At 44.6% G+C, this 61,381-nt stretch overlaps 2 protein-coding genes across 9 annotated transcripts; one reads left to right on the forward strand and one right to left on the reverse strand.

Moving 5' to 3' along the window:
* Positions 1-11,425: 11,425 nt before the first annotated feature.
* LOC109257856 (zinc finger protein 705A-like) lies at positions 11,426-47,562 on the reverse strand. 8 transcript variants are annotated; one of them, XM_053900796.1, is made up of 9 exons: positions 35,187-35,860; positions 34,848-34,918; positions 19,171-19,345; positions 17,312-17,348; positions 16,643-16,728; positions 14,741-14,867; positions 13,920-14,015; positions 13,352-13,434; positions 11,426-12,910 (listed from the first exon to the last, which is right to left on the reverse strand). In XM_053900796.1, the coding sequence occupies exons 5-9, from the start codon at positions 16,652-16,654 to the stop codon at positions 12,263-12,265; spliced, it is 966 nt and encodes a 321-aa protein (XP_053756771.1). In that variant the 5' UTR covers positions 16,655-16,728; positions 17,312-17,348; positions 19,171-19,345; positions 34,848-34,918; positions 35,187-35,860; the 3' UTR covers positions 11,426-12,262. The 8 variants fall into 8 exon arrangements, with proteins under 8 accessions (XP_053756771.1, XP_053756768.1, XP_019289788.2 ...); XM_053900793.1 differs by lacking the exons at positions 17,312-17,348; positions 19,171-19,345 and adding an exon at positions 47,544-47,562 and having other exon boundaries at positions 35,187-35,468; XM_019434243.2 differs by lacking the exons at positions 17,312-17,348; positions 19,171-19,345 and adding an exon at positions 42,684-42,910 and having other exon boundaries at positions 35,187-35,468.
* A 10,548-nt stretch (positions 47,563-58,110) lies between these two features.
* DEFB108B (defensin beta 108B) lies at positions 58,111-60,170 on the forward strand. The gene is made up of 2 exons (XM_019434235.2): positions 58,111-58,216; positions 60,007-60,170. The coding sequence occupies exons 1-2, from the start codon at positions 58,111-58,113 to the stop codon at positions 60,168-60,170; spliced, it is 270 nt and encodes an 89-aa protein (XP_019289780.1).
* Positions 60,171-61,381: the final 1,211 nt, after the last annotated feature.

Below are 61,381 nucleotides of genomic sequence, written 5' to 3' on the forward strand. Positions count from 1 at the left end.
TTATTTTCAATATTAGGAAGACCACACTAGCATCCGCACCTGTTGCATACGCGATGGCCAGCAGGTGACGCCAAAACCCTTGGGTTTGGGCTCCAGGGAGCTGAGAGTTTGGCTGTCAGGGGCTGAGGCTGTCAACCTGAGGTCCTGGGGGGAACTAGGACCCCTCAGAGCACAAGGGAGCCGCAGGCCCCGCCCAGGGACTCAGTGAAGGAGACAGCGCGTTGTGGGGAGGGGAACTTGAATGAGGACAGGCAGAGAATGTGTGTGACGCTTTGGAGCTTCCTCGAATCTTTTATGATTTAGGGCTAATGGTGGTGGAATAAAAATCAGGACAAGCAGGAGAGGAAGAGGGTTTATCATAAATTGTAGACATTCTCAGTAATGTCCATAGCAGTTTATTCAGTCCATAGCAGTTTATTCAGTATATTCAGTATATTCAGTCCATAGCAGTTTATTCAATTTGTGGCATAGGAGGACATGAAAAAAATCAGATGTAATATACAGTGTATAATAATAACATAAATATGCCACAAGTGCAACAATGATAGAAGTAAAGTCAATGAATCACTCCATTCTACTTCGTCAAAATTGCTTCTGGACACACAAAAAAGGCAGCTTCTGACCCTGTGGCGCCGCTATGTAGCATTGATGCGAGTCAGGTGTGTATGCTGTGATAAGGCAGTTTCTCTACTGGGAAAGCAGTGCCGGTTTATTCTTCACCATCTGGGCTCTAGTGTGAACAGCTGCATAAGTGACAGGGAATAGCCGATTGCGTTTAGGTAACCAATAACCAATGATCACCAGGGGTGCTGTTGTCCATCCATGAGCGCAGAGCTTCCTGCGCTGCGCCCTGAAGGCCGGCAGGGGGCGCGCCGACCCGCTGCCCCTGGCCCGCGTGGAACGCATGCGCATCTGCGCATCGCGCTCCTGCCCTAGACGCTAGCCCGGGGACGTGTTCCCTCGGGGGGCGATGGACTAGGCGACACCAGGGACTACGAGGGACGGTATCTGCCGTGAGTGACGTCTCTGTGCGGCCGCACTGGTGGGAGGGGGCTGTTGCGGGATGTTTCTCTTAAATAGCGAGAGAGAAGCTCGTTGTTTATCCGCACCGCCCGGCGTGGAGGCTTTTCCCAGGACGTATTATCCGGGCGTGCCCGTTCACCCACGGCCTTTGGGTGGAAGTCACAGCATGTTGTGGGCAGGTGCAGGGATTCGGGATTGTTTCGGGGGATGTAGGGGCCCTGGTGCGGCTCCGGGGTGCACACGTGCACGGTGGGGAGGGGTCGCGCAGCCCCGGGACCCCCCAGGCGGGACGAGGACCCTGCCGCCTTCGCTGGGGGTGAGCGCCCGAGGTGCCTGGTGCAAGGTGTAAACGTTTTAACCCCTCGTGTGTCCTATGCATTAAAGCACAGGGGAAAGATACGGGGAGTTTACAAAGTAGGTGCCTTAAACCTGATACCACGGTTTTCAGTGTAAATAATGGCTTAAATCTGTGCTGAGATAAAGGCCGTATCTAAATGATTTGCTTAATTGGACGGAAGAGCCCTTGATAAAGAAGGGAGCCATGATGACATTCATCTTGATTGGCCTCCAGTGTAAGCAGGGCCTGCCTTTGGATTATTAAGTACGTGAGGTTATCAGCTACGTAACAAGGGAGTAAGTCAGCTCCTGTTGGAAGAGACAGAAGGAGGCTCTGGGTTTCCCCCAGTGTGGTGACCGCGTGCCCAGTAATGACGCAGTTTTGGTGGTTTTGCCCTCCGGGTTCTTGTGGGTCGCGGAGAAAATTTTCCTCAGGCGGGTGCAACGTCTTTTATTTTGTCAAGGAATTTTAAATTTGCTGACAATTGTGTATTCAGATTCTACGGCACAAATAAGTGAAATGCTTAGATCTCAAATATAACAAAATGAATACAAATTTGCATGCCGAAAACGGAAACACCGTGAAAGGATATAAAAGAGAGTGTTTAAAAAAATTTGTTTATCTATTTATTTTGAGAGAGAAACAGAGAGCACGGGCGGGGGAGGGGCGGAGAGGGAGGCTGAGAATCCCTAGCAGGCGCCGTTCTGTGACCTCGATGACCTGAGCCGAAATCAAGCGTCACTTAACTGGCCAAGCCACCCGGGTGCCCCTCAGAGAGAGTCTTCACAAATCATGTTCATGATAGGCAAATTCAGTATTGTTAACATGACACATCTCCCCAAATTTGTCAGTAGATTCAATGCCATCTGAATCAGAATCCCGGTAAGTTGTAGATTTTTAAAACCGTTTCCAACGTTAGAATAGCTTGCACACTTAGAGAAAGTCGAAGATTCCTCACCCCCTTCGGCTCATTCCAAAAATTAACCCAAAGGGCCATCGCGATTAGAGAATGACATTGGCGACAGAACAGACCCATAGGTAAATGGAACAGAATTGAGGGCCTGAAAATAGACCCATAGTCACCGGAGCTTGGCCTTCGGAGCACAGCGGTACAGCGGGAGGGGGGGGTGGGGTGGATTCTTTTCCGTAACAACTGCAGCAACTGTTCGGCCAATGAACAGAAAACCCACCACACGCTAGAACTTACATAAACTTAAAAGCAAAATGCAAACTTAAAAAATTCTGGAAAAAGAAAATACCTGCTTGAACTTGGGCATAGAGGTAAGTTTTTGTATACAACACCAAAAGCATGATCCATGAAAGAGAAACATCGATAATGGCGAGTTTCATCAAAATTATAATGTTACTCTGCAGAAGATTCTGCTAAGAGAATGGAAAGGCTTCTGCAGACAAGGAGATCTTTGCATAACAGATACCAGAAGAAAGGATTTGTATGGAAAATATGGTAAAGACTCATAACACCTAAAAAGAAGAAAAAAAAAAAAAAAGGTAAAAATGAGTAGAGTTCTGAGGAGAGATAACCAATACAGAACTTAGATAGCAAGTTAATATACAGAAACATCCTCAACACCACTCACTTTTAGGGAAAAGCAAATTAAGTGAGTTACCACTTACTACTGCACATTAAGATGATGCTAAAATTTAGAAAAATTCACAAAACATTCTGCTGACCAGCATGAGGAACCACGAGGACCTGTGGTGGGAAGGAATGTGACACAGATACTTTAGAAGACAGTCTGGCAGGTTTCTTACAATGCAAACATGGTCTCGTCTCATAATAATTGTATTTCTAGATATTTATCCATCTGGACTGAAAACTTATACCCACACCATAACAGCATACCAATATTTATAGCAACTTTATCATGATGGCCCCAAACTGGAAGGAGCCGACACGTCCTTCAGTGGGTGAATATATAACCAAAACGTACAACCGTGAAATGGAATAGTATCCAGCGATGAAAAAACAATGAAGTATGAAGCCACATGAAGACATGGATGAAGGTTACATGCATATTTCTCAGTAGAAGAAGCCAGTCTGAAAAGGACACATACTGTATTATCTCTATGATCTTGGAGAAGATGCAAAACTATAGAAATGCTAAATAGATGAGTAGATTCCCGGGATCTGTGAAAGGAGAAGATTGAATAAGTGAAACATTCTAAATGACTCTTTAATGGTGGTTACCTGCCCCTATGCATTTGTCAAATCCCTTACGATTTTACAGCAAAAATGGTGAATCTTAATGAGTTTAAATTTGAAAATAATCCTTTGGGAACTAGCTTAATCCCAAAATGGAATAAGAATGTTACAGAATGAATTTGCTAAAAAGTATGAAACAAAGAAACTGTAGGTGGAGGAAGGATGGGGCTGGCCTAAGTAACTTGGAATGAGTGGAATCTGTAAGACCAAAACCAAAAGGAATTGTTACATAAACAGTGTACTCAACTTGATAAAGTTCTTTCTCGGGGAGGTACTAGTTAACAATTCTGAAACCACTATACACATGAACTGGAATTTAACAATTAAAAAAGGATGGCGGATAGCAGGAGCCAGGTACCTCACTTTTAGGGTAGGAAGTTAGAGATAAGCATGGAAAGGAGGTTAGAATAATCCATGTTGGATACATCACTATGAACTAGTGCTTAGCTTAGCACAGATACAGATGACTTTCATAAACAATATTTATAGTTGGGTGTATATTCGTAGGTTAGCGCGTGCACACACACAGTTCCTTGCACTGTCCACTGAGAGGGTCAAGAAGCAATGGCACTCCGTAGCAACAAGCACATTTAGCTCTAGAACCTGGGTTTAATACTGGTCTCCAATAGGATGAACCAGGGCTCCTCAGAGAAATGGCTGATATTAGGACTGGGCAGGAAATGTACAGACAATCCTGAAGAACCTTGAGTTTCTAAAAAGGAAGTTAGTTAATAAAACAAAAAATAAAGATGAGGTTAAGCCAAAGGAAAACAAGAGCCGAATTAAAGATCTCCTAATGCCAAAGTTGAAATACTTTGGACAACAAAATAAAGTAGAATTGAATTCTGATTCAAAGTATAAAATCTATAGATATGAATTGATGTGTATACATGAATGGGAAAGAATAGATAGTACTCATACCAAGAGCAAAAAAGTAACTGATTCATAACTTTGTTCTTCAAGGAGGTGGAACATAACTCCCCACTCCTTAAATGTGGGCTGTATACAGTGACTTCCTTCCAAAGAGTATGAATAGTAAGGACGGGAAAACAAGTAAATTCACAGTGGAGAAATCTGACAGCACTATTAAGTCATTTTGAAAGCATAGAGCCTTGATAAAGAAGTAATGAAAATGGCTATTTACCTCTGTTATCTTCCTCTCAATACCAAAAACCACAGACATTCTAATCATGGGGGGAAAAAATCAGATAAACCTGAATGGTAGTTCTAAAGACTGTCAAAGTCATCAAAAACCAAAATCTAAGAAAATGTCATAGCCAAGAGGATCCTAAGGAGACATGATGAATAAATATGATGTGATATACTAGATGGGAGTCTGAACAGTAAAGATAAACCTACAGAAGTCGGAATGACGTATCGACTTTAGTTGATGACATATTAATTCATAAATTGAGTCAAAAATGGCATAGTGGTGCAAGATGATAAGAGAGGGAACTGGGTCTTAGGTATATGGGAAATATCTTTATATTTTTGCAAATTTTCTGTAAATTTATTCTGAATACAATCTATTCCAAAATTAAAAGTTTATTAAAACTCCATTATAATTTTCTAACACTTACTTACATATTTGATTACTCCTACTGTTAATAACTCATAATTGACAGTGTACTAGTCATATTATCTATGTTTTTAATTTGGAAGAATTTTGACATAGATGGGTAAATAGAACTAATATGTGATTGTGTATTGCATATGTTTTTTTTGTGTATGTGGTTCTGGTATAGTTGAGTTTATGTGTCTTACTCTCTAAAAATAGCTTTTCTAAGAGGGTCAGCATTCAGATTTTAAAATTCTCTGTCATATCTTGTCTCAACATTTCCAAAGGCTGATTTCAAGCACTTCTAATGGTGAATTGATTCATTGTAATTGGCATCCTTACTCCAAAGGATTCTTGTTCTTCTGTGTTTCCATACACACTTTTAGCACAGTCAAATCTATCCAACTAAGAGAAACTTGTTAAGGTTTGTAAGAGTGTAAACAGAATGTAGCACCATGAAGATCTGATAGCTTTTCGTAGTGCTTACCCAAACAGGAGAGTTTTAAAAACATTTCATCTGAGTTTCGTAGATGGTGGTTTGCAGAGTAACAAAAAGTAAAAATGTCAGACTATTTTGTAAAAGCTTCCAGATGCTGTTTTTTTGGGGGGAAAGAAATACCTCATAGTGTTATTGGAGGCCCAACCCTAGAAATGGTTGTAACTGTAGTTGGCCTTACAAGCTACTATTAAGTTGTTATAGCTAACGTAGTTAATGATCACAAAAGATTTGCCTGTTATGTTTAACAAAATTCAAATGGAATTTCTAATGAGGAAATCACAGTAGGCCTCAAATACTGTTAAGAACATATGAAGCACAGGCACCTGGGTGACTCAGTTGAGTGTCCGACTTCAGCTCAGGTCATGATCTCAAAGTGCGTGGGTTGGAGCCCCGCCTCAGGCTCTGTGCTGCCAGCTCAGAGCCTGGAGCCTGCTTCCGATTCTGCCCCTCCTCCACTCACACTGTCTCTCTCTCTCTCTCTCTCAAAAATAATCAAACATTAAAAATATATTTAAAAAAAGGACACAGGAAGCAAAATACATTTCATGCTTTTCCATTCTGCAACAGGAGTCATTCATTATGAACAATATACTAGATTATAAGGTATGTTCACATAATCATAAAATATCAACAGTCAAAATAGTTTATTGACTTTACTGATATGAAAGAAAAGCTGGAAATGATCTTATTATGAAGAAGTTAATGAAAGATGATTTTGATATAAAAGCGTACCTGGCATGAGCCATGACAACAGAGCAGCTCTGGCAAGTGTATGCAAGGGTGGAAGCTGTTACCACCCTGTCTCCCTACACCCCATGGTTATGGGAGATCTGTGCTCTGCTCAGCTCAGCTCATTATTTGTATGCAAAATTTATTCTGTGCATTTAAGTAGGGTAGTCTTTTTAAATAGTGTACAAACAAAAGGTCCCCATTTTTTGTGTGTGAAATTGGTGAGCAGGTGGGATGTTCTCATGGGTTTGAAGACTACTTGACAAACACACAAGATGGGGGATCAAGCCAAATGCAGTCAGGGTGCTTCCTTCACAGATTAATGGCATCGATCAAATTAGTGACATGTATCAAATGTGTATGTTCAGAATACCATACTACAGCGATTAGTTGCATAGAAATTTATAATTAGCATAATGTGTTGCTTTAGCATGGTATTAGCATGGTATTTTGAACAATGTGGAGACATTTAAGAAAGCTTTCCAAGGAAACATCTCAATTTTTAAAAATATATATTCATGGAGTTCTTCTAGACCAGCCATGTTTGTAAATGCGTTACATGATTTAACTCATTCTGTTCTCAAAAAAGCCTATGAAATATTATCCACAATTAGTAAATGGTTAAATGATTTACTCAAAGCCCCACAGCTCCTAAATGGTAGACGTGGTCTTCAGACAATGTCTGGTTCTAAATATGTTCCTGTAACCTCTGCCTTGTACTGCTGCTTCTCAAGCTAAGATCTGGATATAACATCCACCAGACTCTGAAGTCAGAAATAATTCTGTGTTCATCTCTGCATCCTGAGCTCTCAGACCAGTGCCTGGTATGTTTCATGTACATGGTTTTGATGAATAAATGAACACTCAAGGAGAATTCTCCAGAGAAGTGATACACTGAAATAAAACCTGTACTAGAGACATGAAAGCCAAGTATTGTGAAAGGTCTCAGGGTCCAGGACCTAACTTGGGCTGATAGAATTAAGACCAGTTTTATGGAGTGACATGTGAGCAGTGTTTGAAAGGTATTAACCACAAGAATATTTGTGTAATGTGGAAAACAGCCTTGCCAAAGCTCTGAGTCTTGAATTGAGTTCTCCTGCTGGGTGTTAGTAAAATATACCAGGAGAAAACAATGTTAAGTTCCTCTGGGAGTTTGTATTCTACTTTTGGAAATGGAGGTAACTAAAGTATGGAGTAGGTTTAGGGTTCTACTAAATTTTTGTCCTGGGAAAACAAAAAACAAAAATCCAAAACTGTGGCAGCAGGGTATTTCCCATAATTCTTTCTTATAGGCCATAGATTAAGCTTTCCGCAGAGAAATGCACGCTAATAACTTTTTATGTTGTAGTGTGTCTAGAAAATAAAGGTAGGGGTATTTAAATATGTTATACCATGATGATGTGTGTTGTCTCTAAACACAAGGCAGTTAGTTGGGGTCTTCAGGAAGTAATAAAATGAAACTGAATCCTTGATAAATTGTTGGTTATTCGGAATTTGGACACAACAGATAGCATTCCTTCTACATATTTACCTAATGTTAGTAAGATTTTTTAGAGAGTAGAGGTAAGTTAAAATCTTCAAATGCCAGGGGAAACAGAACTGGACTAGGAAAACAAAAATTGCAAAATTAAGTTGGAGAATGAGCTATTGATAGTTCAAATAATTGGGGGGATGCTTCGTGAAGAACAAAAGCTAGTTGATTTCAGTAAAACAGCAGTGTGATGTTCTAACTTGCCCACCTACTTTGCCACACTCCCCAGCTTTGTGGCAGCCGTGAGTGGCCCACGTTCCCCACGCAGCCTTCTGGTGCCAGGGCAACGCAAACGTCGTTCTCAGGGAATCGTAGTTGTGCGTTCGGATCCGTCTGGGGGCTCCAGGAGGGACGGGCTCTCCTTTTGCGATGACCTTAGAACTTTCTGGGGGCTGAAGGACCCTCTTGGCTGGCAATGTCAAGAGCGTCTCAATGAAATCTACTAGCTGCACTTGCAGGGATTGAGCACAGGGGCGGGAGGCAGGCGGACCAGGGAGCCCCCGAGGGAGGATGCTGGGAGATAAGCCTGCCGAGCGCCGAGGCATCTGAAGGCCACGCTGGTGCCTGCGGTTGGACACGTGCTGGGAAAACGTGTGAGGGCACCACAAGAGTCCACCGTCAACACTGGAGCAGGTGCAGGGAAGGGTGGGACAGGGCCGACGTCCTGCCCAAGCCCTGGAGGAGAGCGCCTACAGAGTCAGTCTGCCGTGACTGGCGCCGCACCGGGGTGTTTTGGCTGCGGTTGTTGAAGGAGATCGGTCTCAAGTCACGAGGTGACCCCTGAGCTGACAGAACAGACTTCAGGGCCACACACGCCCAACAGCCGTTACAAAGAGTGGAGAAAATCACTGAACAAGCGTAGTAACAACAGACCCTGGGACGGTAGGAGAATCTGATTTCTGAGGACAGCTTCTAATATTCAAAATATCCAGTATTCGGCAAAAAATTATGAGTCATGTGAAGAAATCAGAAGGTATACCCCACCCTCGGGAAAAGAAGATCGGACAGATGCGGTCTCTGAGGAAGCACAGACCGTGCACGTGCTGGACAGAAGCTTCAGAACAGGTGTCTCCGTGAGGCTCAAAGGATTGAAGGAAACCAGAAGAACGTTATTTCACCAAGTTGGGAGTTTCAATAATGAGACAGAAGTTATAGGACGGAATCAAATAGAAGTTCTGGAGCCGAAGAGCACAATTCCGAAGAGTACAATGACAAAAGGCTCCAACCCTGGATTTGAGCAGGCAAAAAAAGTAACCAGTGAACACGAAGAAAAATCAGTTGAAATTATCACCTTGTTTATAAATGAGCCAAAGATGGTCTCTGTATTTTTTATTTCTTTGCAGCAGACCAGGCCCATGAGCTTAAAAACCCACCAGTGCCAAACTCGCATTTTTACACCCAATTGTTGTAAACAGCTCGGATTAGCAGATTTTTAACCATTCAGAGCCTGCGTGCTGTGCATACTGACATTGCACCTGCTAGCCACTAGCCATAAAGGTAAACCGTGGACCGTCCAATCCTCTCAGCGCTGCTAGCCCCCCGTAGATGTGACCCGGGGACTCCCCGTGTGCGAATGAGACTTCATCTGGACGCGAAGATGGCTTTCCCCCCGCCCCGCCCGGAGCTCTGTTGCCAGCTTCCCCTTCTGGGTGGTGGCCCCACACGGTTTTCCTCTGGAAGGAGTCAACTTGTGAGGGACTTCCCCTTACAGCAAGTTGTCAACGTGCCACCCAGACAAAGCTAGTTGTGTCACTCCATCACCTTGTAGTCATGGATTTTCCTTTATCTGCCCTGAAGTCCCTTGATCTCAGTACAGCGGCCCAGCACACTTCCATCCATAGGTCGGTGGAGATAAAGCCCCTCGGAACATGAGATCCTCTCAGAAGGGGGTGTGTGCGTTAATCTTAGGGGTCCCAACTCTAGCACAGGCCCCACCCCCAGGAGGCACCAGGACGGATCCCTTCCTTCCTGGAGACACGCTGGGGCAGAGGGTGTGTGATTCCCAGCCGAGCCACCAGAAATGGTCTCAAATTTAGTTGGGGCTCAGGATTATAGCTAAAATCAACTGTAGCATGGGGATAAGGTACATATTGTTATAAACAGATGACATATAATACAACCTGTTTATATTTTTAAGAATGGTTATGAAATATTTCAGTATAAAAATAGGGCAGAGGGGTAAATTCACATCTCTGCTTATGCAATGTTCCTGGCAAATACAAAATACCTATTACCTGTAATAACAACTTGGTGTATGTAGAACCGAGTTCTTAGTCTTTCCAGTAAGTCTGAAGATGAAAGCAGTAAGCTTAATTCTGCCTTAGAACTGATGAGTCACAGAAAGGTTCAGTTAACAAGATCTCACTGGCTGTGACAGTGGAAATGAAAACCCATGAGGTTTGTCTCCAGGGTCTGAATTTCTAATCACTAATTTGTCCCCTTCATACCTCCCTGTGTCCCTGCCTGATCACAGACCTGCCTCTCCAGCCTGGGTGCCAAGATGTTGGACACTGATTGCTTATTGTCCTCACACATGACTCACCCTGGCTGCAGGGTAAAATCACACTGGTGGATAATTTTTAAAAATGATCTGGGGTGCCCGGGTGGCTCCACTGGTTGGGCGTCTGACTTTGGCTCAAGTCACGATCTCATGGTTTGTGAGTTTGAGCCCCGCATCAGGTTCTATTCTGACAGCCCGGAGCCTGGAGCCTGGAGCCTGCTTTGGATTCTGTGTCTCCCTCCCTCTCTCTCTGCTCTTCCCCCGCTCATGCTGCCTCTCTCCCTGTCTCTCCAAAAAAATTTTTTTAACGATCAGTTCCACCCAGAGATGTGCTCATTTAATTGGTCCCAGGCTAAGATTTTAGGATTGTGGCAGCTTGGGAAGAGAACATCCCCCCTTGAGGTTTAGGTCCAGTATTAGGGTTTGTTGAAGGGCAGAGCATTTCCAGGGCCTGGGACCAAAGCTGGGGAGACGGCCCCTGTGAGAACTTTCATTTTGTTTGGAGAAGAGTACGTTACATGTATGCCAAAGTCTTCTGTGATGTCTGACAGGTTAGGGGATTTTATGGTACTAGTTTTCTTTGCAGGACTGTTTGGGGGTACACGGCTGTAGCTCTGGAGCGCAGGTAGGCACATAACTCAGGACTCACTTGAGCAGATGTTAGGTATGGGTGTGGGTTGAACTCCTACCCCCAAAGAAGCTTCGTGGTTGGTCTGGAAAGACCACTGCCTGTTTCCCTGGCCCCATGTGGTCGCCTAGGGGCACAGGCAGGAGACAACCCTGCAGCTTACACTGATGTCCAGTAGGGTCCTGCCGGGCCGGGCCGAGTGTCCCTGCTGTGTGCCACCAGGGCGCAGGAGGCAGCTGACGGTGACACGTTGGAAAGAGCGGACCTGATCTGTGTGAAAAAAACTGCTGGAGAAAGGGGGAGACACGGAGTCCTGCTGAGTCTCACCCACGTACTGAGGAGTGCAGGCTCGAGCCCGTTTACAACCGCGCAGAGAAAACTAGAACTTCACCAACATTAGATTTTTCAGCAACAGGGTTTATTGTTTAAATATTTACAAGTAATAATCTACTGAAAAAATTTAATTTCTTACAAACTTCTGCATTCAGTATTCCCGGATCACCTTACTATTTTGCAATTACATGCCACATTTTCCCCGTGAATATTTTCTCAAAATCCTGAACTATTTGCTAAATTCTACGTCAAAAGGCTCTTTTAGAGGTTTTTGTCCCCCGACTTAGTTTTCTGATGTGAAATCTAGCTGAAGTTACCTCCGCTTTGGTTTCACGACTGATGTCTCCTCAGGGTAAGAACTTTAACGTTGGCTAAGAAGGGAGTGACCACTGGATTCTCCTCTGCTGGTGACACTGCTCTGTAGGGTCTGTGTCCTCACACGCGCCACGGGGCTTCTCTGTGAGCCAAAGGGTTCCCGTGAGTCTTCACCGCGGAGTGACTTTTGGTGTTCCTCAAGAGCGTTCCTCCTCTTCCATCTGGGGCGAGCGTCTACTCAGACCTCACTGAGCTTTCTTGGGCGCAGGCCCGGTGCCCGCTGAGCGGCGTGCACGGTGATTACCGACCTCGGGCTTCTCCCGTGCGGAGGTGCCGAGGCCGAGAGCCGTGGCCGCTAACCTGTCCCTTCCTCGCATTTACAGGGTGAGTGCGCTCGTGTCGCCTGCGGTCGGAGCACTGACCGAAGGTCTTGCCGCGTGGACGGCACACGGCGGATTTCTCCCAGAGAAGTTTGCGTGAGTCCGACGAATGAGACCGAACGACGTGCGAGTCCTGTGGCGCGTTTCAGTGTTAACCGCTGTGGTGGACGTGGCGCCCGCCTTCGTGACAGTCGTGCCACGCGGGTCATGTGAGGTCAGGACATTTGCCGAAGGCATTCCTAATTTTCTCTCCGTTGTGGGTGCCCTCGTGTCGTCTCAGGGCGGAACACTGGCTGAAGGCTTTCCCACAGAGGTGGCACTCGTACGGTTTCTCCCCAGTGTGCGTTCTCTCGTGCCGTCTGAGGGCAGAGCATTTACTGAAGGCTTTCCCACACAGGTGGCATTCGTACGGTTGCTCCCCCGTGTGCGTTCTCTCGTGCTGTCTGAGGTTGGAGGACTGGCTGAAGGCTTTCCCACACAGGTGACACTCGTACGGTTTCTCTCCGGTGTGAGTCAGATTGTGTTTTCTAAGGTCAGAGCTTTGAATGAAGGCATTCCCACAGAGACGGCATTCGTAGGGCTTCTCTCCGGTGTGCGTCATCTCGTGTCTCCTCAGGCTGGAGCAGTTGCTAAAGGCTTTCCCACACAGATGGCACTCACATGATCTACCTCTAGTGTGAAGGTGCTTGTGTTGATTAAGGTACGACTCACTAGCGGACTGTTGACACTGTTTACTGACACAGGGGGTCTTTTCTGTGGGAGTCAACAGACGCCGAGTCACCATGAAGCTGCGAGTGAAATCTTCTTCCAAGTCACTGCATTCAAAGGGATCCTCTGGCGAAGGAGACTTCTGCTTTGGGGAAAGAGGTGGAAGGTTGGTAAAGCTTTGCCTGTGTCCATACGTTCCCTTCTCTATAGGAATAGAAATCGTTCAGTGATGGTCTCCAATCAAAATTCAGTATTACTTGCATACACATGATAGGTTACTCCCCTGCATACATGAAGATTTTCCCTTTTGTAGCATCCCAACCGCAGAGCTTATTACCTGATTTTAGAGACCTTAACATGTTTCAAAGACTAGGCATATGATCAGTGTTTGTGAACTTTTGATCAATGTTTAAAAACTTTTTCTTAAAGATCTCAGGTTTTGGATTTGAGCTCAGATTCATTAAACCTTTTGCTCAAAAACAAAAGGCTTAATCCCAATTTAATGTAAATTAGGCTATTGTGCTCAATTACTAACATCCTATTTCCAGGTCTTTGAGTGAGCTGGGTGACTACCCCTGGAACTCACCTCTGGCATGACCGTAGATGTGTCCTTGCTGCTGATACGCTGTGGGGCTATCATGTCTTGTTCTTTAAGGGCACTTTCCCCACCTAAAACAATTGAAAAAAACACAAATATTTCGAATGGCATTAGGGGAATGAAAATGTTGAAAAGCACCAAGACCCATGGGATTAGGTTTCAAAAATCAGCACTTTGACGGGGGCAAATAAATCAAGGGATGGAATACTCCAGGAATACTAAGTAATTGGCAAGTGAAGATTTCAAATTGAATTATAAAAAAATTCTAAGGGAGAGAAGTTGGGTAGGCAGTGTGAGTTACTGCGTGAAAATTTAACTGCGATAAGTACATGAATATGCTCTCCCTAAAGCCAAAAAAAGACAGTGGCAGGAGGAAACATGAACCGTGCCTGTCACATGAGAGGAATAATGGTAACTGAAGAATTCTGCCCCAGTGTCCTTCCTCGCATTTTAGGAAGCATCCCTCACTGGACAAGACCTTCAGCCGGCATTTCCAGGAACATGCTCCCTACTGAGTAGGCACATCGCCTACTAAGCACAGGTCCCTGCGGCTCACCTGGACCCTGGCTTTGGAGAGATCCGCTTCCTTCAGCCCACAGCTCTTCTCCCTGCTCCAGCTGGAAAATCACATCTGACTGGCAATGTTGGTACCCTGGTCATTAAAAAAAGGTACATGGATTTTGAATTCTGTGCCAATAAAAGTCCTCTCCTTCCCCGAAGCTAGTAATTATCATCAAGTCCAGGACAGGCTACTGAGGAAGGACAAGGACAACACTGAAGTTCACCCCAGGCACAACTTGGATAGAAAAGAACACTGACATCCAGACAGTGTGTTCACGACAGTGAAGACCTCTGGATGCTGATGTCCGTGCCCAAAGCTCAAAGAACGCCAGTCAGTCAGTCTGCATTACACACTGAATATCTCCAGAGTGGGTTGAATATTATTTTCAAACAGACACCAATAAACATAAGCTCTACAAGAATAACCAAGTTCTATTGTTTTCATTAGTCTGCTTTCAACTCTTGCCACAGTGACTAGAGCAGAATAATTATTTAGAAAATGTTTAATCAGCTTATTTCTACATTCAGAAATACTGAGTTCCCGGTTTTCTTTGTGTTAGAGACTGAGTAGCAACAAAGACATTAAATTGTGGCTAAGATTACATTCTAGTGGGGTGACAAACTAGATGGAGCAAAATACAAAGAAATAACTTATTTTTCAAGGAAGGTCTATGAAAGATTCAGGGAAGAGTGTGGAGTGGGTATGTCGAAGCTATTCCAGATCCCTGTGGACGGACGGACTGACTACCTCCCGACCCACCCATCTGTATACGTATACATACGTACAGATACACACATACGTACTGGCAGACTCACCCAGGGAGACCAGATGACGTATGTTTTCCAGCATCACATCTCTGAACAGCTTTCGCTGGGATGCATCCAGTAGGGCCCACTCTTCCTGGGTGAAGTCTACAGCTACATCTTCAAATGTCACTGATTCCTGAAACATCATGGATATTCCGGTTTAGACCGAGCACTCCCAACAGGCGTCCAGAGTAGGAGGGTTGAGCTGACAGCTCTGAGGAAGGGGGCGGAGGTGCCGGGTGTGTCGAAAGATCAAACTGAACGTGGGGTTCCGTCAGCTCATTCTCAGTACCGGATTGGCAGCTGCCTTTCAGATTCATCACAGAGATACATCCAGTCTGAAGCAATAAAACTTCTTTATAAGGGGGTATCATGTGAAGCGTGACATAATATTACCTGGAACTTAAAAAAAAACAACAACAACTGGTATTTCTAGGGGCTCCTGGCTGGCTCAGTCAGTAGAGCAGGTGACTCTTGACCTCTGGATTGTGAGTTCAAGCCCCACACTGGGTGTGAAGCCTACTTACAAAAGTAAATACATAAAATAAAGACAAAGTCTAAAATAAAAACTGGTAATGATGGTTTCTGATATGTGATTATAAAACTGGCACTTGAAAATTAATAACTAAAACTCACTTTCTGGTAATTTCAAGTAACTTGACCGACTCACTGTAAGGCAAACAATAACCGTGACTTGTCTCTTTAAACCATGACGCCATTCCCATAGGTAAACATTTAATAAACTGTTACGAGTACTGGAAGACCTGATAAACTAATGTACGAAGTTCTTCCTATCTAAGTAAACGTGTATTAAATGTAAGCCATTTGCCTGTTACTCCTTACATTGTCCCAAGAACCTTGAAACTGTCTCTAGCATTCTTCAAAAATGAACAGGTTTCATAAAGAACTTGGTAAAAATAGTGTCGTCTCGCTCATCTCTATAGGACGCAGATATTCATAATAAAGGACAAGGTCAGAAGGCTCAGCAGCAAAGCCAGGGACCTCTGAGACGGCTGTGCTGGGGGACAGTCCTGGCCTGACCGGTTCTGTGCCACGAGGACTCCCAATCCCAATCTTCTCTGGGACCTCAGACACCAGTTATCACCGTCTCCTATCTGGTCCTTCTGCTAAAGGATAACAGAAGTCTCTTGACTGGTTTTGGTTTATTTAATTCTTAAAAAGTTTCTGCAGGATCTTAAATTGTACTCGACTCCCTTGTCCTGAGTATATAGCCACAGTTATGGAAATAATACTCTCTATACACTAATTGCAACTAAGAAATATTTTCTTAAAAGGTTAATTAATTACAGTAAGGCAAAATGTGTGACTGGGAACATGAATGATAGTGAAAAGTTAGTTCTCTTTTTAAGAGTTTCCAAAAGTACAAATACACTCTATCAAAACTTTAAAACTAGACAGAATGAGTGACTCTTCATGCCTTTTCTGGCCTAAACTTTTCTCGTGCTCCTTTCACACCCAAAGACCCCAACCAGGACCTGTAACACTGGACTGTCAGAACCCACCTCCCTACTGGACTACAGTGTTGCCCTCCTGGCTCATCTCTTCATCACAACCCTTTACAAAGGACCATTATAGCCAACAGCGTGATCAGTGAGTGAATCATTTCCCGGTAAGGATATGGACTAAGTTAGAGAAAGAAAACTTCTTTCTTCTTTTCTGTAAATACATAAGCTTAATGGAGGCGAGAGTAAACTAGTGTGAGGTGGAAAGGTTATTAGTTACTGAGGAGTTCCTGACCCATTAGAACCATCCCAGAGTCCTGGGGAAATTTCACTGGAGCTCGAATCCCTGAATACTTCCTGACTGTACCTGGAATATCTGTGCCAATGGGAAAATCCCGCCCGTCAGATGGCACAAGGGTGTAAGCGGAAAGAGGTGATCCCCACTCACCAGTGGCTGCATTGCCAATAACCCAGGTGCAGGTGTCTTTCTCTGGGTCCTCGCTCACTGGCAGTCCAAGCACTAAGCAGGCAAAGCTGAGGACGGAGAAAGAAGCCATGAGATGCAGTCCTGCACATAATGTCCAGTCTAAACTGTCATGAAGCCCTAAACCTTCACCTGGATGTGACACTCCCACCCAGCCCCACCAACCTGCAGCGCACTCTACAAGAAATGCAGAGGACTCGCCTCCTCTCCCGTGGTCTAAAGTTAAGAAGACTGACTACAGTTGCTAAAAAAACAAAAACCAAAACCAAAAAAAAAACCAACATACAAATATAGATGTCTCAGGATAAGACCACTGAAAGTATTGAGTGTATATGGCAATCGGCCCACGGCATCCAGAGTTCTTCAGTTCCCTCTGTGACTCCAGAGCGTGGGGATCCTGGACTTCGGCCGCATGTCGAGTTTGATTTCCATCTGGAGGTAAATACTCGACTTTCTCAGATTTCCTCATTCTCCTACACAAGCAGTGGTTGTCCAGCATCCATGGCAACCTTCTGGAGCCACACTGCCTTTCTGCTCTCCCTCAGCTCCACCTCTGCGATCTGCCCCTCCCAGATGTGGATGTCAAAAAACTAAGTTTGTTTTATGATAGGATTACTCAATTCAAGGACTTACTCCATTTGGAGAGATCAGTGGCACTCATTCTGCTCCCCTGCATCAGAAAGGAGGAGTATAGGACTCAGAGCGTTCCTGTTATGTACTGTCCCAACCCTCCAGGTCAAGGACATTCAGGTAACTTGGAATGGCTGGGGTTCAGGAGGATATCTAGCTACTCTTTGATTATTTTAGCTAAGTGGTAGCACAAGCCCTTGAAATCCGATTCTGTATGAATCTTCATTAGCTGCACTATCCTGCATCACACACACACATACACGTATACGTACATGCACATTTACGTATATACACAAATGTGTGTGAAAGACAGAGTGAGAAAGCCATTTATAAACTGTAAATTCTCCCCTAAAATACCAATAATAATTAAATGTATTTCATGGGAAAATGACGACAATGTGTCATAAGCAAAAATAGGATAACTCACCCATTTGTACCTGAGGTCCAGAAAAAGAGGGAAAAAAAGGAAATTTGTATCAAATGTGACTCTGCTTGGATATTTACATGATCCACTTATTTAATCCTCACAATAAACTGGTGATTTTAATTGATTTGCTAATTTAACAAAAAACCCGAAGAGAAGAGGTTCAAAACACTTTCTGTATTTTAATCTTGCTCTGCCTGTCTCCCATGCTCAATCCTTAAGAATCACACCCCATGCCTGCGTTTAACCTGGAAAATCATGTCAGTTCTGACTTAATGAGAAGCCCTCCGCTGTTACTACAACGCCCTCTTCCTACTTTTTCAAGAAACACACCCCACACTCAGGTCTGTGTGCACGGGAACCGACAGCAGGTGACTTCCGTGCACCTGCCTTTTCTGTGGCCAAATGTGACCCACGTGGCAAAGAAGCCGATCCCTGCCTAACACCAGCACCACCACTCCTAGGGCTTTTCCAACCTGTCTGGCATCTCTACCTTGGAGAAGTGAATCATTCTTCCACGCTCCATAAATACTTCAAATCTGCAGGCTCTTCAATCTACACGTTCTCCCCTTTCAAAAGACACGATTCTTCCCTACTACAATACTGTGTTAGTTTGCTCAGGCTGCTGTAACACGGTACCGCCAACCGAGGGGCTTAAACAACAGAAGTGTATTTTCTCATGAATCTGGCCGCTGCACGAGACCAAGGCCTCCCCACCCAGTGTGCTCACAGCTGTCCTCTCCCTGTGTCTCCACACTCTTGCTTGGCACACATCGGTGACATCAGTCCCTCTTCCTGCAAAGACACCAGTCAAACGGACTCCGAGCCCGCCCCACTGACCTCATTTTCCCTTAGTTACCACTTGTGAGGCCCAATCTCCAAATACATTCTTAGGGTTGGGACTGCAACATTTGACTTTTGGGAACACAAAACTCAACCTATAACAGAGATGAATTTACATACAGTGACATTCTGCCTCAGTTTTCCCCACAAGTCCTACATTCATGTCCACTGGTTATTTTTTTCTATCAAATTGAAGTCCTGTTGCCTTTAAGGCCAGTGTGTCCAACTGAATTCCTTTCTCCTGTTTTGTTCAGAACTATATTATGAACTCTCCTTTCCCCAAAACATGTCCATCTCTCCACAATCACCTATCTCCTCATTGACGCTCATTATCTCTCTCGTAACTTGAAGCAAAAATCTCCTCTGGACGGATTTTCTCTCCAGCCCCTGGCCTTCCATCCTCCCTTCAGAGCCGAACCGGAAGTGCTGGTGTCCCTCACTCACGTCGTCCCCTCCCTCCGACTTACAAAGACCACCAATGATTACTTTGTAAGTACACGTTGTTAATATCACTGTCTCCATAAATAAATCCTTACATGGAAATGAGGAGGAGTTAAACCCTGACCTCCTTTTCTGAACATCTTGCTGCCGTTACCCGACACTTTAAGTCTCCTCCACAATCGGTCCTTCTCCCATGTCCTCTGCAAAGAATTCCTCAATCCTGTCGGAATGTCTCGAGACTTCACGTGAGCTCCTGCTCTCCTTTTGTACCATGTCCTGGTAGGCTCACGCATTTCTTCAACTGCTCCACATTTTTTCTGTTGCTGTCCCTAAATTGAAAGTAACCAATTTCTTGTCTGGATTCCATTTCTGAATGATCACCTCTGCCTGCAAACGTACATACACCTAAAATGAAATATTTCCCAGGACAGTAACTCCACCGCTCGAAACATCAAACGTATTCCTCGTCTGTCTGAATCTTAGCTAATGGCTCCATCTGAGTGTTGGTATTGTAAATGCCTTCATCCACCCGACAAACACACTGCTATTATTTCTAAACTGGCCACTGGTGTCATTCTTCATTTCCACCTCCATTCACGAACGTCCTGCCCCATACTCCTCCTCCTCCAGTTTCAGTCTGCATCTCAATTATACAGAGACACTTTCACTAAACTCCAACCAGAGTAAGCCTCTCCCTTGCCCTCCGCCTTGACTTAAACAGAACTGCTGCCCTTTCAGGTCCCTCATGAAATTTGTTGTTATATATTTACTTACTTATGCTGTCCTCTCGATGGTCTAAATGCGGAAAAACGCACCTATGAATGGTAGAGTTAGGCAAGTCCCCTCTGATCGTTACATCTGAATTATGAAAACAGAGAAATTCTATGCCCACAGTAAGGAAACCTCCCCCCAAATGCCTGTGGTCAGATAAACCATCATTTTCTGATTATAAATTCCTCTCTGAAATACAGGAGTCAGTCTTTTCTGGTATAAATTCTCTCCAGTACTTCCCCAGACCCAAACAGATGGAAAAGCTAACAAAGCCAACTCTTTGAGGATGCAGCCACCACACAAAGACCCTCAGAGTTTCTTTCTAGTTCTAGACAGATCACTCTTTTGATGGTGATCCGTCTTTATAAGCAGTTGACAACGTCATCAGTAACGTAAACCAAAAGACATACCCTGGCCAGTCTGGATGACAGTCAATATAAATCTAATTGAGGCATGCGTTTTTTTTTCTAATTAGGTAAATCATATAGATGCAGTTAAGGAAAAAAAGATGATGCTTTTTTTTGTTTCTAACAATACTTTTTAGACTCAGGTTCACTGCAAACTGAGCATAAGATACAGACAGTTCCCATATACCTCCTGTCCCCACAAAAGAACGGCCTTCCCCACTATCAATATACCACCAGAGTGCTACATTTGTCACAATTCATGAACCTACAGTGATACATCATTATCACCCAAAGTCCTTAGTTTTATACTAGCGTTCACGCTTGGTGTTGTAAATTCTACTGGTTTTGAAAAACATACAATGACATGTATCCACTGTTACAGTATCATCAGAAGATTTTCACTGGCCTAAAAATCCTGTACTCTGCCTATTCATCCCTGCCCACCACCCAATCCCTGGCCACCAATGATTGTTTTACTGTCTTCATAGTTTTACCTTTTCCAGAATGTCATATAGTTGGGATCATACAGTATGTCTTTTTCAGATTGGTTTCTTTTACTTAGTAACAGGCATTTAAACCTCCTCCATTTTCACTGGCTTAAAAGCTCATTTCTTTTTACCACTGAATAATTTCTACAGTTTGGCTATACTACGGTTATCCATCACCTACTGAAGGAAGGAACTTGGTTCCTTCCAAGTTTTGGCAATTACAAATAAAGCCGTTCTAAAACAACCACGTGTAGGTTTTTGTGTGGACCTACGTATTCCAACTCATTTGGATAAACAAGAAACATGACTGCTGGATCACATGGTAAGAGTCTGTTTAGTTTTGTAAAAAAAAAAACCTCCCACTATCTTCCAAAGCAGCTGTACCAGTTTGCATTCCTACCAGCAATGAAGGAGAGTTCCTGTTGCTATGTATCTTTACCAGCATTTGGTGGTGTTGGTATTTTGGATTTTCCCCTAGAATTCTAATGGCATGCAGTGGTACTCTCATTTTTATTTTAATTTGTATTTCCCTAATGACATGATGTTGAACATACTTTCATATGCTTATTTTCTATCTTCTTTGGTGAGATGGCTGTTCAGATCTTTTGATTCCCCCCCCCCCCTTTTTAACGTTTATTTATTTTGAGAGAGAGAGAGACAGAGAGCAACTGGGGGGGAGGGTCAGAGAGAGAGACACAGAATCTGAAGCAGCTCCAGGATCTGAGCTGTCAGCACAGAGCCTGATATGGGACTCAAACTCAAGAGCCGCGAGAGCATGAACTGAGCTGAAATCGGATGCTTAACCGACTGAGCCACCCCACTTTTGCCAATTTTTGAATGGAGTTGGTCATTTTCTTATTGTTGAGTTTTAGGAATATCTTATATTATGGTTAAGTCCTTTATCAGATGTGTGTTTTGCAAATATTTTCTCCCAGCTGTGGCTCTGTCTTCTCATTTTCTTCAGTATTGAAGCAGAAGTATTTAATCAAGTTCAACTTATCAGTTCTTTCATGGATCATGCCTTTGATGTTGTAGCCAAAATGTCATTGCCAAACTCAAGGTCACCTTGATTTTTTTCCTTTGGGAGTTGTATGGTCTTGTGTTTTATATTTAGATGTTATATATTTTGAGATAATTTTTTAGAAGTATAATGTCTGTGTCTAGATTTTTTTTTTTTTTTTTTTTGGTATATGAATTTCAATTATTACCTGCCCTCTCACTGTTGAAAATGCTTTTTTTCTCCATTATATTTCTTTGTCAAATATCAGTTGACTGTATTTGTGTGGGTATACTTCTGGGCTCCCTGTTGTGTTTCACTGATATAGTTGTCTGTTTCACCAACAGATTACATAGTTTAATTCATCATCCTTCTAACGGTCTCAAAAGCAGTCTTCATCCATCTTGTGGATTTGGGTTGTTACAGGCAACACTGGAGAGAAGCTAATGCGAGAGCTGTATGCTGCTCTTTATTTTCAAGAGGACTCGTCATGTGACATCTCTCAGGCTGTGAGCATCCTGGTGACTCCAGATAAATGAAACATTTGAGCTTAAAATATATATTTGGCTACCGAGTGTATATATTTTACTGTCAGGAAATAGAAAAACAAATCAGCATAGGTCTCTTCATCAGATTTAGTTGATTGATGCCTAACAACTGTAAAACCCTACAAGCTTCAAAGTATTAAGGCTTTCTAGAATAAATAACGTAGCTTCATTACTTATTTTACTATAAATAGGATGTGCTTTGTTTTTGAAAATAAGTTTCAAAGAAGTAGGACATATCTTAAGATACAGGGAAATCTCGAGATCCAAAAGAACAGATTGTTTTTGAAGAAAAATCATTCAGTATACATTTTAAATACAAGCATTTGATTTAGAAAAAATTGTCATTTTCATCCTTGTCATCAGTATCACTGGCATTATCATCACCATCAAAAGCTAGTGTCCTAAGGCCAAAAGAACGTCGAACCAGGTCCTGCTGGAGCCAAACTGTTCAGAGGTCAAGGGCCAAGGCTCTGGTCTCAGCCCGCTGGGGCCCCAGCCAGGCTCCCCCACATGCTGGGTGATGGTTAAATTGAGATGGCCTTTACTCCCTCATAGGACTATTGAGAGGTAAAAATGGGTTAATGAGTGTAACGTTTTCACACTGAGTCACTGCTGTAATTACTTGTATCGGGAGCAGCAAAGGCCAGCTGCAGCTAAGTAGGCAGGAGTACGTGGCGCGGAGGGTTTTGGATCCAAATGTGAACCACTCTCCACAGCTCCCTGAGCCCATGTTTTTACATCTGCGTCTCCCACGTGTATTTGTCTTTTTTCATGGTCTTCCAGATAGACTGATCTTCTATAGACATAGAGCCCAGTAAATAACAGCAAACCGTTAACACAGAGGAAGCAGTAAAGAAACAAGCTACCTTATATTCTACAAAGTGCTGACAATGCCATGATAGCACTTTCTGAGCACAATTAAAAAAAATTAAATAGCCACAGTGCAGCAGTGAGGAAGACAATAGCCCGACATGAGCACCAAACTTATGGGGCTCCTGACTAACACCAGTCACAGTCTTCCCTTTGGTCTGGGGTGGACACTGGGAGTCTGCATTTTGACAAGTACACCAGGGATCCTGATGTAGGAGTAGAACCCTGAAAATGTGACACAGTGGCCAATAAGCTAAAGACAGATTCTTAATATGGATTCAGGTCACCATAAGACACGGCCAGATTCATCACTCACTCATCCCTGGTTGAACTGAAATCATCTGCCTCACAGGCACTTGTCTCATTCATGGGCCACAGGCCAGCTGGCTTTACTGTCTCACCCGTGCACAGCCCTTTTACTAGAACTTCCTTCCCATCCCCCACTTGGCATTCTTGAACTTCCCCTTTAAGAATCTGATTACATATCATACCCCTTTGGGAGATGGGATCCCCTTCCCTGAACATTCAGTCTAATGTTGGTGCCAAACCTCCCCATTATCCCAGGAGGGCATTTAGGACACCTCCCTGCAACTGCCACCTTGACTGTCTCCTTCTCAGAGCTGTGTGAGCTGAGGACAGCGAAAACACTTGGCTTGGCTCATTATTGTCCCCGGGTCCCCATAAACTGTATGGGATATGGAGAGATACGATGCATGTTAAAAGTAGTGAGAGAACAATTCATATAAACAAAGCCTTCTGTTTTAGATCTATCAACACAGGACTAAACCTTAGTGCTTTGGCGGCACTATTCTCGCCTTCCGCCCTTCTACCAGAAACAACACTTTTAGCCTTCAAACGAAACGCAAAGGGATGGGACTAATTTATGGACGACGAAGGCTCCACTCCAGAGCGCAGGCTCAGGATCCTGGGGTTTTACGTCCCAGTGGAATAACCCCCCTCTGCGCTGATGGCAAGTCCTCTTTGGGGAATTTGTGGGTTTTTTTTCCTCCTCTAATTCACAGCTTGGTTTGCAAACTGACTTCAGTATCAACCTCCACAAGAAATAGCTGAAGAGACTTAAGGTCTGAGGTCTTCCTGGGATCCACAGGGCTGGCCCAGGGCTGGTGTCCAACTGGTCCTCAGAAAGTGGCTGGGAGATGGGGGGAGGTATCTCACTTAGGCACCGGCTGATGAATTATCTGCCGTCCATGTCTGTAGACAGTCCTGCCAGACTGCAGTATTAAACTGGAGACCCCCATGTCCGTAGTCTGTGCAGGTGCCTGTGTGCATATGATGAGGCAGTTCTATCTGGGACAGCTGTAGAGCGAATGCTGGGTAAACAGCAGATTCTCCTAAGTGTTTTACCATGAAAATTCTTGGGCTTTGTTTTTAGATACAGAAAGATTTAAGTAAAATATTATTATATAGCGATGACTTTTCATCCAGAAAGCATTTGCTACGGACAAGTACATATAAATGCTTGAACATTCTCTAGAGAGCTCAATAAAAATACAACTTTTAAATTTGGTTTCGTAAAATTGTTTTAAAACATACATCAGAATTTATACTTTTCTTTTGTGCCTGTTATTTCTGTGAAAAGCAAATTTCCTTGATCAAATTAAGTAGATGTGAATTTTGTTCTTGCTATTATCTTATTTTCAATAAATAAAAATCACTGCGCCAATACTGCTGTTACGATAATACCTTAGGAGTTCAAAAATCTATTGTCTTAAGAAAATACAGAAAATGATGGAGTAAAATGGTGGAGGAGTGGGGAGACCCTAAGCACGCATCCTCCCTGGAACACAGCTAGATAAATATCAAATCATTCTGAACACCCAAGAAATCAATCATAACTCTCAGAGAACAAACCTGCACATCTAAAAACCAGAAAAATGACCCATGGAAGGAAGGAACTGCATAGAATTCGTGGGAGAAAAGAGCTGCAGGTGCTCCCCAGGGAAAGAAGCCCTGGTCTCGGTGGGAGTAGGGAGAGGAGGGAGAGGGAAAGAAAAAGAGGGGGGGGGGGGCGCGTAAGAGGGAAAACACACAAGGGACTGCTCAAGAAAATTACTCCCCAAAACCTCAGACAAGGAAAAAGGACAGGGTTACAACACCACCAGTTTTCCAGAAACAGTGGAGCACACATTCCTAAGTTTCGGAGGTCTGTGACATTTCCAGATTCGCACCTGGGGAGCTGAGCAGTGGGACAGCAGAGCTGAGCCCCAACGGCAGGAGGCCTGAGGATCCCCAGGATCACATGGGGAGAAGCGGTTTGGCTGCTTCGAGTGCATCTGGGAGAGGTGATTCGGCCTCTCAATGGACACAGGACCCAGCAGGCAACATCCAAAACAAAGAAGCCAAGAGAGGTATGCAAACCCGGGTGCCAGCTGTGTGTTGTGATTTACAATAAATTCTGATCCACTGCATGATCCTGCGGCTGTCTTCTGTGACAAACTGGCACCACCAGCCGCAAGTCATCGTGACTGTCCCCAGAAGATCAGTGCAGGTCTGTGCTGTGGGGGTCTCTGAAGTATGGGGTTTTGAAACACAGCCGCACCTGATTTAAAACACAGCAGCGCCGCACTATTTGGCAGGTGGACAGGTTGGACACGGGGTGAAGGTGGGGATATGACGGAAACCAGGGACACAGGTGGCATCGCTGCGCGTCTGTGAGGGCTTACTGAAGAGGGGTGGTGTACACTTCCTGCTCCTGAGTTGAGAGAACAAGAGAATGGGGAGAAACCATTTTCTCCCGCACCCACCAGCTTGATCCATCTTGGTGAGCTAAACAGCACCACCAAGTGGAGGACGGAGCTGCTACACCAAGTCCTGCCCCCACCCAGCACCCTGAAGACACATCTCCAGGAGAGCAATTGTACCTGAAAATCAGAGCAGCAGGCCCCTTCCCCAGAAGACCAGCAGAAACACCTAGTCCACACCAAGTCTACGAATCAGACTGGCGCAAAGCTTCAGCTCTAGAGGAAAAAAGATCTAGCATCCTTTGGGGTTTTTCTGTTTGTTTCTTTTTGTTTTTGTCTTTCTTTTTATTTTTTGATACAAAAAGAGCATTCTAATCTTATTTTTTATCATTTTTAAATTGTTTTATTTTGGATATATTTTTATTAGTTTTTTCTTTTCTTTCTTCCTACCTTTTTCCTATCAAGCTTCTTGTAACAAGCAGATCAGAACACACCTAGGATCTAACTTCATGTATTTTTTAGATTTTTTTTGTCTTCAATTTTTACTTTTTGTTTTATTTTGCTTTATTTTTCTTTCTCTCCAAAATGACAAGACGAGGAATTCACCTCAAAAGAAAGAACAGGAAGAAAGGACAGCCAGATATTTTAATCAATGCATATATAAGTAAATTGTCTGAACTAGAATTTAGAACAACAATTATAAGGATATTAGCTGTGCGTGAAAAAAGCATAGAAGACACTAGAGAATACCTTACTGCAGAGATAAAAGAACTAAAATCTAGTCATGCCAAAACTAAAAATGCTGTAACCGAGATACAATCCCAAATGGAGGCCATAAAAATGAGCATAGACAAAGCAGAGGAGCAAATCAGTGATACAGAAGATAAAATTATGGAAAATAATGAAGCTGAAAAGAAGAGGGTAAAAAAGGTCATGGACCACAAAGGCAGATTTTGGGAACTCAGTGACTCATTAAAAATGTATTCGCATCATAAGAGTCCCAGAAGATGAAGAGAGAGAAAGAAAGGTAGGAAGTTTCTTTGAACAAATTATAGCTGAAAACTTCCATAATCTGGGGAAGGACACAGATATCAAAATCCAAAAAGCACAGAGAACTCCCATTAGATTCAACAAAAGCCAATCGTCGCCAAGTCATAAAAGTCAAGTCAAAAATCACAAACACAAAGATAAGAATCATGAAAGCAGCAAGGGAAAAAAAAAGTCCTTAGCCTACAAGGGAAGACAGATCAGATTTGCAGCATATCTGTCCACAAAAACATGGCAGGCCAGAAAGGAGTGGAAGGAAATGTTCAATGTACTGAATGGGGCAAATATGCAACCAAGAATTCTTTATTTAGTTAGGCTATCATTCAAAATAGGAGGAGAGATAAAGAGTTTCCCAAACAAAAACTAAAGGAGTATGTGACCACTAAACTAGCCCTGCAAGAAATTTTAAAGGGAACTCTTTGGAGGGAAAAAGAAGAAAAAAACAAAAAAAACACAAAGCAACAAAGACTACAAAGGACCAGAGAACATCACCAGAAACACCAACTCTACAGGTAACACAATGGCACTAAATTCATACATTTCAATAATCACTCTGAATGTAAATCAACTAAGTGCTCCCATCAAAAGACATAGGGTAGCAGAATGGGTAAAAAAAAAAACAAAAATAAGATCCCATCTTTATGCTGCCTACAAGAGACTAAAGACACCTGAAGATTGAAAGTGAGGGGATGGAGAACCATTTATCATGTTAATGGACATCAAAAGAAAGCCAGAGTAGCCATACTTCTATTAGACAAACTAGATTTTAAAACAAAGACTGTAACAAGAAATGAAGAAAGGCATTGTATTATTATTAAGGAGTCTATCCATCAAGAAGATCTAACAGTTTGAGTTTAGGCCCCCAAATTGAGAGCACCGTAATATATAAATCAATTACTAATAAATATAAAGAAACTCATTGACAAAAAAAAATAAATAAAAAAAATTAAAAAAAAAAGAAACTCATTGACAATAATATAATAATAGAAGGAGACTTTAACACCCCACGTATGGCAATGGACAAATCTAAGCAGAAAATCAACAAAAAAACAATAGCTTTGAATGACACACTGGACCAGAAGGACTTAACAGATACATTCGAATCATTTCATCCTAAAGCAGAATACACCTTCTTTTCTCGTGCACATGGAACATGTTCACATGAAACATACTGGGTCACAAATCAGCCTTCAACAAGTACAAAAAGATCACGATCAAAGTATGCATATTTTCAGATCACAATGCTATGAAACTTGAAGTCAAACACAAGAAAAAATTTGGAAAGCCCTCAAATACATGGAGGTTAATAAAGAACATCCTACTAAAGAAAAAATGGGTTAACCAGGAAATTAAAGAAGAAATAAAAAAAAATACAAGGAAGCATGTGAAAATGAAAAGGGTCCAAAACCTTTGGGATGCAGCAAAAGGCAGTCCTAAGTGGGAAGTATATTGCAATTCAGGCCTATTTCAAGAAAAAAGGATCCAAATACACAACATAACCTTACATCTAAAGGACCTAGAAGAGGAAGAGCAAATAAAACCTAAAGCCATTAGAAGAAGGATAATAATAAAGATTAGAGCAGAAATAAACAATATAGGGAAAAAAACAAAAAAACAGAACACATCAATGAAACTAAATGCTGGTTCTTTGAAAGAATAAACAAAACTGAACCCCCTAGCCAGACTTATCAAAAAGAGAGAGGACCCAAATGAAAGAGGAGTGATCACAACCAACACCAGGGAGATACAAATAATCATGAGAATACTATAAAAAATTATATGCCAACTTGGCAATCTGGAAGAAATGGACAAATTCCTAGAAACTCACAAACTACCAAATTGAAACCGGAAGAAATAGAAAATTTGAACAGACCCATAACCAGCAAAGAAATTGAATCAGTAATCAAAAATCTTCCAACCACCAAGAGTCCAGGGCCAGACAGACGGCTTCCCAGGAGAATTCTACCAGACAATTTAAAGAATAGTTATACCTATTCCCAAACTGTTCCAAAAAACAGAAATAGAAGAAAACTTCCAAACTTAGTCTACAAAGCCAACATTACCTTGATTATAAAACCAAAGACCCCACTAAAAAGGAGAATTACAGGCCAATATCCCTGATGAACATGGATGCAAAATTCCTCAACAAGGTACTAGCAAAATAAATTCAACAGTATACTAATAGAATTATTCACCCATTGATCCCATTATCAATGGGATTTATTCTTGAGCTACAGGGCTGGTTCGATATTTGCAAATCAATCAACACGATATACTACATTAAAAAAAAAAAAAAAGGAACCATATGATCCTGTCAATGGATGCAGAAAAAGAATGGACAAAATATAGCATCAATTCTTGATAAAAACGCTCAACAGAGCAGGGACAGATGGAACATACCTGAATGTCATAAAGGCCATTTATGAATGACCCACTGCTAATATCATCCTCAGTGGGGAGAAAGTGAGAGAGCCTTTCCCCTATGGTCTGGAACAAGACAAGGATATCCACTCTCACCATTACTATTTAACATACTACTGGAAGTCTCAGCCTCAGCAATCAGACACCAAACCAAAAAAAACTGCATCTAAATCGGCAAGGAAGAAGTCAAGCTTTCACTATTTGCAGGCGACATGATACTCTATAGAGAAAACCCAAAACACTCCACCAAAAATTGCTAGAACTAATACATGAATTCAGCAAAGTCACAGGATATAAAATCAATGTTGTAAATATAAAATCTGTTGTATTTCTATACATCAATAATGAAGTAGCAGAAAAATAAATCAAGGAATCGATCCCATTTGCAACTGCACCAAAACCGGTAAGATACCTGGGAATAAACCTAATTAAAGAGGGAAAGATCCATACTCTGAAAACTGTAGAACACTCATGAAAGAAACTCAATAGGACACAAGTAAATGGAAAACCATTCCATGCTCATGGATTAGAAGAACAAACAGTGTCAAAATGTCCATCCTATCCAAAGCAATCTACACATTTAATGCTAGCCCTATCAAAATACCACCAGAAGTTTTTGCAGAGATAGAACAAACAGTCCTAAAATTTGTATGGAACCACCAAAGACCCTGAATAGCAAAAGCAATCCTGAAAAAGAAAAACAAAACTGGAGGCATCACGATTTCAGATTTCAAGCTGTATTACAAAGCTGCAGTCATCAAAGTATTATGGTACTGGCACAACAACAGATACATAGATCAATGGAACAGAATAGAAAATCCAGAAATGGACCCACAACTGTACAGTCAACTCATCTTCGACAAAGCAGGAAAGAATATCCAATAGAAAAAAGACAGCCTCTTCAACAAATGGTGTTGGGAAAACTGGATGGCAACATGCAGAACAATGAAACTGGACCAATTTCTTACACCACACACAAAAATAAATTCAAAATGGATGATAGATCTAAATGTGAGACAGGAAACTATCAAAATCCTAGAGGAGAACGCATGCAGCAAGTTCTCTGACCTGGGCCAGAGCAACTTCTTACTAGACACGTCACCAAAGGTAAGGGAAACAAAAGCAAAAATGGACTATTGGGACTTCATCAAGATAAAAACCTGCATAGCAAAGGAAACAATCAAAAAAACTAAAAAGCAGTCTACAGAATGGAAGAAGACATTTGCAAATGACACATCTGATAAAGGGTTAGTATCCAAAAATCTATAAAGAACTTACCAAACTCAACACCCAAAAAACAAGCCAGTAAATGGGAAGAAGACATATGAATAGATGCTTTTCTAAAGAAGACATCCAGATGGCTAACAGACACATGAAAAGATGTTCAACATCAGTTATCATCAGGGAAGTACAAATCAAAACCATGATTGGATACCCCCTCCCACCTGTCAGAAGAACCAACAAGTGTCGTTGGTGAGGATGTGGAGAAAGGGGAACCTTCGTGCACTGTTGGTGGGAATGCAAACTGGTGCAGCCACTCTGGAGAACAGTACTGAGGTTCCCTAACAGACTAAAAATAGAACTACCCTATGATCCAGCAATTGCACTCTTAGGTATTTACCCCAAGGATACAAAAATATGGATTCGAAAGGGTATATGCACCCCATTGGTTACAGCAGCACTACTGATAATAGCCAAAGTATGGAAAGGGCCCAAAGGTCCATTGACTGATGAATGGATAAAGACGAGGTGGTACATATATGCCATGGACTTTAACTCAGGCATCAAAAAGAATGAAATCTTGCCACTTGCAATGACGTGGGTGGAGCTAGAACATATTATAGTAAGGGAAATAAGTCAATCAGTGACAGACAAATACCGTATGATTTTGCTCATATGTGGAACTTAAGAAACAAAACACAGAACATATGTGGGGGGCTGGAGAAGAGAGAGAAACAAACCATAACAGACACCTAATGAGACAGAACAAACAGATGGGTATCAAGCAGGGTGCTCGTGCTGAGCACTGGGTGTTACAGGTAAGTGATGAATCACTGAATTCTCCTGAAACCAATGTTGCACTATAAGTCAACTAAAGTTTCAATTAAAAAAAAAAAATCAAGAACTGCCCTTACATATTCCAGATAATTCAAGTCACTTGGATCACTCTGTTGGATTACTAGATCAATTCTTTCTCACGTATACACTTTTCTAAATAAAATTTCTGGGGCAACTGACCTTTATTCGCCGTCTTGGGAAGCGTATCAGTAAGTAAATCTTAACTGGAGCTTTAATACACACCAGGCAAGAATCTGTGAACTTTAAATGTGCTGAATCAAACTCAAAAAATATTAAAGTGTTATGTTTCACATCATTATGAGGGAACTATGGCACAGGTGTGACAAAGCACATGGCAGAAACATGGTAATAAAAAAGGGTGCCGAATGTACCCTTAGGGAGTCTCACAGAATCAGCAGCTTTGGACTTAAATGACAGCCAGGTCCCCGTACTATTTCTACTTCATAGATGAAGTAAATGGATGCAAAGAGAAGCCAGCTTATCCAAGAAACGTCAACTATCCACTCAACTCATCACTTCCAGGCACCTACTTCCAAGCTGCACTGGAAAGGCTTTGAGGTAGTCGAGTGCCCACTCAACTCTCTTTTCACTTTTGGCACTTTTATTACATTTCCCTTTGACAGCTCGTCCTTTTGAAAATTCCTGGAGTTTGGAGTATATAAAAAGCCCCCTTCTGCTCTGACATGGTGCTGGAGCTCATCTTTCCTTTGAGATTAGGTAATGACATTGTCTGGGTTTAGGATATATTCTTCCTATTGTTGAGAGAAATAACTTGTAACTAAGTCCAGAAATAAATGGATTCGTCTTCCTTAGACCAGTCCATCCAGTAACCTCGCTTTTCTGAATTTAAAATGACCGTAGTGTTGACTTACAGTTAAAATAGAAGTTTGATTTGGACTACCATCCACCCATCCCCAAACACCTTCTTTACGCATCAGGGAAATTTTAAGCTACGGAACATAGATATGTCCAAAGCAGCTTACATCCTTCACACCTAGTGACTGAAAGTTAAAATAACTTCTCGTAGAATGTCGTTAAGAGTTGAAGAGGCCGGACCACTTAAGCTTTGGATTTCTGCCCTGGGGCGTCAGCCTTGGCAGCATCCCAGAACTCCACCAAGATTTAACCAATGCCGGATCTATTTAACCCTCAAAGAGGAATGATACTAATACTGCAGAAAGAAAGTCATTCACAACCACGGTTTTCCCTTGGGTCCTGATTGTGTGGAATCATGGAACTTCGTTCATTCACCGTCACCGAGCTCCAGCTACAGCAGCACTCAAGACCCTTGCAGCTCCTCCCTTTTCAAACAAATAGAACGATTGTGACAGTGTGACAGTTGTGACAGGGCTGGTTTCGTAAGGGAGTGGGCTTATGTTTCTGGACTCTATTCTTCCCAACCACAAAAAGCTAGGTCCATTCAAGAGGTCACTGGGTCAGAGGTAAGAGGAGCTACCCTACCTGGCTTCCTTAAAACATAAGCCACAGCATCCTAGTGAGATTGTTCTTCTCAAGTCCACCATTATACTCCTACCCTGGGGCAACAAAGGAGAGTTACTAATTTTCTTTTATATATTCCTTCAATGCCTCTGGTAGTTATGCTTGATCTGGCATGGACTGGCTCCTAAGAGTTGCTTATAAAATATTCAGAGGTTTGGAAACTGGATGGAAAGCCTTTGTTAGCTTGAATTTTGCCATGGTATACAAGGAAACCAGCAAATGGTATAAATCAGTGCTTTGTCTGTTTCAGAGAGTCAGTTAACTACTACTCTCCAGAGGCCACTGACCTGTATGTTTCCCTTTCCAACAAGACCACAGAATGTGGCTTCTTGCCTCCAAGGGCATCATCTTGAGAGAATACTACTTTCCTCCGTCATGTGCCATATAAAATCTTGCATATTTTACTTAAAATTGGTAACATTACTTTAAAAGTAACATGCTTTTTACCATTCCTAAAACACACACTTTTTAAAAAGTGTTTAATACGAAAAATAGACATTTCAAAATCTTCAAAATTTCTATAACCCCCAAACCCACGTCCCCAAAGATAATCATGGTTAGCGCTGTGGTCCCTAGCCCAGACTCCATTCCAGCAGAGGTGTGTCCATTCCAGGACCACTGATTCTCTTAAACTCAGTGACATCTTCTAGCCCTGCTCTGTACGAAGTCTATGGACAAGTCATGGAAGATCTAAGAAGCTAGCTGCCCAAATACATCATCAATATTGATCACATATTAGGTGACGGGTATTTACTTATAATCTTGCCATTTATTCAGACCCTGTAAGTTTGCCATTATTATCTTCACTTTTCCTCTTAGAAAGCCAGCTTGCAGAGGATTCACATGACCTGACAAAAACCATACAACATATAATTTACTCAACTATTTGCTCATATTTATCTGGCTCAAAAGCCTATTGCCTGACCACAGTTTATGAGTTATGTCCTCACGGTTTCAAATGTCTCAGAAAAACAGGAACCCCAGATGGATAACCACTTGCAGGAAGAGAAAGGATAAAAAGGGCATATGGTTTGTAAGTAAGGGTGGTGAGAAATGGGACCGAGTCCTTTTGTGGCATCACTTCCACCCTTCGGGATAAGGTTGGGCTGGAACTAAAGGGGACCAGAGTAGCGCAGAACTTCCTGCGGAAAAGCCTTGGCATCCTCCCTTCTGACATGGGGCATGGACTTCCAGGAGCTTGAAGATTTGGGGTCTGGGCCTGAGGCCAACACAGATGTGTGAAGTAGAGGGCAAGGCTTCAGTGGTGGGAGGAGTATTTGGCTCCAGCGGCTGCAGTGAATCCATCCTTTCTAGTTGAAACAATACTTGGCTTGTGAGACCATTCGCTCTCCTCCTACTGAGTTTCTAAAGCTTCTGAAGATACAGACTACTGCCTGTAGGAATCCATCTGCTGAGAAGTTCACCAGTTTTAGGTGGTGGAACCCATCAACCTCAGAGGGCCATCATGAGCCCCTTTCCTGACACTCAAGGAAATGTCCCCTACTCCCACGAAATGCAGAGCATTCAGCCTGGACGAGGTCACCACCTACCTGTCATGAAGACAGGAACAGGGTCCAGGCCAAAGTTGTGTTGGAAGAATAGTGAAGAGAAGTCACTTTCCTCAAAGATCCATGACTTGGACTTGGACATTTTAGAGTTGTGCAGTTCTAGACTTGTCAGGAATTGGGGAAGTTTGGTGACTGGGAGTTTCCTCAAGTATGCGACATACAACTAGAGTTTAGTTCGGATTCTGTCTCCCTCTCTCTCTGTTCCTCCCCCACTTGCACACTGTCGGTCTCTCTCTCGAAAATAAATAAAGATTAAAAGAAAAAAGTGGAATGATTGATGTTCAGGGCTCTTGGACAGTATCAAAGCTCCACTGACCCATCATATATACAGCCTCTGGAGAGCCCAAGATGGGTTTTGTGTAAGAACTGCCATCCCAGCTGCCATCCACATAAAGCGGATCCCCTCAAGCATTTTCCCAGAGTCCATACATACCCTGTAAGGTGTCACGTACAAGTCTCCATAGTGCAGAATGCTCCACTAGCATCTTCCAAAGCTTACCGACTCTGTAGAGGAAGAAAACTGGCATTCATCTCCAAGACTGACAAGAGCCCCAGTTTCACCCCAGTCCCTTGCTGTCCTTCTCCATGGCTACGAGGCCAGAAAGTGGTTGGATATCCTGTTCCAACTGTGCCCCAAGCTTTTATTCCAATATTTTCCCTTTTAGGGCACTTGGACTGAGACTCTATACCCTTCTGAGTACCTCTCTTGAGCTTCAAGGTACCTGCCCTTCAGAACAGTGGGAACACCCCTCCCCTGCACACTGGTCCACACCTGGAAATCTGAATCTCTTCTGTAATGCACAGAGATGAGAATGTCTTCAGCATCACACAATTAGGCAATGCCAAGGTGATTACCAAGCTTTGCTCTCTGCCCGTTGTATACATGTACTATGATGAAGAAATTGAATCTTTTGCCTTCTGGGGTAAGTTGAGGGGTCTGAGGAACTGGAGAAGTGTTTAAATTTCTGGGGAGGTGACAGCTGGATTCTGGGTACTGTATCCTCTTGTTTTCCTATGAGTCACCCAGTGGAGAGGACAGAGCTTTGATTCAGATCTGAAAGAGAAACTCTGTATTAATGCAAGCATCTGATAACTGGAGAAAGGTAGCCAATATCCAGGACACTTCACAATGCCCAAAAGAGTCTCTATAAATATGGTTTACCAACTGAGTTATCCAGAGCATATGGGAGAGTCCAAGGAGAGAGAAGGAAGATCTCAGGAAACTAGTAACGCACTGGCCGTGGGATTATGTTAGATTTTGCCTTCAAGACAAATTTAGATTGAAATGTAAAATTATGTTCTACCTTTAGAATTTTTATTCAAAGGAAATCTAGGGATATCCAGGGAATCCCTACACATATGAACAGGAAAGTCCTATGAGTAGGAAGGAAAATTTTACCTACGTATCACTGTGCTTTGTCTGTGTTTCCAAGTGGTAGGCATCAAAGAGGGACATGAATGAACGAGAACCATGAATAAAAAGCAGCTCAGTAGCTCATTATTTCTTATATTATGAAAACTCCCAACTAGGTCCCACAAACTTTCCAAATGTCCTGTGTTAAACAGTCATTATTTTGAGCCAGGAAGAGGTCCTCCTATAGCACAACCGCGACATTTATTTTTCTGCAAACTACCACCATGAATTCATTGGGTTTAAGAATTCAACTTCATAAAAATGACATGAAAAAAGTAACCAACACAGTAGCTATTAAAAAGAAAGACGCAGGAGTGAAAAAGTAATTGAATATTAATATTCAAAGAATCCCGTGGCTTGGAGCAAAACATCTTTAGAAGCTATCCAATAATTTTAGTAATGGATAGACAACAAATCATTAGAAACCTTAAAAATAGGACTTCAAAGCAGAATTAGGATGAAAGAGATTACAAGGGAAGAAGGAAATGACTTGGCAAAACTCCAAAACTTTCAAAAATAAAATAAAATAATCATTTAAAAGAGACTACATTGAGGGGCGCCTGGGTGGCTCAGTCGGTTAAGCGGCCGACTTCGGCTCAGGTCATGATCTCACGGTCCGTGAGTTCGAGCCCCGCATCGGGGCTGACCACTCAGAGCCTGGAGCCTGTTTCAGATTCTGTGTCTCCCTCTTTCTCTGACCCTCCCCCATTCATGCTCTGTCTCTCTCTGTCTCAAAAATAAATAAACGTTAAAAAAAATTAAAAAATAAAATAAAATAAAAAATAAAACAGACTACATTGGGAGAGAAGAGAAAGGAACAGACACACTGCTGAAAAGTCACTCATTAATGTCATAGACAGGCTTAAAATGAGCAAAAGGTAAAAGGATTAAATAAAAAATCACTGAAAGCTGTGAAATACAAGCCCACAACCTAGAAAACCCATGTTAGTGGTAAAGATAACAAATGAAATAATATGACAAAAAATAATTTTATGAATTATTTCAATAAAGAAGTATTAAAACATACAAAAAAGCAATTCGTGCGTGAAAATGCACTGTTTGGAAAAACATATATACAGCAATACAAAACAAAAGTGCCCCCGTCCCCATAGAGTCTGTAATTCATAGACGAAGAATGATTTGAGGATCATAATAAAAACTCAAGTGAGGTATAAAAGGACATTCACTGAACAAAATGGGGAACCAACTGTGACCTTTAACCTTATAACCAAGTAAATTCTTCCTCAACTATCACAAGAGATGGATTTAAGAAAGATTCGTGGACGGGAACAGCTGGGTGGCTCAGTCGGTTAAGCCTCCGACTCCGGATTTCGGCTCAGGTCATGATCTCGCAGTTCACAAGTTCGAGCCCCGGGTCAGGCTCTGTGCTGCCAGCTCAGAGCCTGGAGCCTGCTTCGGATTCTGTGTCTCCCTCTCTGCCCTTCCCCTGCTCACACTCTGTCTCTCAAAAATGAATATAAATAAACAAACAAACAAATAAATAAATGAAATAGCTATATAAGCCAACTTTAGAACCAATAAAACCTATTTAGCAGTTCCAAGTCATCCGTTCATTCACACAACACCATACTAACCAACTTCCCACCCAACCGGGAATAGTGACACGTCTTTGGTGACTTCAGGACGGTGATTACGCAGTCCAGCCCCTCCCTCGAGATCCCTTAAAGGGTCACTGGGAAGAAGGCCTTCTGCATCCTCAATATCACCTCACTATTTTTTAGAGCACTGCTAACTAACCATGAAGACTTCCCAGTCCTTCCCAGGCTATCTGAACATAGCCGCTTAGGTCTGGGGTGCAGCATTTGTTTTCTCCATTCCAAAATCAGGTTCTCCAACAGATGTGTCAAAAAAATGACTGGTATCTATTCCCATTGACCTGTGTTTCCTTTTCTTTCCGAAGTGCAGTCTGAAAAAATGATATTATTAAGTGAGCTCCCTCAAATCCCAAGACCAGTGATGGGCCAAGCTATTCCAGATGCTGGGGAGACGGCAGGTTACAGGTTAACCAAGAGAGTCTTGCCTTCTTGCCTCTAACCTTCTAGCAATACACAGATTGGAAAGCAAAGGCACAGAGTACAGGAAAATAGCTTTACATATGAAGAAGTATAAAACTAGAACAACTGTATCTTTCAAATTAATACTGTAAATGGAAAAACCTAGCAGCTCATTTGATCACAAATCAAAATCCAAACTTTCATAATTTTTAACATCCAGTACATCCAAAGCTGTTCAGAAAAGGTGAAAATAGAATGAAATTTATAATTATTCTAGAATTTCATATATGAAAGCATCACACTCCCAAAGAGAAGATCTCCCTTTCCAGTGCACAACGGTCCCTGAATACAAAGGGCTTGTGACAAGGATGGAGGAAAACCTCGCATTAAAAAAAAAAAGGAACCTGCAATGTCCCTATACATATATAAATGTACCAATGGAACAAACTAAAGCAATAATCACAGAAAATTTTATCTTAAATATTTAATTAATTAAAGATTAAATAAATGATATAAGCACCTACCTCAAGAAAAGAAATAAAATGAAAAAACTACTTGAGGAAACCCATAAAAGGGAATAGGGAGAAGCAGAAATTACTTATAAGCCAAAAAAGTCCAGTAAAAACATAAGATGTAGAACAAGAAGTTCGGTGGAACTTGCTGTGCTGAAGGAAATGCTCTGTTATCTACATTATCCACACAGCAGCAATCAGATCCATGTCATTAAAGGGCACCTAAAATCTGGGGCGCCTGGGGGGACCCAGTCACATAAGCATCCAACTCTGGCTCAGGTCATGACCTCACGGTTTGCGGGTTGGAGCCCCGCATTGGGGTCTGTGCTGACAGCTCAGAGCCTGGAGCCTGCTTCGGATTCTGTGTTTCCCTCTCTCTCTGCCTTTCCTTCACTCATGCTCTCAAAAGTAAATAAACTTTTGAAAAAATTTTAAAACTTAAAAAAAAAAAAAAAAACACCTGAAATCTGGCTAGCATTACTGAGGGTCTTAAGTTTAGTTACTTTAATTGTAATTAATCTAAGTTTAATAAGCACATGTCACTAGTGGTTACTTTATTGGATAGCACAGCTCTAAAACCTTGGAGTAGGCAGTCAAAATAATGAAACAGATTAAAGAAAAAAATGGAAAAGGGACACATATAGTCAAAAACAGGACATGAGAATGGGGGACTGATTACTGCTAACAGTAAAATTCAGATTTAAGATGCTGCTTTGATACAACAAATGTCTAAAGACAGATACAGGAGGGAACCAGACACCCTGGGATTCTATGGACACAAACTCCCTGGGGGAAATCTGGGCTCGAAGATAAGATGAAAATCTGCAAATATATTATGATGCAGCAAACATAAACTATGTTACTAGGGTGGAGGAGGAGAGTGTTAGGGGGCTTTCAAGAACATGTTACGAATTTATTAATTTATAATTAAAATGGGAAGCCAGCCTTATACTTTATCTTTTGGCTAATGGGAAAATAAATAAAATATTAATACAGAGCACAATGCAGTAAATACTTTCACTGCCATCTCATTCACAACTGAATTATACATTTAAGTGGAATCTCTATGTCTGCAGAGAAAATCTTTTGGCTGAAAATTTCTGCCTCTCACAATGAAATAATTCCAGTAGACAGCACAGTAAATATGCAACTGTATCTCAGGTCATTTTGGTCATTTCTCAAAAATACCTGGCAATCGTGTTAGGTCTTGCATGTAAATTCCAACTCCCATGCAAAATAAATGCTATTTCAAAATTTAGCTATGACAGATGAATTTCCATAGACTTGTCCTTCCTCTTTTATTCATCAGATGGTTGGTAACTTATTTCACAAATAAGGTAGGTAATTTTGGAGGTAGATGCTTTCAACTCTTCATCTTATTTTATTATTTTTTTAATGTTTATTTTTGAGAAGGGGGGAGGGAGAGAGAGGGGGGGGGGAGAGAGAGAGAGAGAGAGAGAGAGAGAGAGAGAGAGGGAGAGAGGGAGAGAGGGAGAGAGAGAGAGAGAGAGAGAGAGAGAGAGGGAGAGAGAGAGGGAGAGAGAGAGAGAGAGGGAGAGAGAAAGAGACAAAGACAGAGTGTGAGCTGGGGAGGGGGAGAGAGATAAGGAGACACAGAATCTGAAGCAGGCTCCAGGCTCTGACCTGTCAGTACAGAGCCCGACGCGGGGCTCGAACCCACAAACCGCGAGATCATGACCTGAACCGAAGTTGGACACGTAAGCAACTGAGCTGCACAGGTGCCCCTCAACTGTTAAATTGTAAAGTATTCCTGCACTCGTATCTGGTGTTTATGCCATCTTCTCCGTAAAAGGTGAGGAATAACTTTTAATCTTAGCTAGGTTCTTTACCTCCAACTTTATGTTTGGGTCCTGTTATTTCCTGCCGTATCATGAATTTTATGTTATTACTTATAAAATAATAACTTCCACTACTCCTCTCTATTTGATCCTCCCAGAACTTAAACGTTGCAGTATCTTCCTATCTTGATTGGATTAAACATCTTGAATTAAAAAAAGAAAGCAGGGGCGCCTGGGTGGCTCATTGGTCAAGTGACCTCCTGATTTTGGCTCAGGTCATGATTTCACATGATTCGTCAGGTCAGGAATTAAAAAAGAACACATGAAAAACTTCTTTCTCAGCCAAGATCCGTCTTGAAAGTCACTCCCTCACTCCTGAGCGTGGCGATGGCTTTCGGGGCTTCGAAACAGCACGGCCCCTCCCTGCACTGCAGACACACACCCAGGAGAAGGCATTCACTCTGTGGCAAAGCCAGTCCTCCGCTGCACGCTGAAATAACAGGGATTCAGCAGGATTACGCTCCTCCGTGAAGATCAACAGTCGGGCTTTTCTGCTCATTTCTTCAGAACGCTCTCCTCTCCCAGTGAAGCCCACACGGTCCGCGGCAGTGGTGAGTCTACGCACTGGCCTGACGGTCCCTTGAAGACAAAGACCCCAGTCTCTGCTAATACCTGCTGAGCACAGGGTCAGAGCTTCTCAAACTCTCCCCCATTCCAGGACCCCTAACTCCCCAAAGAGCACTCTAATTCCTTCTACAGGCTCCCTTCACAGAGCAAAGCACCACCTCCTTCCTCCTCCTTGGAGAGATGCTTTTGTTCTCTATTTGGCTAAAAGAGCCTGGGTCCGGGGGCGCCTGGCTGGCTCAGTCGGTCGGGCGTCCAACTCTTGATTTCGGCTCAGGTCATGATCTCGAGGTTTGGAGGATGGAGCCCCGTGTGGGATCTGTACTGACAGCACGTGGAACCTGTTTGGGATTCTCTCTATCCCTTGCTCTCTGCCTCTCCCCTGTTCACAAGGGCTCATGTGCTATCTCACAGTAAATAAACTTAAAAAAAGAAAAGACAAAAAAAAAGCCTGGGCCCTTTCCCATCAAACTGCCCCGTGACTCCCTGCATGTGTACTGGGGCAGGTGAAGGGGTCGGTGGGAGAGGCCAGCAGAGCGGAACTCTCCTCACAGGAAAGACATGGCCTGGATGGGACAGTGGTAAGGCTTGCACTTCTCACCCCTACCCCTAAAATTTACAGATCACATATCATACACCTGAGCAAGAGCTGCTTCTCTTTCATGGTTTTAATCACTATCTCAAATATATAATTCCTCTTTTCCAGAACATCAGATTAAACTACCAAAAAATAGGTAATTAAGAAGACCTAATTAGTAGCACTGAAAACCGTGGAAGAAGGTCAATAGAAGCAGCTGAGTAATTTATCCAATTATGAACAGATGGGCTATCTTTCAACAAAGTCCCACAACAATCCAACCCATCCTTGGTCATTTCCAGAGAAAGGACAAAGGAAATAGATACACACTTGACTGGGAACTAGTTCACAGCCCACTAGGTTAAAAGATCACATAAGAAGAAAGAGAAGATGTGGAATATTAGACTAATTGGTTAAACTAGGTTTTGACTGTTAATATAAAAAATTGCCAATATCCTTAATCAAGGGCACACTGAAATAGTGTACAATTATTTACTAAGCACCAAAGAATACTTTCAACATATAATAACAGACTATAAAACCATTAAGACCTCATCATCTGACTGACATATTTAAGAGAGAATATACATTGGGAATTAAAAACAAAATTCTAATGAATTTGGGATCTACCCTTCTTTTGCCCCCATTGCTACTGTTGCTCGACTCCTCTCCCTTCTGCTCTTTTCCATCTCTCTGCTGATCCTTTTTTTGCCACTTTCATTTATTCCACTGCTTCTAGCTCATGTCACGCTCTCACTCTTATTTGGTCTTTCAAAGCCCATCGGACCCACTTCCCTCTCCTCAATTTCACAACTGCTTTTTCTCATCACTCTCTTTGGCTGTAGCTCCCTGCTTCTCCCTGGTCTCTCTCTTTCCCCTATCCCCCGGCCCCACCTCCACATTCACAGGAACAGAATGAAGATGCCCCTGTCCAGAAGCACGCTTTGTGGTGGCTCATCGGGAATGTAAACAATACCTGACAGGCACAGCCACCAGGATGGGACGGGACAGAACAAGGGGTGCCACAGGACAGGGGCGGGTGAAAGCCCCAGCAAGGGACTCAGGGCCTCCCTGAGGAACTGACTGTGGAGAGCCCAAGGACCAGCAGGGCCGGCCCCAGAAAGACGCGAGAAGGGAGAGAGGAACTCAGGAGGGGGCTGGGGTCTGCAGGATCCGGAGAGCAGGGCGTCGTGGTGCTGCCCCCTCGGTACCGCGAAGGGCGAGAATGCGCCTCGCCAGTGGGGCCTTGACACGCGCGGGGGCCAGGGAGAGACGGTGAAAAGAACGGAGGCAGAAAAACGGGCGAAACGGCCTGGGAGCCAGTTTACCGGAAACAGACGCGGATCCAGTGCAGCAGCACAACGTCTCCCGACCAGGCCGGGCTCCCCGCGGGCGGGGCTGGCGGATGCGGGGACTGTCAAGTTAGCGAGGGCCCGGACTCCGGGTGTGGAGGCCGCAACACCCAGACCATCAACGTGCCAGCTGCAACCAGAAACGCTGAAACCCGCTCCGGGAAAAGAGCCCTTCCGTCCGGGAAATCTGCATCCGGGTCGGCCGGAAACGGGGACCTCGGACGGGGCGGGGTCTGGAAGGAAGGGCTTGGGTGTGGCTTATGCAAGTCTCCGCCCCGCCCCCAGGGCGTTTCCGTCCTGCCGGTTCTTCCGCCCGAAGCTTGGGTCCCGGCGTTTGCCTCCAGGTGGCGGGGTGGCCTGTGGCGCCGGGCTGCCCACCCTACGCCACGTTAAATGACTCAGATACGCTAAGGGAAAAGCTTAGCGTTGGCGCGCCGGTAATACCGAATGCGGAGTTGTTTCCTTCGCAACAGCGTGAGAACGGCTTAAATAACCCTTCGTGCGTGCCAGAGTCCGGCGGACCGCGAGAGGCCCTCCGATTGCGGGGACACCCCTGCGGCGGCGTGGGCGGGGCAGGGGCGTCTGCGGCTCCGCCTATCAAATTGTGGTTTCCTTTCCGGTAGAACGAGTGTGAACGCCGAATTCACTTGTGCGAACCCAGGGGTTCAGCGGGACCACCGCGGAGGGTAGCTAACATTTCTAACATTTCTCCTCCCTGTTCGCGGGGAGGCAGAGGGACACACGGGCCCAGGATTGGGCCGTGAGGATGGTCGGCTGAGGCCCTCGTGTTACTGCGCGGGGCTTGAGGTTTATAAATTCACATACCTTTAAGACTGATGTGCAGGACATTCTGCAAGTTGCCGGAGTTAGTATTTCCTGAATCTGTTGTAATTTCACATTTTTCTTTATTCCGGAGGTACTACCCGAAAGAGCCTTTTTAATTTTGAAAAATCAGGGGTTTTTTAATCTGTGTTTTTTTCTGTCTCCCAATGTTTTGTGTCGAGTATGGGCAAGTATTAATGTTTCATTATTTCTGTATAGATCTCACTGAAATGTCTCTTTTTTGACAACACCAAAAAGCATAGTGAAACTGGATTTTCAGAGTTTAGTTGCCTCATTTATACCCTTAATTCTAAGGGAAAGTGTGTGAATGAAAATCTTAATCTGTTTCCTTTGTAAATTCTAACGTTCATGCTAGAGGGAATTTGGCAAGACTAAATCCCAACTACTCAGGCTGCAGGATTTCTCAAAGATTATTTCCAGAGAAGAACCTTTCTGGTTTTCTCGTAACACCTATTTCTCTAGTTTTACATTTTTTTAATATTAAATATTTGGACTCAAATGGGTTTAAATTCTGGAAGATAACGTTCTCAGGCAGGGCAACAGTAAACACCGTGGAGTTCATATGGAGCGAGTTGGGGGAGCCCTACCCACGATCCCTCCTGGTCTCCAGGGCAGAGATTACTTAATCTGAACTCACCTCACTCCTCTCATACCTGTGAGGAGCTGGGCACAGATTAAGAAGGGATCAAGGAATCCCGGTACATGAACCTCTCTCCCATTTAGTCTTTCTTTATCCCCCTCTCTCTTTACATGGAAGTCAAGTGATACAGTTCCACCAGTGTAAGCCATCCAGCCTCCAAGCCACCTCCTCCATCAAATCCTCTGTGTTCTGCTTTATACGGAGTGCTTTGGGAGGCCATAAATCGACTGAAGTGATTTTTCTTGGGTGCACATGTCGATGTGTATTATTTGGAAGCTCCTTATGAAAAGCTGAGCCCGTAAGATGGTGTCTTAGTAAAACAAGGTCTTCCCACACCTCTGAGTCTCTTTCCCTGGCTGGGAATTAGATCTGATGAAAGCTGAGGAGTGAAAAGAAGAAATGAGACTGAATTGAAGTATAATTTCTTCTATTTCTGTTTTCATTATTATTACAGTGAAAAACCATTTTCCAGGCATTCCTTAGAAACACTACCCTATGTAATCATAATGACTGTAGGATAGAATTTTGATGAGGGTCACTCTGATGGCCTGGTGGGTAGGTGGCCCCTCTAGACTGGAATGCATGTGTAGGGGTGCCTGTGCCCACATCATCCCAGGGATGATGATGCCTTCCCTTCTGGGGATGTCTCTGGTTCTAGTACATTTGCCCATCAAGTACCCTGAATGTCCTAACATCTGGGAGCCTCCAGCTGAGAGCAGAGACGTGCTATGAGTCAAAGTAGGGAGCTCCTGTGGAATGGAGCAGTTGTTCTGTTGGCTCTAGGGTGGTGGAATGAAGGAGCTTAAGCTTGGAGAATCTGATTCCCGCGTGGGGATGTGAGCACACGAGGGGGTGTAATGTGTGAAGTTTGAATATGGTGCCCCCCAGTGTTGAGACATTTGTTAGCCTTTTGTCCTGAGGTTCTGCTGAGGCCTTTGGAATGCTCAAATACCATTTGTCTCATTGTTTTCATGATGAAAATATGTTCATGTGTGGATGTGTACATTAATACTCTCAGCATGCCATGTTGAAAGTGAAGACAACAACCCAGAGGTAGAAAGTGGGGGATGAAGAATGCAAAGAGTGAGTTTGTGATGAAAATCCATGGGTTGCTGACTTGACATCCAGACTCAGTTACACATTTTAGAGGCCCCAGATCTCTGTGTCCCGGGGGATCTCAAGTCATTTCCAGGGCAGGTCCTCATGCACAGGGCAACACAGACTCACCCACAGACACCAGGTTCTCATCTTAAGTGCCATGTCTCTGTTCGGAGTCCTCAGAGAAGGGATCAGGATGCCCGCATACTCCTGAGGGAAGTTCACAGTCACTCTTTGAAGGAGCTCTCTTCCCGAGAAAGTATGAGTGCCTGCTCAGTCAGGGATCATTTCATTCTGGTATTTATGGAGGAAGAAGGACTTTAGCCGATGGAGGAAAGAATGAAGGTTGGCTCTGGAATTGTCTTAAGAGTATCAGGATTCCAGAGAGCATAGTCAAGTTTTATGGGTTCCTTTTAGGGTGTTTGCGTCTGTTCTCCTGGATGTGAGGCTCGGCTCACCCGAACACTGATGTCACATTGCAGTTCCTCATTAAATGCCTGCATATCTCCTCTGGTCAGGGTGGTCAGAGAGAGCTAGAGTCAGCATCATTTGGTGTAGGGGTCGCTGAGGAGCACACTCTGATGGCTGAGTCTTCACCTGATTTGTGGACACTCAGTGATGCCCAGTGACATTGGCCATGCATGGGCACAGGACACTGACTGGCCTGTGCACCTCACAGAACCAATCTCTGCCCCACCTGGCACATGTACGAGAAGAGTTTCCATCTGAAACCCTGCACGTGTGCCTAAGGTCTCCCTAGGAGAGCCCCATGCCCCAGTTCCGCTCTCTTCAGCAACCACATGGTTTTTCCACTAACTTGGGCTCTAGAACATTCAACCAGTGACATGGTACTATGGACTGAACTGTGTCCCTCTTCCCCAAACTCATTATGTCGAAGCCCTGCCCTCCAGTGTGATGATGTTTACAGATGGGGTCTCTTGGAGGTAATTAGGGTTAGGTGAGGTCATGAGGGTGTTGGAGGAGGTCACTGAGAGGACATGATCCAGGCTGTAGAAAGCTCCTCGCCCCTTCCCCGTCCTTGGAATGTATGTTCTGCCCACTGTACCCATACTAGAAACCATTTCAAGGATGCAGCTTTGAGAGTGCAACATGCTGAGACCATCCAATGGTAAATGTGACTGAACCCCTTTAAGGCCTCTATACAAAGATCCTGGTGGCTGGTATTCAGGCTGATTCATTTTGCAGCTGCCCAAGTCATGCCTTGCATGTAAGTTCCCTTTGCTTATTAAAACTGTAACCTACCAATCTGGAGTGGTCTTCTCTTTTCTTCGGTCTTTCCCTGACCTCCATGTATGGAGGCCAGCTTCAAATTTTACCCAGGAACTCCTGAGGTTGTGAACCAACAAACCAATGGAGGGTGGGACCATCATTTGGGTCCCTTCTACGAAGAGGAGGAAGGATAGGACTCTGGGAGGTATTTAGGTGTTCCTCTCATCCCTCCCTCCTCAATCCAACAGTCCCTTCCACAACACCTGAGGCTGGAGGCTGTCTCCTCTGTCACCCCTGGTCACTCTGCTCAGAGGCAGAGTTGACCAAAAGGTACCGCACGTGGATACACCAGGATATAGGGGCAGCGTTCCTCAGAACTCTTTAAGACGTGAGGACTCTGACCATGAGGGGCTGGCTTCTCAGGAGGCTGGAATGAGGGAGCTGTTGTGAACCTGAGGCTCCACTGTTCATTGTCTAATCCCAGGAAGCCTGTTTGGAGGAACTGGCCTGGAACACAGCTGGACAGTGGAGGACGGGGCACAGTGCAGGCCTGGACAGTATTTAGGTGAGGTCTCCCAAGGAGAGCCTGGAGGTCAGGGGTTGGCATTTGGGCAAGTGTCCTCATGGTCTTTGGGACTAAATCCATTTCTGTTGAAGGGATACTGGAAAGTCTGTAAAGCCCCCCAAAATCATACTCCACTGAAGGTCTGGAAGGGGCTGGGACTCCATTTATTTGAGGGATTCTGCCAAGTCTGGATGGATGGGGATCTGGGCAGATCTCTCACCTGGTGCCTTGATGCTGAGTCTGGGGTCCTGGCCCAATTTATGTGCAGCAGGATGTGGGCTGGGATGTGAGTTCATTTCAGGATACTTGGCTTGTTCCTGGGGACTGAGGAATGGCAGCCTGGGGAACATCCTGAGAGCCGACATCCGGCCTGCCGTCTGCTACCTTGACAATGAGGGAGGGGTCCTGGCTAAAGTATTTGGAACATGGCTGGGGGGGGTGGTTCAGTGACATTCCTTACCTGTATTTTATTCTGTCCATGAGGTGAGGAAGTCAGTTCAGGTCATTTCAGGGGAGACACCATAGGGCAGGGGATCTCATGCGGCCGACTTGTGAGAACAGCTTCTAGAACAGATTTCTTCCTTGTGCACAGGCACATCCACCTGCTTGGATGCTGTAGGAGAAGATGCCATGTATACAATATATAGTAGGATTTCCTCTCAATCAAATTGAAAAGAAATGAACCAAATAAAAAGTCATGGAACATAAAACATTAAATTTAACAGTTAAAAGAAATATGAACGATCATTTTGGTATGAAAAGCAAACAGCCTCAGTGCTGGTTGGGAAAACAGATATTATAATATTAATTTGATACAGTTTCTCTACCAAGCTGGAAAATGTAAAAGTTCTTAATATTGTCTTTTGTTAACTAATTAGAAGCAAACTCTTGTATATACTGTTTTGGGGAATTGTACACAGTTAATGCTGTTTTGAAGGCAGTTTGATGACTAATGTGTTTTGATGGACAATTTGGAAAGATTTATCATAATTTATAAGATATTCTTATACACAGGATTCTACCTTTTGGAGCCTGCTTAACTCACTTCCATATAATATAATTATGGGATCCAATCATATCTGATCGAATTCTCTGGAAAAAATATACAGTAATTGTTCACCATTTATAAGCATTGAAAAATGTTAATATATACGTGTGTAAACTTTTAACAACATATATTTTATGTAAGTAAAAACATTACATTTGTTATACACTTTCTTTTTTTAATGTTTATTTTTGAGAGAGAGCGTGCACAAGTGGAGGAGGTGCAGAGAAAAAGGGGGACAGAGGATCCAAAGCAGGATCTGTGCTGACAGCAGAGCACCCGATCTGGGGCTCAAAGTCACGAACCATGAGATCGTGACCTGAGTGGAAGTCGGACGCTTAACTGACTGAGCCACCCAGGCGCCCCTGTTAATATGCTTTATGTTTCACTCTGCACCTTACCTTCTGACTCAAACAATTGTTCCTGAAAAATCTCCCTGTGGGCCCATGTAGCTCTGGTTCATTAAGGCTCACCGAGGTTTACTATTTATTTGTGTAGATGCACTGGGTTTTTCTCTTCTAGCCCTTGTTAGCTGACATTGGGAAAGTTCCATGTCCCTTCCAATAGAATTGTAGCCATGGGTATTGCCGGGCAAATGTCGTTGTTAATGTGAACAGAAATTAAGGACCAGGATGCCCACACCATCACGCTCCGGCATTTTCGCACAGACTCCAATTCCAAGCATTACTGCTACCCTTAATGTCTGGCTGCTTGTCTCCTGATCCTCTCCAGCCTGGAAATCCCAGATGTCTGCGTTCATGCATCTCAGTGTGTCGCAGGGGGCGAAACAGGCACGTGTGAGAGGTCCATGGGTTTCCTGAAGGACTCAGGAAATTCTGCAGTTTCCCTGGGAGGGCGGGTCGCCAAGCTGCCTTCGAGGGCATCACACACCTTTCCAGCTCTCCAACAGGGATCCAGAATATTTCCAGAGTGTCAAGTTGGGCCGAAAACACTGTTACTGGATCTCAGTTGTCAGAAATGTCAGATTCTGGACTCTAAGCTGATGCAGACAACTCTGAGGAACCTCCTGGCCCCAAGAGTTCACCATCTCCAGCCTTTTCAGGAGGACAAGAGCAGTTCCTACATCCACAAATGTAGGTGGAAAAGTCTAGTGGCCCTGGAGGGCCAGAAATGGCCTCCTTGGGTCACTGCAGCCAGGACAATGTGCCTGGTCCCTCAGGACACACCTCACAGCACAGGCACCTGCAGGGATGGTGGGTGTGTATGTGGGGGTTGGGGGAGCTCTCAGTAATCATCTTTGCTATTCATCTAATGAAAGGTGGCAGATAACGTTTCTGTGAGAAGTGGCAATTGGGACAACTTTATAAGATATTAATACCACGTAGCCTAGAACATAGGAAAAATTATTCCTGACTCATTTACATCTCCATAAAAACCTCCAATATTAAGGCAGAGGATCACTTGCTCCTTATTTTTAAATAAACCATTTACCTGCACTCTCTCTAACCACAAAGGTCTATGAATTCAAATATCATCTTTCTATAGAACACAAACACATTTTTGAATCCATTTAATCCCAAATTAAATGAATCCCAAATCTGACCAAGGCCAGGCAATGTGCACACACACCTGCAGTCCCAGATGCACACGCTTACCCCATATACCCACCAGATGAACCACAAAATGTGTGATCAACATGCCCGAAGCTATGTAGATGGCACAGCCCACTGCTCCTTGAGAACGCACCATTGAACTTATTTTGACAACCTGCCAAAAACTGAACTTACTTTGACAACACTAAATACCAGTAGGAAATGGGTGAAAAGAAAAACCTACCCACGCATCAGGCAAATCCATTCCCAATGCAGTTCTTCCAGGTCCCAGAACATGGGTCACATATTGCAAAAATGGAAACGCCCCCCATCCATCATCAGCTGACTTTCCACACACCACAACTGGCAAATCCTCAGACCCAGAAGTAAGACCCGCTCCTCTCCAGAAATCCTGCCGTGGAGACCTACAGCCCAATACCCAGTAAACACTTATGCATGCTGCATGCGATGTCCATGAACATGTGCAGAAAGACAGCGCCCCGCCTGCCTAGACAACCACAAGCCACGTCACAAAATACGTCCTGTGTGTGAGCTCACCTGGAATATTGTCTCCACTACCTGCGGGCACAACCACAAACCTTCTGTCTTCACCTCCTCACCCACGAGTAACTGTGTGTGTGCGCGCGTGCATATGCTCGTGTGTCAACACTTGGACAGAGATGACTGGGATACATCCGGAGACCTGTTATTCTTCTTGTTACCCCTGGAGCTCCTCCCGACACGGGACTTGCCAACGTGCATTGCCACCTGTACATACCTGCATGGTTGAGCAGGTGGTTTTCCCGTTCAGGAATTCCCGTGCTGTATTCGGCTAGTGAATCATGACAACATTGGAAGGCAGGGGGAATTCTGTTTTCCTGAGGTTGGATTCAGGCTTTGGCCGGGATTGTTCTGGAGGAATTTCCACTGGTCCAAGGCACAGTCGTCTGGTTTCTGTTTCTTCCGCATGCTCCTCCAACTCAAGAACTTGGACGCAGGAGTGTCCTTCAGGCAACAAAACTGTTCCTTTCTCTCTGGAATGGCAGCAGAGTTCTTCTCCTTCCTCTAGAGACTCCCCAGGTTTTCCTAAGTTCATTTCTGACTTCAAGGAGCCACCACTGTACGCATTTGATTTGCACAAAGGCTGTCCTAGGACTGCATGAGCCTCTGGAAGTTTTCTAAGTACCCTCAGGTGTGTAAGGCTGGAGCCCCACTGCAAGTCTCAGAGAGGGCTATCTGCCCGTCTGAGCAACCTCAGAATTCTCTAAGTCCTCTAGGGAGGCTCCAGAACCATGGGTGCTGGCCTGTTTTGCCCCTGCTGGTGGAGAAGTACAGGATGATGCCCTCCCCAGGCTTTGGTGAATACTGGTATGGAGATACCTTCACCATAATGGGGCTGGGAAAACCAGATGGCAGCAGGCTAGCCACAGGGGTGAGAGCTGATGGAGCTCTGGGGGCTTGATGCCCCTTGTAAGTAGAGCTTCTGAGACCTGGAGGGGGCGATGTGGGGCTGGTACTGTTATGCCCAGAATTCGTGATCCCCACATACCGCCAGGGAGCCGAGTCCGATGTAAAAGCAAAAGAGCCTTTATTCGAGCTCAAGCTCAATCCCCTACCTGCACCAACGCAGCGGTGAGATACCGGGGAGAGAGAGCGAGTTTCAAAAGGACAAAGGTTTTATTGGGGCCTAGGGGCAGTTGGTGAGGTAATGGCTGTGGCCTCAGCCGATTGGCTGGGGAAGGGTCCTGGGGGAAGGGTCCGAGTCCTGTTAGGCAGGTGAGGGGGGGTGTTACTCAAGGGGAGGAGGTGTGGTCAAGGTGAAGGACACAGAACAAGATGGAGTCCGCCGGCGTAGGCCCGCCCTTTCAGTACTGCTTTCTCACTGGAGCGCTGCCCCGCCATCCATGTGGCAAAACTATGAAAGCCTCTGAGTGGCCTGTGGCAGGCAGGATCTGGACCAGTGTCCCTCATCAATGCCCGGCAGTAATGCGTCCCAGAGTGGTGCGCGAGGCCCCGCTTTCACGCGTGGCCTCATGTGGCTTGTTGCCTTTTCCCTGCTACTGCCCTTCTTTGCCCTCCCAGGATCACATTTCACGGTGCGGTCCTAGGACTCTGCCTCCAAACTACACGACAGGGCCCTATATCAATCAGTACGTTGTCAGATACTCAAAGAAATATATGCTCAATCTCCGTCTCTTTACGTTAACAATATCTTCATTGAAATGACTAATAATTGTGTCATTAGGATCACCCCTGTGATTGTTACTGTTACTTGCCATGTATTATTATGGTTATCATGGATCTTTTGTGTGATTGTTATGTAATGTTGTGTAAAGCTTCTCGGTTTGCGAAAGCTGTCCAGGCTACTGCAGATGATTAGAAGAGTAACCCGAAGACGTACATACACCCAGCACCTTGGGGCTCCTGTACTGTCTTGTCTGGTGCTAGTTCAAAGGATGGGCCCCCTGAAATATTCCACGCTCCTTCTGGATGCAAGGGCCTGCCCATACCAGCCGGGGGGGACTTGGAAAGGACACCCTCGTCTTATCTTAGGCTCTGGAAAATATTAGACACATCGTCCACATGCCAGCAACTCTATATGCAGACCTGCAGCCCCTAGAGAAGGCTTCCTTGCATCAACTGGGCCACCTAAAGTTTCTCTAAATAAACTCAGGTCCACAAGCCCCTTATGCCAGCAGGGATGGGTCGTGAACAGTTTCTGTTACCCAACTGAGATCCCAGGGGGAATCAGCTCAGGGCCCAGGAAACACCCCTTTGTGACTGGAACGGGCCCATGTGTTCACCAGAGCCTCCGAAAAAATTTTAAGACTGTTCAGGAGCCCATGGATCCACTGCCACAGGCAAAGGATGCTCACAGAGTGCTTTCCAGAATTCCCGAGCTTCTGGAAATTTTCTAAGTCTCCTCAGGTGTCCAGGGATGGCTGGAGCTATACGAAAATGCACTGAGCAGGTGACTGGCCTGTTGGAGCAAACACAGAATCTTCTAGCAAAGCCGGGAACCACTGGTTTTGTCTGTCTCGCCGCTGCAGGTAGGGGAGAATGGAGGGTGACAACCCCTCCAGCAGCCTTTGGAGGAGATACAAGTACCCAGAAGTCCCAGCCATGGAGGGCCACGGAAGAGCAGACAGCAGAAGGGCAGCCAGATGGTTTGGGATGACACAATGCTAGGGGCTTATTGTTTGTCAGAGTCCGTGCTTCTGGGCGCCATATGTAGGTCTGGAGCCCTGCCTTCTTGGGATGGGGCCCTGCCCCATCAGCCAGCTGTCTCATCTCCCCAAAGCTGCTGGGTCTTGGTTGGCCTGGATGCTCAGGGCTTGGGGTTCCTTTCGGGTTCCCCATGTTTGCACACACCTACTTCCAGCTGATTTTCTTCTCTTTCTGGCTGGTCACCTCTGCCTCCTAGGACTCCAAACTACCTCATGAGGCCCAGTATCTGTACCTACATTCACTAAGGGAAATCTCTTCTCTGTGTCTCAAGTCCATAGGTTTACTATTATTGTCAATATAGTCAATAGGTATGAGCGTCAGTATCACATGCTTATCATCATGATTGCTGATACGCATCGGTTTTTATTATGACCGATTATTAATGTTATTACCGATTATAATTGTGATTCTATCTTACAGCATGGCATATAGCTTCTCCATTCAGGAAGGGCATCTGGCTGCCAGACACGACTACAAGGGTCCCCTACAGACACACAGACACACAGCTGCCTCAATTGAGGTGTCACAAGGGCGCCCAAAGACCACCCAAGCTCCTGGAAGCATTCCTAGTCGCTTCAGTGGCCCCAGAAATCCTGTTACCACGCTGGAAGGCACAGGAATGTCCACCTGCCTGCCTGAGTGACTTCGGGGTTTTCTAAGTCCTACAGGAAGCCCTCAGTGTCCTATAAGTTGACTACAAAATTATAACCCATGGGGCACGTGGCTCAGTCAGTTAAGCATCTGACTTCAGCTCAGGTCATGATGTCATGGTTCGTGAGTTTGAGCCCCATGTCTGCAATGACAGTGCAGAACCTGCTTGGGATTCTCGCTCTTTCCTCTCTCTCTGCCCCTCCTCCCTCTCAAAATAAATAAATAAACTTAAAAAATCATAATCAATAAGAAAAAATAGATGAATACTGTTACTAAGAAAATACTCGTAAGAATAATAATGACTAACAATGAAAATGAAATGATAATCAACATAATGATTATAATAACACCACCACTACTAATGACAAGAACAATAAACCTAAGGTAATGGGAGGTGAGAGTACAGACTCCCCTGTATGAATGGCAAGGGACCAGTTTCTGGCCTCATGGGATAGTTTGAGGCCAGAGTCCAAGGTCTGAAAAAAGAAAAAAAATTAAGGCAGAAAGTAGCAGCAGAGGAAAAGAGAGAGCCGAGGAGAAGGATGTGAGTGAACTTGGGAGCTCCGTGCACAAAGCTCAGAGGGGTGTCCTGAGGAAAACAGAGGGACTTCAGTCCTGGGCCTGCCCATCACTGCACACCCACCGGGTTTCAGAAGTTCTGCGTTCTGGATGACGGGGCTGGGCTCCAAGCAGGGAAGGCAGGAGCCAGACCCACCCTCCGCACATAGAGGCCCCAACTATACCTACGTTAGGTCCCAGCATTGCCTCAGCTCTTGCTGCCTGGATGCCCTTCCAACAGCTCTTCCCCACAGAACCCTGGGGGACTTGTTTGGGGGAGGCCAGGCAGGGCAACTGCCGGGGGGGTGGGGGGGGGGTGGGAAGGTGTCCTCAATGCTGTTCCTGGACCAGCAGGGGGCGACAGACCAACACAAGTAGTTCAAGGATGCCCTGACCTACTTCATGAAGGCCATCCTTGCTCAGGCCAGAGGGTCATCATCTCTGCACCTTCCAGGGCAGTAGCTGCATTTCCAAGACACCTGAAGGTACTTAGACTATTTCCAGAGGTTCAGAAAGGCCTAGGACACTCTTCAGGTGTGGCAATGGCAGTTTCTGGGCTCTGAGCGGACATCAAATTCTAAGGAGGCACATGCCGGTATAGACACCCTGTCCGTCCTTCCCAGGACAACAGGGCAGTTCCCAGGACCCTGAGTAGACTTAGAAGAAAATTTTGTGATAGATCTTCCTGGGTCATCGATGCCAGAACAAGAGGTGCTGGCATTGTGAGGGGACTTGCAAATTTTTAGGGGTTCAGCAGATCAAGAGTGCTCCCCCTGGACACCCTGTCTGCCTACAGAAGAGTCTTGGGAATGCCATGGATGTCATTCGTGACTCATCCATGCCTGCAGGAGTGGATCCTGTGCCCCAGAGTTAGCTTAGAGCATTTAGTGCTGACTTCGATGTGACAAGGAGACAGGACAGCAAACGTGGTTGCTGGGTCCTCAGGGGTATTGCCACATTTTTCCAGAGGCTCTGGAAGTGCAAGGATACCCAGGCAGTGGAGTGAGAGTAGGGTTGCAGCTGGCATGTGCGCGTCTGAAATCATCTTCAGTAAATTATGCAGCCTTAATCAACAGTCAGCCTCTCTTCAGTGTTGCATAACCCCACAAAAATGACCCACAGTAAGAATGGTAATAATTAATAAAAATTAATGGTGAATAACAATCAGAACTATCATGATAATGAACAAAGTGACAGAAATACTAATGAATTTAGTAGTGACAGTAATATTAAACTAAGGAGGTAGCGATCATGGTACATCCTCCTCTACGTGAATGACGAGGCACGCATATGGGGTGGGTTGGAGTCAGAGTCCTAAGACTGCACCACTCCCTGTGTTCCATGGTTGTACATGTGAGCCACAGGAGGAAGGGTAGCTGTCAGCAGGCATGCGTGAGCACAGAGACCCGTGCATGGACCTCTTCAGGAGAAGAATACTGAGCGGAGGGTGAAGGGCTCTGGTCCTGCACTGTTGTCAGTCACAAAACCCAAACATGAGATTTATCCTAAGACAAGCGAACTTAGGATTTTCTGATATTGGAGCTACAAAGAAGCTTCGAGAATATTCAAATTGACACCTTCCAATGAGTATTCCAGAATAAATTTCAGAGTAATTACCAGGGAGCCTTGTTCAAGCAGACTTCCAGGCTCCACCCCACCCTACCACACTGAAAATGTTGAGAGTGCATCTACACGTCCACATTAAACAGCAACTTTCCCTGTTAGTCGCACACACAATAATGATTAAGAGACCCCCGATGTGGATTCAACAGATCCAGATCTGTACGGGCGCTGTGGACATCCGAGGAAGACAATCTTCTGCCAACGTCCATACGCCTAGTCAGTAGCAGGTCTGGAGATCCAGCACCTCCATCCAGACCTTGTGTCTCCACGTTCAGTGGCATGTCACTGCCCCGCATTGTTCCATTTCATGAGGAGCGTTTGAAAGTAAATGACCATGTGATTCACGCTTCGAGGAGCAAAGTGTGATCCCCACAAGTAAGAAGCCCACACCTTCGTGGGGGAGGTACGCGTGTGTTCAGCAGACTAACACACGGGGTGGTAAGCACCGTCCCAGGAGCAGGGCACCAAGGGCATTCAGACCAGAAGCGAGTGCGGTGGTTATTATTAGGAAAGCCCGGGCAGCATTCACCGACAAAATGGCTAGTCACTAACTAACCCGACTGGTTTCTCCTTGTAACTTGATATAGATGGCTCTGTTCCTACACTTTGATCTGCCACCAAGGTGTTTGGAGCTTCTGTCCCCATTTAATAAGCTTTTCTGATCAAACGGTGCACCCACGTCCTGCTACTGAACTGAGTGTCCGACCGAACAAGGATGCCCAGTCTTCCCTTGAAGGCAATTGTGTATGCGTAGAACACCTGGGTCCATGAATATCCCTAATGAGGTACAGAAGGGTGCTTATCATCCAGACAAAGACATTCTGCCAGTGCTGGAGAGCCGCAGACGGAAGTCCTCTCTGCCTCTCGGAAATGAAGCCAAGCTTTCTCCTCTCTCCAGCCCTCCTCTTTACCATTGTCTATGAGCCAAGTTCTACCAGGTAACAAAAGAAACTTTGCCGAAGTCTTGGTAAGAGTCGAGTGCCTGAGACCTTATGGGGATCCAGTACTTGGAGCAAAATCGCCGTCACCTGAACCCCAAGCAGCGGGCTCGCAGGAAACCGGAGGACCCCGTGGCTGGGACCTGCAGCCACCTGACTCATCAGTCCCCACTAGCAGCTCTCAGTCAGATGAAGGGAAGTCAGGGTGCTTTAAGTGTCTGAAACCCTCTTTGCTCCACCACTGAAGATGGATTTAATTAGGCAAGTTTACCAGTATTCTCTAGATCCACATAACCCCCCAAATGGGGCATTCTTCTAATAATTGTTGGTTTCCAAGGTCCTCTACCTACCTGCAGCAAAAATCCAGGGTATTCCAAGGTACTGGCGTAAGAGCCCCACCAGAGCTGTACGGGCCCCAGCAGAGGGATGAGCAAGGGGGTCTCCTTGAAAGGCTTACTCTGATCTCAGAAATGTCCAATCCTTTGCTCCTTCGTGCTGCTGGTGTCCTGTGCTTGACTCTGTCCCTTGAGGCTCCACCCCAACCCCTAGTTTTTTCCCCCCTTTCCGACATCTAGTCTTACAAAGTTAAACTTAAACACAGGCATCAGCAACGACACCCCAGTGGAGTGTATCTTCCTGCATTCAGCGTGCAAACATGGGTCACGGGTGTGAGGCGCCCTGCACAGACATGTAATTGGATGGGCACTCCTCGCTTTCACCCAAGGAAGTGGCCAGATACCCAAAATGGATCATTAAATTCCCTAAAACTCGGGACCTGTAGCTCCAAGGAGGCACGAGCAACGTAGTGCTCTCCGTCAAGTGGAATGTCTTGTCATCTGCTCCTGACAATTCGGGGCCTCGAGGATCGGGAAGGGATAGGAAAACAGGCAGAGATAAGAGGAGCTGGGCTGTCCTCTTATTCGTCAGGGAACTGTTGACTCCTGCGTTTTATGTTGTTTGCAAAAGGATGCTTCCCAAAATTTCCACCAGAAAATATAATGGGAGGCACGCCTAGTGTCGGTGAATCCCGACTTCCCCAGCGAAGCCTGGGTTTTAAGGGACTGCTTACTGCGAACAGGTAGACAGTACTTTAGATTGGTGGGGAGGGTACGGCTTATAAAGTGGCCACAACTCGGTTCCAGGAGAGCTACTCTGGAGGAAGCAGCGGAGGCGAGATTCGGGTGTGCAGAGGCTGGGGGTGGGAAGCCGGTCCAGTTTATCAGATATTGTCAGGCTCCCACAGTAGGGGAGGCCCTTACCAGGAAGCAGGCATGCCAAGGAAGATATGATGGCCCCTGATTCCCAAGAAGTCACAGGCCAGTCACTTTGGTGGCTGTATAGCCCAGGAGAGAGTCACCAAGCCCCAAAACAGAGCTGTGGCACAGGATGAAGGAGAGCTTCCCTAAGTGAGAGGTGGGAGGGGAATAAGACATGACCAAACAAGTGACAAAAGCCAAAGGCAACACAAGGTTGGAATGCTTCAGGACCTCCGCCCTGCAGAAGCAGGCTTTGGATGGAAAATCACGGCAGCAGTATGGTACTGGGAGTGTCTGAGGCTGTCTCTCCAGGGCTTTCATTGCATCTTGCCCTTAGTAATAATCTGTGTGTGTGCATGTGTGTGAAGTATATCCACCGTTCCACACGCACAAGGGTTTGGGCGGGAACAACAGTCTGGAATCATACCTCTGGGTCTGGGGTCAAGCTACTCCATCCCACTGTGAAGAGCTAATATGTAAAAGCCTGGCTGAGCTCATTATGAATTAACTTGAAAATGTTTCTCTTATTTAAAGGGAAGAATAAGTATTCTTTTATTTATTTATTTTTAATGTTTATCTTTAAGACAGAGGGAGAGGCAGAGAGCGAGGGAGACACAGAATCTGAAGCAGGCTCCAGGCTCTGAGCTGTCAGCAGAGAGCCCAGCGTGGGGTGGGGCTCAAACTCACAAACTGCGAGATCATGACCTGAGCCACCCAGGCGCCCCAGAATAAGTATTCTTTTAAATGATGCAGAAGTATTTTCTTATCAAAACAAAAGAGCATTTATCCTTGTTACAATGAGCAGAGAAGCTATGTATGACAGGTGCAGATACCTTGTCGTTGACAAGGTCTCGATGTTCTAGTCTATTGTTTGTATTTTATAGAGGAAAAGTCAAGGCTGTGAAAAGTGAGGGCCTCAGCATAAGAGACTCTTAAAAACTGAGAACAAACTGAGGGTTGATGGGGGGTGGGAGGGCGGGGAAGGTGGGTGATGGGTATTGAGGAGGGCACCTTTTGGGATGAGCACTGGGTGTTGTATGGAAACCAATGTGACAATAAACTTCATATATGGAAAAAAAAAAAAGTGAGGGCCTCCCCCAGGCTGCAGGAGGGAGCTGTCACTCAAGGCTTGGTCTTCACCTCCTCCCCGCCAGGGCTCCACGGTCCTGCCTCCTTTCTAGGACTCCCGGACCTGGTGAGAGGTGAAGCCATATCCGAGGACATTAACTCAGGAGCACACAGAGCTGGGAACTTCAGCTTAAAATGTCCACGTGGCATTGCCACAGACCCATCTGATTGGTACTTACTAAGCAGTCATCCTCACTAACCAGATGGGTTGCATGGAAGACAGGAAATGAAGTCTTACAGCTTCCAAATTTTGAAAACTAATTCTTTTTTGTTTTGTTTTCAGTCACTCAACCAAAAGAAAGGAAAGTAGTGTTGTGTTTAGAAAAGCAGAGGCAAACCCATTTCTGATACCTGTGCTGGGTGCACTGGGATCTCTCCTGCTGCCCTCAGGGGTCGTTTGCAGCGGGACTGAAGGTTTTCCTTGGGAAGCCAGGAGAGGGGAGGGGGGTACCGAGTGGAAGCATGAAGGGGAAATACAATGGGGCCGAGAACACAGCTCCACCTCTGTCCCGCTCCCGCCCTCACCCAATCATCGAGCTTGGCCAAGGTGCTTCTTTTTCCCTTGGCCTCATTTCCTCACCTGGAAGTTGACTAAGAAGACCAGATTCTCTTCTGTTTTGAAAGCAAAAAGCTAGATATGACATTGTGCAATCTACAAGATTCACTAGCAAAGAACAATTTTAAAAAAGTAAGAAAAATGCCTTTGGGGTGCCTGGGTGGCATCCGGGCTTCAGCTCAGGTCATGATCTTGCAGTTGATGGGTTTGGGTCCCGAGCTGAGCTCTGTACTAAAAGCTCGGAGCTTAGAGCCTGCTTGAATTCTGTGTCTCCCTATCTCTCTGCCCCCCTCCCCCTCTCTCAAAAATAAATAAATAGTAAAAAAAAATTTGTTTTTAATTCAGGGAGTCTTATAAATAGTTACAATAACCCTCCTTTCTGCACAGCCAGGGGCAAATTCAAGGAGATCTGTGAGCACCCAAATGGCTCCTGCCAGGAATTTTGCCTTGAAAAAGAAGTCCATGCCAGGCAATGTTTAAATGGCCTAACATGCTGCCTGCCTGTGGGGAATGAGCCCTTCATCAAGCCTACAACACCCAAGGAAAGATGAATTCTTTTTGAAGCTTTGTGTTTCTTTTGACATTTTATTCTCTCTTCTGTGCTCTCTCTCTCTTTCTGTCTTTTCACAGGGATTCTTATGGAGTCCTCAGTAAATAATAAAGCAAAACTAGCAAGCACAAGACCAACTTCAAAAGTTCATCTTGTACATTTTCACTCCATTACTGTTTGGTCCCCATCTTTCTGTCGGGTGTGGACAAGCTTCTAGTTAAGTGACCAGGGTTGGGTGGGGGAGCTGTGATCATACCTATCTTTTGCCAGGCACTGCTGCCCCTGAACCCAGCATCTGGGGGCACCGCTCCCCTTCCCACTGGCAAAATGCATTACCTCCTTCCATGCAGCCTCATGGCATCTCTTCCCTGACAAAGAGGCAACGTACAGGAAATTTTCCCAGACAGAGCAGCACCCAGATACAAGACAACCTCTTCTACATTCTTTCCAGAGGTAGCGCTCTGGCCTGTCCATGTGTTTCTGGCTGAGATCCATGGAATTTCTCAAGTTCCCACTTTCACTGGGCATGGCCATTCAGCTTTCCTTCCATCCTGTAAGCCACTGCACTGCTCCCTCTGCCTGCTCTAACAAATTACCACAGATCTTTGTTTTGTTAAAGCAAAAACAATTCATTATCTGACAGCTCTGTCGGTCAGAATCTAACCAGAGATCCATGGACGTGGATCTCAATGGGGTAAAATCAAGGTATCAGCAGGACTGAGTTCCCTTCTGGAAGCTCTACGGCTCCCTTCCTCTATGGTTAGGGCAGCAATGGTGGAATGTTCCTGTGCATCATGGGCCATCATGCTTCACCCATCTTTAAAGCCAACACCAGGCTTTAATCCGTCTCATATCCTAACACTCAAAACTAACCTTCAGCCTCCCTCTTCCCTTTTTTAAGGAGGCGTGTCATTAAATTGGGCCCACCTAGATAATTTAAGGCAATCTCCCTATTTTAAGATCAGCCGACTGGGATCTTCAGTTCCAGCTTCCAGGGCAACCTCCTTTGCCATGTGAGGTGACATATTCACAGGTTCCAGGGATGGATGGATGAAGTCAATGTCATACACACACAGACACAATGGAATATTACTCGGCCACGAAAATAAGGGGACCCTGCCATTTATGACAACATGGATGGATCCTGATGGCATTACATACACTAAGCAAAATAATTCAGAAAGACACAGCAAGACAGATGCCATCTGAGTT

Source organism: Panthera pardus, unplaced genomic scaffold (genome assembly GCF_024362965.1).
Source record: "Panthera pardus isolate Hobbes unplaced genomic scaffold, ASM2436296v1 HiC_scaffold_13, whole genome shotgun sequence".
In the NCBI taxonomy this organism is placed as follows: Eukaryota; Metazoa; Chordata; class Mammalia; order Carnivora; family Felidae; genus Panthera; species Panthera pardus.

Bases quoted from the DNA above. Each gene is read 5' to 3' on its own strand.
- LOC109257856 (XM_053900793.1), bottom strand. The intron at 14,016-14,740 runs GTGAGTCTGCCA...TTTAATGACCAG, and splicing joins ACGTCATCTGGTCTCCCTGG to GGTACCAACATTGCCAGTCA. The intron at 12,911-13,351 runs GTGAGTTCCAGG...CTTTCCCCAAAG, and splicing joins CATCTACGGTCATGCCAGAG to CAGAAGTCTCCTTCGCCAGA.
- DEFB108B (XM_019434235.2), top strand. From the start codon at position 58,111: ATGACCAAACAAGTGACAAAAGCCAAAGGCAACACAAGGTTGGAATGC. The intron at 58,217-60,006 runs GTACTGGGAGTG...CTTTCTGCACAG, and splicing joins AAAATCACGGCAGCAGTATG to CCAGGGGCAAATTCAAGGAG.